Here is a 71,481-nt window from a genome sequence, read left to right on the forward strand (position 1 = left end):
TTCTCCAGTGGATGAAGGCAAACAGAGGTTAAATGACTTGCCCACGGTCACAGCAAGTGTGTCCGAGGCTAGATTTGAACTCATCTTCCCAACTCCAGACCCAGCGCTCCATCTACTGAGCCATCCAGCAGTCAGAACCATCACTAGGTTACGGTATCGAGGAGCTTCAAGCTTTAGGGGCCTCGTGTTTCGGGGGGACCTGGTCCCTGGAGCCTTGCCCTGCCAGGGGACACCATGGGTTGCTGGCACTAAGATCCAAAGCCCTTACTACACTCAATAACTTGGAGCTCTGATCTCTCAGCAGCAGACACACGCAATCCAGAGAGAAGACAGAGAAGAGCGTCCTTCAATTCTCTGGTCACCATCCTTGCAGAAAGACGTTGGAAAAGAGAGAAGGAAGGAAGGAAACGGGCTTTCTAAAGTGCCTACTATGTGCCGGCTGCTTTACAAATATCCCATTTCATCCTCACCATAATAATCTATAATAATAAATGCTTTTATTATCCTCATTTTATTGCTGAGGAAGCTGAGAGGAACAAGGGCCGCTGAGTATCCGAGGCTGGCCCAGAGAGCCATTCTTCCTGACTCCCTTCCTTGGCTCTCTTGCTCATCTGAAAGCATCTACCACATACCTCACTGTCATCTCCTTCCTCCTCCCCTCCCCCCACAGGGTCTGCTTGGAAGGGGTGGGGGGCTTCCGGGAGATGTCGGGGGAGTCCCAGACCTGGCCAAGGGCTAGCTTTCCTCAAGACCCAGTTGAGCTCTCCTGGGTCCAGACAGATAACTCTGGGGGAGCTCAGTCTGGGAAAAGAAGCCAAGGGCTAATGGGAAGCAGGTGGAAGCCCTTCCAGCCACCCCAGCCTATGGGGATGGCCTGACTCCTGGCTGGGAGATGACCCGAGGAGGGAGAGACCTGTCAATTTAGAGATAAGCCTGAGAAACAAGCTCTGGGGATGCCCATTCATATTCATTATGTGTGAAGCAGGCGATTGTAAAGTTAGCTTTCTGTTCATTTAACTGTCACTGGACAAAGAAATATGAGCTGTGGGCAGATGTCCCCTGGCCTGCAGCCAGTAGCTAGCTCCTGGCCTCCCTGCCCTCCCCACCACCTCCATCTTGGTCTCTCTCTACTTGCCACTCTCTTCCATCTTCTCTGCCATCTCCATCTCCTGCTTCCTTTTTGGGTCTGTTTCCCCTTGGCTCCAGCCCCTATCACCTCTCTCGGGTACTGGCCTTTATTCTGAACCCTTCCTTTCCGTCTTACAATCAATATTGTGTCTTGGTTCCAAGACAGAAGAGCGGTAAGAGCTAGGCAACGGGGGTGAAGCGGTTTACCCAGCTAGGAAGTGTCTGAGGCCAGATTTGAACTCAGGAAGATGAGTTGGGTGCTCTGGGAACTCTATGCACTAGGGCACCACCTAGCTGCACATTTTGTTGTGTTGAATCCAGTTGCATTGGACAGAAGAGGACTCGAGGTCTCTTCTGGCCTCCTCTCAACACTCTGGGGCCCCAAGAACGAAGCTTGGAGGATAGAGGGGACTGAGCCATGGGTTCAAGGGGTGCTTGGGTGTACTACCCTAGAGAGGGAGCACAGGGATGGTCCCCTCTGGCTCATCTAGCTCCCGATTCATCCGTTCAACCCTGTTGGCTTATGCAACAGTTTTTGTTTTTCTGTTCCACGACATGTTCGTGTACATTATAGTGCCAGGAAGAGATAGAAAAAAGCTCCCCAGGGATTCCATCCCTCATAGGCAGACTATAAAAGGTTCCTTGTCCCTGGCTCCCACTGTCTTTCCCTTCACCATCAAGCCTGGAAGGAATCGGGAGTCGGAGGTGATAAATAGCCTGTGAAACAAGCTAGTGGAGATTTGGCTGAGAGGCTCTAATTTCCATTCTGGTATTTTCTGTTCTGGTCACAATGCTTCAGAATGAAGTGATCCCATAAGACTTGGAAGGCCTCCCCAGGAACCCCCAGAACCCACCTTTTTAGGGCCATTTTCTTTTCTTTTAAACCTTTACCTTTCACCTTAGAATCCATACTATGTATTGGTTCTAAGGCAGAAGAGTGGTAGGGCAAGGCAATTGGGGGTTAAGTGACTTGCCCAGGGTCACACAGCTGGGAAGTGCCTGAGGTCAGATTTGAACCTAGGACCTCCCATCTCTGGGCCTGGCTCTCCATCCACTGAGCCACCCAGCTACCCCCATGGGCCATTTTCCAAGTGGTTTCAGACCCTTCCCTTCCCCTGAGCCACCAGCCCCTCACACATCCCCTGAGCTTTAAGAAGAGGACATCAGGACAGATGAGGCATTCCCATCATGAATTCTGGAACTCTGGTTTCTGGAGTCAGAAGAGGAAAGAGAAAACAATGCCAGTCCCCACGCCCCCCCCAGATCCAGAATGTGCATCCTAGCAATGGGGGCGAGCCCGGGGATGCCTGGGTCCTGTTACAGTCTCCTTAGCAGGAAGGTCTTGGCCGAGAAATCTGATCTGGCTCCAAATTGGCCCCGGTTTCTCTCCAGGACCTGACGGGATAAAAATGGGACTGTATGGCTTCGTGTTGTTGGGTTTCTCCAGGCCTGAAAGATGAGGAGTTGGGGAGGGGGTGGCAAGAAGGGGAAAGCTGAGATTTTTCTGAGCTATGTGGTTGTGTTCCCTGCAGGGCTTCGGGGCTCAGGAGCCTGCATCTCCCTTGCCTGAAGAGATAAGGCACAAGATTGAATGGCTAATACCCTGAAACCATAAGAAAGAGCCTGGTTTTTGTCGATGCCCCAATGCTCCAGAAGCTTGCAGGAGTCTCAGACAGGCTGAGACTCGGGGCTGTCTGGGAGCAGGAATCAACCAACTTCTTTCCCATCTAGGGCTGACATCAGGGCCTCCTGCCCTGGCAGGAAATCCTAAATAGACCCCCACACATGCCCACGCCTTCCCTCTCCATATCCCTTAGCCAGTGCTGGTTCTGGAGTCGGAGGATCAGGGTTGGTTGGAATCCTGGTTCTGCCATGTGTGCTCTTCCTGTGTGACATGGATCAAGTTGCTCCAACTCCCTGGGTCTCAGTTTCCTTATCTGTAAAATAAGGGAGTTGAAGCAGATGACATCCCCTTCCAACCTTCTGAGATGGGGAGTTCCCCTTTGAGAGAGGCAGCCCCATTCTACCTTCGGACAGCACGAGTCGTTAGGAAGATTTTCCTGATCACAAATGAAATCTGCACCTTCTATTCATTGCTTCTGGTTGTGACTGCTAGGCAAGGAGAACCAATTATTTCCTCTTTCACAGTCCTTCAAATACTTGAGGCCACACTATTTGCTATGAAGCACTTCATGTCCCCTTCACTAAGCCTCTCACCGTCAAGCTTTTCCTAAGCAGTGTCCAAGAAATGACCAAGGAAATAGACGAGCAAGGCCAGGAACCATGGGATCAGAGATTTTAGAGCTGAAAAGAACCTTATGTCCCATTGAGTCTAACATTCTCCCTATATAGGTAGGTAAACTAAAGCAGAGCTAGTTTGAGGCAGAATTTGAACCCAGGTCTTTCTGACTCTTAAGTTTGTTCATTTTCCCATCACCTCCCTCCCAGTCCTTCCATCAAACAAACCCTTCCCTTCTCTCAGGAGTGGAAGAGCCAATCTTGGCCCTCTTTGGAGCAAAACACCTGGACCAGGATCCCCAGAAGAGTAGCTAAGGAATATGTATGTATGTAGAAGACTGTCAGAATGGGATTATGGACTAGAGAGAAGATCTCAACTTTATCCCTAAATCCTGGGACCTCCTACCAGTCATAGAACCTGGAGTTAATCGTGTCACCTTTCTGAGAATGTTTCTTCATCCCTAAAACAAGACACCTAGCTTATAGAATTTCTTCTAGTTCTAATATTCCAAGACTTTGGCTTCATGGAGCCATGAAGACTCCATTAGGGGAGCATTCTGTATGGGAGAAACAAGTGGCAGGGGCCTCTGCTTCCAGGGTGATGGTGTCCAGCCAATCCTGCCCAGGCTTGACCATCTGACTGTCCCAGATTGGAAACAATCAAAGACTTATCCTGAAGGCACCAGAAATCAGTCCTCTCTTAAAAAAAAAAAGGAAAAAAGAAAGCCCTTTATTATTTATGGCAAATGACAAAATCTTTACAGATGTATTTTTACAAAATAAGGGTGGTTAGAATAATAAGGAATCAACATTTATTTGGTGTCCCCTGATGGGGAGAACATGGAAGAATTGGGTCACTGCTCTCCTTTACTGAGGAGCCAACCAATGGTTTCAGGGTTTGGGAAGAGGAAATCTGGGTGCCATTGGTGTTTCCATGGCAACAGCCTGGCACAATTCTGCAATGGCTCTGGACTCACACCATGGGAAGACTCACCAAAATGGCCATATTTGGTGGTTTCCTTTGGAATTTCAGTTCCTTGGCGAGCCAAGAGATGATTCCATAGACTAATGGGGAAAGGAGGCGCAGGCATGGTGGGTAGGGCTCAGAGGAAGAGCCTCCCCAAATACCATATCCATTCTTCTTCGAGGGAGCAAAACCCAAGAGCTTTGAGAGTCTGGGTAAGGAATGGACTGTGCCCAAGGAAAGCTCAACATCATGAAATTCTTCTTTTCATCCATAAAAAGTTAGGCTGTGGTTACCATTCTATCAACTAGAAGAGCCTTCTATTAAGCTTGGTCAATAACCATCTCAGTGGCCTCCCCTGCCCCAGCCCAGTCCATTTAACTGGTCCCCCCTTACTTCCCCTTCTCCTGCTGTTGATTATGAATGGACAGAGGAAAGGTTTTGAGGTTGGAAAAGGGTTACACCCATCCTCAACAGAGTGGTATAATGAAAAGATCTAAAGAGGACCTGGGTTCAAATCCCTGACTTGTTACCTGGGTGATCACAGGCAAGTGGCTTCTTTCCTCATCTGTAAGGTCCCTGCCAGCCTTAAGGTTTTGTGCTGGAGCAGCTCAACCTGTTTGAACAGAGTGCCCTCTCCTCATTTTAGCAATGATGATCCCTCCTTCCCTACTCCTTACTAGTGGGTTTGATGATCATTCAGGAGGAGGTATGGGAAAGCCCTCAGAGAGCTGTAAAGGGCATATGAATTAATGAATTATCATTGGCACAAGTTGGATGGGTCATGGTGCTAGCCTCAATGCATATTTTCTTACTCTATTCCCACCTCCCATTATGGATGGAGGAAATTCTTAACATTCTAGAACATTCACCAACCCAGTTTTATCTTATCTGCTTGGGGCTCCACCCTACCTGGAACCAGGACTCCTGGCAGGGTATAGGTTAAAAGATGGAAAGCCTCAAAAAAGAGGGAGGAGCTGTTTTCTGTATCTCCTCCAGATCCAAGGAGATGAGGGAAGTCTAGAATAAAGCCAGGCTGCTCCTGAAATTCAGAGATAGAAGGAAAACCCCATCCTCTGAAGGAAAGGGAAGGAGAAGCTGAGGAAGCTCTGGTTTGTTTGCTGCTAGATTTGGGGTGGGCACAGCTGTTCTCTCCATGAACCTCTCTGTAGGGCATGGAGTGGCAGACTGGGGTGGGTGGTGTGCTCTCTCTAGTGTCTGGAAATGAATAGAGGCAGAAATGGTTCCTCTCCTGTAAATGGGGAGGGGGAAGGTTAGATTAGTAGTAAGGACTGGCTGTATCCGATGAGGAAGATCCTTGGGGCAGTCCAAGGAGGGGGCAGTCCGGTCTTGGGGTGGCCTGATCACGTGGTCCAGTTGAGGAGGCTAGGTGGCTCTTTGGGCTTCATCCTCAGGGAGACCAGGCTGGGAGACTTGTAGTCACCATCAGGGGCTGTTTCAAAGCTGTGGCCTCCTAGAGCTGGGGAGAATCCATGGATGGAGTAGATGCCTGGGGGAGGTCCTGGGGAAGCTGGCACACCCATAAAGCCAGCCACATTGCTGTGGGAATGGGAGTATGGTGATGTGCATGGGGATGGAATCCCCTCTGGTGACATCAGACAGGGGCCTCCCGGGCTCCCCGACCCTGGGCTGGGCCACAGGTTGCTCTGCAGCTGAAATGAGAAACAGGGGGTACGTTAGCTTTTCAGGTCAATGCCCATGCACATACTAGGGCACTCATTAGCTCCTTGAAGGGCAAGGCAGTGTGTGCCAGGATTTGGAGACATCCTCGCCTCTTCTCACATCCTCATTCCATGCCACTCACTCCCCACTACCTGGGGGACCCCCACAGGGATGTTCAGGGAGAACCCTGATAATGGCCGGACATTCGTCTCTGATGGGGTCCTCCAGGAGTATCTGGTCCAAGTTCTTCATCTTACAGGTAAGAAACTAAGGTCACACACTAGTTCGTAGTAGATGCCATCTGTCTCTTCCGACTCTCAGATCAGTGCCCTTTTCCCCATCACCCTCACCATCACCAAGCTACTGGCCAACCCTAGAGATGACCAGGCAGCAGGCAGAGTATCTGAGGGTGTTTATCCCCTTCTCTACAATAATAGAAATGCATACTTCATGGTTTACAAAGCAAGGGTCAACCATTGCTCCTTCCTCCCCCAAAAGCTGTGAAGTGAGTAGAACAAATCTTTTGTAGACAAGAGAAAAGTGTCTGGAGTGAATCCAGAGCTAGCCTTGGAGTTAGGGAGTCTTGAGTTCCAACTCTGAGTCTGACACTTGTTACTTTGTGGGAGGGTTCAAAAACCTAACCTTTCAAGGACTCACCAAATCGCTTACCTTCTGCTAAGTATCAGTTCCAAGACAAAAAAATAAATAAATAAAGTGGGAAGGACTAGGCAGTTGGGGTTAAGTGACTTGCCCAGGGTTACACAGCTAGGACATATCTGAGGTGAGATTTGAATCCAGCATCTCATGACTCCAGGTCTGGTGTTCTATCCACTGAGCCACCTAGGATTTTATTTTAAAGCTCCTATATCCTTCTGGCTGATTCTTTTAGGTGATATTGCACAAGGGAGATATGAAAGAAGCAACAATGATTGGCTAAGAGTGCATTAGGGCAGTGGAATTGCTAAAGGAATTTTTTTCTGCTCTCCAAATTGGCTAGGGAGGTGTTCTAGGGCACCTTTTCTTTCAGGGGCCACGAGAGAAACCTACCTTCTCTCTCCCACCCCCCACCCCAATGGCATGGATGGAGCCTAGAAGAATATGATGGTTTTCTAGACTTTACATAAGAAGTAGTCTGAAACCTTGGATGCCCCTCAGCCTAGGAATAGAGAGGTGATTCTCAAAATACATTTATGCCTGTCCAATGCCCTTACCCCATATGCTATTTCTTAATTTACCCATTATGCTCTATTCCACACCAAATCAAGCCCAGACAACAGTGTTCTGGAGAATGTGAAAGCAAAATGGGGTGAAGTGGGGCTCCACTAGAGGGAAGAAGACACAATGCTGGAATTGAATTAGGAAGGGGCTCTGGGCAAGTTTCTCAATCTCTCTGAGCCTCAGTTTCCTCTTCTGCAAAAAGCGTAGTATATGTATCAAACAAGGAAAAAAGGTCCCCTCTACCACATACCTGAGAAGTGGTCTCTCAGCCTCTTCTTGCAAAACTCCACTAAGGCAAGTGGGAGGAACCCATCCTGCTATCTCCCAGGCTGCCTGATCTACTTTTGGACAGCTCTAATTGTCAGGGAGTTTTACCCCTGTAGCTGCCTCTCCAACTTCCATTGGTTGTTGCTGGTTTTACCCTCTGGGCCAGACAGAACAAGCATAATCAATCCCCTCTTCATAAACCAATCCTTCTAATACCTGAAGGCAGCTATCATGTTCTGTCCTCCACTCTACCCATCTCCAAACTTCTCTTCTTTAGGCTGTAAGCATTTCCAGATCTTTTGATCAAAAAAGCTATAAAGGGGATAGCTAGGTGGCTTGGTGTCACAAGGTCCTGGGTTCAAATATGGCTTCAGATACTTCCTAGCTGTGTGATCTTGGACAAGTCACTTAACTCCTATTGCCTAGCCCTTGCCAAGCCCATCTGCTTTGGAACTTATGCTCACTACCAATACTAAGAAAGAAGGTAAGGGTTGAAAAAAAAAGCTGCAAAGCCTGGAGGAGTTCTCTCCCATCCTTTCCCCCCTACCATCATCAGAAGATGGAGCTGCCCAACACAGGAGGGGAAAAAGAGCCCCAGAATTTCTTCTCCTTCAGGCCTAAGACTAAGGGTGAGCTGGATAGCCTCTGAGAGCCTAGCCCACAGGGAAAGGATGTTTGTTATATCACTCCTTATAAATTTATAAATATCAGTTATTTCAATGCTAGAGAATTCCATCATCTCTGGAATATATCTGTCCATTTTCTACCACATGTATATATGGAGCTGTTCATTTTGTGTCTCCATATTATGATGAAGGCTCAAAGTCTCCAGTGGCTAGTAATGCACAAAGGAAGGAGTCCATTTAAAAAGTTTGCCTAGGGTTCCTTGTTCCTGTTTCTCTTTACTATCATTTCTTCTTGTTTTATTTTTTAATTATTTAAACTATTTTTTTCCTGGTTGGCAGAAAAGCTCTGACTTGACCTTCCCCTCTTCCCTTTTTCTATCTCCTCCCTCTTCTTGGTACTCAATTACAGGGGACATTCTGGCACACATCCCCAGTGGAAGTACTGAAATCTTAGGGGAGGTCCCTAAGATCCCAACTCCCAGTGGAGGGAGGGAGGTTTGACTGGCAGGAGACAGGGCTATAGTATATCCTGGGGTGGTCAAGAGCTCTCTCTGCCCACCACCTTACCTGGGGGTAGCTGTCTGTCCTGGGCAGCACTGAAATGTCATAGGTGGCTGTGAAGGGATTCCTCACCTCCTGGATCTTCCCATATCGCTCCCGTTTCCTCCACTTGGCTCTTCGGTTCTGGAACCAGACCTTTGAGAGGAGGGAGAGGAAGGATGGGAAAGTGCCTTGGTGAGGCAGCCACTTAGGAAGGGGTTATGGGCTCCTTGGGATCCCAGAGCCAGCTCTGAAGGGTGGAGAGCTCATTAGGCAAAGGACCAGAATAAGAACCTTCAGAGAGGACAGAGTGGGAGATGCTGCTTTGGGCTACAGGGGCTAATAAATCTCCAAACCACTCACAACCATGTGAGTAAGGGGATGGGACCTGGGAGAGGTCCAATATGGTCCCCAAACCAAGAGGAAAGGTTTTACTGGCCTCCTTCAGAACTGACTCATTCTTCTAGATATTTCTCCAGGCTTGCCTGCCCTTGGTGTGAAGATTGCCAACCCCTCTGTGTTGGTGTGTGTGTGTGTGTGTGTGTGTGTGGTGTGTGTGTGTGCAGGGGCTGTACCTACAATTGTGTCTGTGATGTGTACCTAGGTACATCCATGTACATGTCTGTGTGCATTTGTGTAGCTGAATGTTTTGTGAATACCATTTCCTCTCTGATCAGGAAGGAAGGATCATCAATATAGAACACTCAAGGATGTTAGACGTCTTTTAGTCCAACTCCCTCATCTTACATGAGGAACAGAAGGCCAAGGGAAATTAAATGGTTTGCCCAAGAGTGTACATACCAAGTAGTACACAGTGGAACCAGAATTCAAAATTAGGTCCCCTGATTCCAAATTCAGTAGAATCTGGGACTGTGTGAAAAGGCATGTAGAATTCCTCTCCGCGTACTTGGAGGGTAGTTGTGTGGATACTCCACTTGGGTAGCATGAATGGCATGCATGTTAATTCAGAAATATTGAGTAACCACTGTGTGCCCACCCTCAACAAACCAACAAAAAAAACACCCTATAATAACAGAAGGAGTTTATAATCTAGTTAGAAGAGAAGAAAAGGTAAATATTTGTGTATGGGGGCCAAGCCAACATTCTACATCCTGAAATGAAATCCCAGCCCTATTTTACTCTGCCAGGGCTGAGGCTCCCACTCAAATCTGGGGAAGTAAAATGGGGACAATCGGGTGTGGTTGTTGCTGGAGAAGGAAAAAGGAACAATTAGTCTGTGCCCTGTCCCTGGGGAAACACAAGTGGAACAGACACCAGGGCAACAGAGAACCCAATACATCCCTGGGAGCAAGAGAATGGTGAGGCAACTATTGTCATGTCCCTGAACACTCTGGGTTCCCTTTCTCATGACTCCCCTCCCAGACCTGGCAGCATTATGAGAAATGATTCACAAACTGGTTCTTTGCCTTGTCCACCATCACCTATTCCCACTTCAGGGGCAATGACTTGTGTAAATGTGTGTAATTTTGATTACTCAGTTCCAGGGGGCTAGAATTATAATCCTGAATGAAGAAAAGGATACCTCTACTAGGAAGTAGGTATTTTCTGTCTACTGGGTTGCATAGTGGATAGAGCACTGGACTCAGGAGTCAAGAAGCTTTAAGTTAAAATAATTTCCCAGTTATAATTAGCAAGTGATCCTCTGCAAGAAACTTAACCTCCCTCAGCCTCAATTTCCTCCTCTGAAAAATGGGGATAATAATAGCATCTAACTTAAACTGCTATGTAAATTTTAGCTATCATTAATACTGAAAGATTCCTAAAGAACTGAGAAACTCCAGTGAACATTCCTTCAAGGCAATAGAAAGTACTGGACCCAGAATCAAATTCAACCTCTGAGGCTTGCCATCTCTATGAACTTGATCAAATGACTAAACTTCCCCGAATTTCAGTTTCCTTCTCTGTAAAATGAAGGGATTCGACTAGATATCCTCGGTGGTTCCTTCTAGCCCTAAATCTGTGATCCTATTTGAGAGGCTGAGGAAAAGGAATGGGAGTGGGGGAAAGGAATGTCTTCATCTGTCTCTGCATAGCTAGAACAGGAAAAAATAGTTGCTTTGTGACCATGTTCTTGGGCACCAGCTGAGAGCTCCCCAGGGCTCCAGGTTCTGAAGCTGTTTTTATCTTTGGTTCTCTCACACCAAGGGCCATAGAACACTGGGGGGTCCTGCCTGATGGCGTTGGATCTTGGCTGACCCACAATGCAAGGGCTGGGCTTTGGGAGGTACTGGGGCAGTGGGATGTGCCAGGGTACCTCAGGAAGGACACAGCAGCCCAGAGGCACATGCTCAGGGGTCTCCCTCCTTCCTCTCTGAGTCCTATCACTATCCACTACTCCTAGAGGCAGCAAGAACTCACAGATGGCCCAAACCTGCCCAAACTTATTCCTCTTGCTTCTGCCCTCCTTCCCTGGAAGCAATTCCTCTTCTCTCAGATCATCCCCTCATCCTCAAGTTCAAAGCAATCTTCCAGCCATGGGCTCTCTCCCTCTGTCTCTGTCTCTGTCTCTGTCTCTGTCTCTGTCTGTCTCTGTCTCTCTCTCAGGAGGATCTGGCAGTGGTTTTGTGTCAAATATGGGCTTTGCCCTTCTTTTTAATGTAGAATTGGGTTCCTGACCAGTCCCAGGTGATAGCTACCTCTATGGACAAGATGTGCCTTGGTAGCCTTTGGGATGTCAGCCCTTATTCATTCCCAGTCTAAGGCTCCACTCTCCCTCATTCTCCAACTCCTCCCCTTTTCCAGATCTTGAGCATGGGATTCTTACTTCCTCCCAGTGCATAGGTAGCTGCCATAGGCTCTAGAGCCCTATCCAAAAAGCTGGACCTCTGGCTGAGTCTCCGGGAGTGAGGGAGACGAGACACAGGTCAGCCAGACATGATATGCTCGAGTCCTTGCAAGAATCAAGAAGCCAATGAGAGTGATAATGGAAGATTCTCCTGTTCCTGGGGACCCTACTAGTCCGTGTAATTACTTCTAGGGTGGTGAACCCCTTTTTATCCTGCCCTTTTCCTCCCCCACCAAACAGCCAAGCTTCTCAGTTTAGGGACTTGAGTATGTATCCACAGCCCAGTTAGGGAAATCCCCTAGAAGGTTTTCCTTTGGATGGCCATGTCCCAGAGATGTCATCCATACCTTTGTGGTTTCCCTTTGGCCCAGTTCTGATCTCCACACCTCTGAATCTCCCCTCTCCTGCTAAGTAAAGTTAAGGGATTCCAAGCAGTCTGTGATAGGAAAATGGGTGAGTTGAGCCTCCAGGGGTCCCCCTCACCTGTACCCGGGCCTCAGTCAGGTCGGTCCTGAGGGCCAGCTGTTCTCTTGCATACACATCAGGGTAATGGGTCTTCTGGAAAACCTTCTCTAACTCTTCTAGCTGGAAGGTGCTGAATGTAGTTCGATTCCTCCGTTTCTTGTTTTTGCTTTTGGGCAATTCCATTGAGTCAGTGAGCTGGGGGCTTAGAGGTCCCCGAAGCCTGGCCAAACAAGGTGCTGGGGAGCCTGTCAGCTCTGAGGGGCTCTCCAAGGGGCCTCCTGGACAGTCTAGAGGCAGTGGGGGGAAGCTGGCGACTTTGGAGACCTTTTCTTCTGCTGTAATGGAAAACACAAAAGGGAGGGATGGAAAGGGGACTCTGGGGTTTTGTGGGTGGAATGGGGTGGGGGGTGGGGAGGAATATTGACGTCTCTTGACTCCACCTCCCTCCCTCTCCTCCCTTTCTTTTCCAGGCAACCATCTTCAGTAGGCGCCTGGCATTCTGGAGGGCTGCCTGTGGAGGGGGCCCTGGGGGAGCCATGTGCTATGTGGTCTGGGCAAGAGTAAAACAGGCCAGAGGGGGCAGGTTTTAGAGGGTCTGGAAGTCTGGAGGAGGGGCAATGAGATGTGCTTAAAGGAAATGTTCTATTCTGATGTTATGGGGGACAGGAGTTGGTGAACCAAAGAGGTGGTCAATAAGTCCAGCTCCCCTCTTCTGCTAGAAGTCAAATCTGATTCGCATCTATCTTCTTGACCATCCTCTGGCATCCATTTCTCTTTATGACCAAGTACACTAAAAAAACCCTAGGTACAAACTCTGAACCCCAAATCTCAGGATTAACCCAACATCTCAAGCAAAACCAGAAAATTCTGCCTTAAGGGATGGTTTCCTTTCTATTCCCATCCCTATTCCTAGATCTTGACTTTATTGGCTAAATTCAAAACTGGGGTTCTCTTCACTGCAATCCAGTTCAAAAGAAATGGGGGCCTTGGAGGAAGAGGAAAAGATCCAAAGAAGAAGATTCCAGGCTCTGCAGGGTCTCCGAATGCCTCCAGATCTCCTGATGGGCCTATCATAGAAAGGAAGTCATGAGCATACAGGAAATGTTGGAGGTCATGATAAGACCAACCAACAGTAAGGGGGTAAGTGGAACATGAAAGGGGCACAGTCGGGGACAAACTGAGGAATGATGGCAAAATCTTTCCCTTTCCAGTCCCATTCCCTTCTCCCTCCTGTCTCCTTAGCTGGTCCAGCCTCTCCCTCACAGCCCAACAATTAATGAACAAGGGGTAATCCATTTGCAGGCTGGGAACTGTTCCCAGCAGCCTTACTCTGACATGTTAACTCCCTCTTTCAGGGAGCACTTGTGGAGATCCACCAAGTCCTGAGAATGGTGAAAAATAGGTCACAGTCATCTCCTCCACCCACTTCCATGGACATCAGGCCCCCAGCAGTACCCCATAAAATTCCCCTCTTGGCTGTCCCAAGAGAGCTATAGGAATAATGTACCATTCTCTTATTCTCACATCCCCCTTCCCTACCACTGGCCCCATTCCCAGCTGGAGCCCATCCCCATCCCCCTCTGAGGTCCAGTGGAGAGAGGCAGTTTCCTGGGAATTTTGGTGACAAGATCACATGACCAGCTTCAGGCTAGGGAAGCTGGGGAAGGCTCTAGGTGGAACTATCAGATTTTCCATTTCCTAGTTTCTTGTACCCTCTTCCCCTGATAGAACCATCATGTAGGCAAACCAAGGCACTTTTTATTTTTGAACATTAACAAACAAAATCTTCTTTCCGGGCAATCAGGAATTTGCCTGGTGAACTGGAGAGGGATTTGTATGTGTGTGATTAGGGGGGGTTAGGGAATGGGGAAGGTAGGGGGTCTAGCACTGGCCTGGAGGGCCCAAATTTCAGACTAAAGATCTCACATCTAGGGACAAGTGTCGAAACCTATTGTGGGGAGGTCTGGATTAGCAGGACACTAAGGTTTCCCAGGCATAAGAACTTCATTAACAACCAGGGAATAGGCACAGAAGGGACAATGGCTTGGAAATACATCTCCAGTTCCTGGGGAAAACACATAGACACCATTGTTTGGAGACCGATTGGAAAAGAGAACTTAGTGGGATAGGTGACTCTGGTTCAAGGAAAGTGTCTATTTGGAGATCCATCAGGACCTCCAGTTCCAGAAGGATCCTGGTCTTTAGAAGGTGACTAGAGGGGATCCAGGGTTCAGCTTGGGGGAAGTCTGCAGCATGGTGAAATGTACTCTATGTGTGTTTGGGGTGGAGGGAAGGGGAAGGTTGAAAGAAAGAGTGTTTGCCCTTGAAATAGAGGCCCCAGGGATGGTACCTGGCCAGTCCCAGGCTCTCACTGCCTCAGGTGCTTATTCTTTCTATATGCCCTTCTCAAGGGACCAAACCTCCTCCCACCTTCCTCCTTCCTCACCTCCCGCACAAGATGTCTTCCTTTGGATTTTCTGGAATGAAATGGCTCAAACACAACACATCTCTGTTTAGCGGTCCTATATAGGATCAGACCACCCATCCCCCTCCTTTCTCTCCCCTTCCCCCCCCCCCACTCCCCAGCTAGTGTTAATTTAAATGAGAACATTGAAAAAAAGAGGTAAGGCCGGCTCTGGGACTTCCCCGCCATAGATGTAGGGAGAAAACAGGGCTCAGGGTAGCAATTCTCAAGGCTTTTCCTCTGGCTATGCAGGACACCAAAGGAAATTCTCTCTCCGGGAGCAGCCAGTGGAGGAAGACGGGGTGCAACCCTGACGTAAAGGACCCAAAGGAGAGAAATAGGGACCCCCCAAAATGAAAGAACATGTAAAAAAAGTAGTTCAAGTCTATGCATAAGAAGAGACAACTTTTTGCCATACAGTGGAAATGCAAAGTGTGTGAGCAGGAAAACATAGGGGGAGGAGGCCGGTGGAGATATGAAGAAAGCCTTGGAGGGATGCAAGCACAGTCACGACATCTGAATTCTGTCCTTTACCCATCCTACCTCTCGGCAATGTTCCTCCTGAAGCTTAAACCTCTACACCCTCTCTTTGTGCCTCGGTTTCCCCCAAACGCTAACTCTAGACCTGTCTCTCTTTCAGAAGAAACTTTAATACATTTGTCTTCCCGTTCAGCACTGATAGTGGGGTTTCGAGGGTGGACGTTGCAAAGCCGCAGATATAGCCTTGTTGTTAGGTCGCAAAAGTCCTAACAATTTTTGGCAAGTTGAATAAACTTCAAGAAATAGTGGGCCCCCTCTCCTTGGAGGTATTGAAGTAAAAGCTCGATAGCTCGATAGCCCCTAGCCCGGAGGACGCAGAGGGAATACTTGGGTGGCAGCACTTCCGAGGTCTCCCGCAGACCCCGGGATTCTGATTCTGGTGGCTCTCTTCTGGACTATATCCACGCTTCTGAACCTCTACTATAGGAGAGAGCATGCGGAGAGTAACCAGACGCGAACGGGAAAGGGGCGAAGCGGCCCGCCGTGGAGGGGAATTCGGGGGGTACAGAGGCGGTGGGGCGAGCATCTCAGATAGGGACTGAGGAGCGGAGCACAAGGCCAGCGAGGGTCCGTTAGAAAGGGGGAGCACATGTCCTGTGCCAGAGGGGAAGTGACAGAGCATTGGGGCTCAAGGACGGCGAACAGAGAATGCGGTGTGAACGTGTGTTGGGGAAGGTGGTAGTGTCCTGTGGCGCACGTTTACGAAGGAGAGGACGCAGATCTGGGACTGACCGAGCGGGTTGGTTGTCTTTAATCCCTCGGAAGGGCCGGGGCCTCTATCGCTCTCTTCTTTCCCTCCGCCACGCCTGTGCTGCCCCTGCGGAGGGGGTTCTCTTCCCGGTAGCTTTTTTCACTTCGTCCTCTGCGTTGCAACCTCTTTCCATTCAACCCCAAATGGGGACTATGATCTTAGCGCAGGGGCGCTTGGAGGAGGTGGCCTGGGCCTGGGGTCCTGCCTGGAAGGGAAGATGTTTAGTGGGGAACGAGGGAGGAGAGCCAAATCAAGGTCTTCCTAGAGCAGACTCCAGGGGTGCCACCAGCTTTGATTGAGGGGGAAAAAATTACATTTTCATTTTCATTAACCTCTAAGTAAAAATGAGCATTTCCTTCCATAATTTTAAAATGATATTCTGGGAAAGGGATCTACAACAAAAGTAGGCTCGCATTCCTTGCTCTCAGGGGTGACTCAGGTCCCCAGGGTTGGGCCAGCATTTTAAACCACTCACCGGGTCAAGCTGGGACGGAGAACAAGCTGAATGTTTACAGATCAATCTCCTTTGGTCCAGAATTCAGCTGCGAGTCTTGCCCACAGTGTTTTGGGGGGTCTGACCAAAGCGGCAAAATGGTTCCTACCCCAGCTTCATTCCCTCTTTGGTTCCCAAACTAGTTCCACAAAGAAATCAAAGTTCTCTCAAGCCTCCTCCTTCAGAGAGATCGGAGACCTGGAGGGAAGCAGAGCCAGAAGTAGAACTCAAGCTGGACCAAAGAGGAAAACCCACCCAGGAACCGGAGAAGCTGAAAGAACCAGCCGCCCGCGGAGGAAGAGGGGAGCGGAGGCATTTTTCTGGCAAAATTTACCGGATTTGTAAAGACACCCATCGGGCCAGATGGGGAGCAGCTGCACAATTACTGGTCTGAACGGGAAATATTTCGAGCCCATTATTAAAAGGCTCGGGAAATGAGGTGGCGTTCCCCATCTCTTTCTACCACCCTGGCAAATGGGCTGGGCCTCCAGAACTGCCGCCGTCGCTCTCTCGGGGTGGTCACTGGGCATCTGATCTAGGGACTAGCCCCTTGCCTCCCTCTCTTGAGGGGTCCCTGCTCCTGTCACCAGACTGAACCTCGGAAAAGGAGACCGCTTACGGGGCATCTCGTGACTGACCAAGGCCATCCATGCTTCTAACTAACTCTTTACACAATTTTATCCTTCCCTTTTCCATCTTTCTTTGGTGTGTTTCTTTCTTCCTCTCTTCCTTACACATTAAGTCCAATCAATTGTTTTCTTTCCTCTCTGACTCTTTTCTTTCGTTTTTTTCATCCTTCTTCTCTTTCCATCCCCATCTCAGCTTCTCAATTCATCTTTCTTTCGTTCTCTAATTATCTCCTCCTCCCTTTTCCCGTTTCTTTCGTTCTCTCGTTTCTTTTTTCCTTCCTCTCCCGTTTTGTTACTTTTCCTTCGGTTCCAACTGTTTTATCTTTATTTTATTTTCTCTATTGCTTTCCTTTCATTTTATCTTCCTTCTTCCGTGTCTTGCTTTAAAAAAAAAAAAGACTTTTTTTTTTTGGCCAACATTCTCGGCATTCTCTGCGCCCCGCTATCTTTCTTCTGCTTGTTCTAATTTTCGTTTTTGCTTACTCTCCCAATCTCCTCCCATCCTCGCTATTTACCCATTGGTTTTTCCACCCTTTCCTTTTCTTCTTTTCGTCCTGTTCTTGGAGTTCAGGTCCCTGAGATGATCGGGTGTTGTCCGTGGCTACAGAACCCTTCCCTCCTTTCCCTGGCCCTTCGTTAGCCTGGCATTACCCACTTACAGCGTAAGAGAGTTCCCCAGACCGGAGCACTTCGAGAATGCTGAACAGCGAGGCCAAATAGGCAGCCCTATTAAGGAAGGGGAAAGGTGTAAAGAAGGGCAGGGGGATTCCTGGGTCCTCCAGGCCCTCCTCTCTGCTGTGCCAGACCAGGTTTTGCCACCTCGTGGGGTTGTTGTACCTGTTCCATTTCTCCTGTTTACAGAGCAAGCGGCCCCCTCAGTCTGCCGGGGATCTGAGGAGCCAGGCCAACTGCTTCTCATTAAATCTCAACTGTGGTTTTTATCAGGAGAGCCACTTTCAAAGAACGCAGACATGAAGGACCGAAGAGTCAATCATTTCCTACAGCTGACCCCCACCTCCCCACCCCCCTGCTTCTTCTCTCCTGCGCCCAGCTCAAGTCGGGGAAAGGAAGCAAGGACCAAGGCGAGGCGATTGTCTTGAGTTGGATGGCCGGTCTGCCGGGACCTCCGTAGAACTGGGAGCTGGCTCAAGACTCTTCGGGCACCTCACGCTATAGGGGACACAGGCTCCAGAGGATGAGGAGGCTCTCCGAGGGTTATTCTGTCCCCTCCGCTCTTAGCGGTAAGACCCAGGCCTCCTTCACTTCCTCAGCAAAGCACAAAAAGACAGACGTTATCCAAAATAGTCTGCGGAGATCTGAAGTGCAGAGAAGAGCCCAACAGGAGTACAGTGAAGGTCAGGGCCTTCCGGGAGTTCAGGACTCAGCTCAAGGGTTGTTTGGGTCAGTTTTCCCTGGGCCAGAGGTCATAGAGCTGGAAGTTTTGCCTCCAGAGGACACCGCGGGTGTTTGATTGCTGTGTGTTGTGCTCTGCTCTCCTGAGATCTGACCCGTGAGGTTGGGATCAATCGCCTTATCGGCGGCAAGAAAGTGCCAGGTTCCCCGGAATAACGGAAAAGTCATTCGAAAACCCAGGCCCTGGGCATATCCTAAGGAGGAACCGGAATCCCTCTATCCGATTTGGGAAGCCCCAGCCCGGGACCTAGATTGAAAGGCTGAAAATAGAAAGAGCAAGACTAACTCTAACCTTGGGCGAACCCGAGTTTGAATAATGAAAACATGAAGGATGATCGAATGAACGGCTGGACAATCGGCCAAAGGAAGCCAACTCCTTGTCACTGCTGGTCTAGTGAGACAGGCCCTTCGGATGCTGACCTGGGGAAATCAAGGCTGAGTGGAGAAGGGAGCCGAGGACCGGCCTGCCCCCAGCTAAGGGAAGACTGTGGGGGAAAGCTGCAGCTGAGAACTAGAGGAGAGACCAGACCTATAAGCCTTGCTCTCTTCGGTCCGGGTCATCTCGCGCCAGGCTGGGCTGGGCTGGAATGGTCAGGGTCAGTCAAGTCCAGAGATCTTGGGCGCCTTTCACTCCTCTCCCCCTAAACCGAGTTTGTCTCACTCAGTTGGCCCGCCACAATCAGCCCTTCGGTCTCTTTTCACCGCGACAGCCTCACCAATTTCCCAGTCTTCATCCCCAAAGTTCTCCGCCAGACCCCTGGCAGCGGATTTCGGTTCCCTGGCCCGATTTTCTCCGACCCAGGTTCCGACGGCCGCTGAGGGCAAAGGCACGAGAACAAAGGCCTTCGGGTGCCTTTGAAATCGGAACCTGACCAGGGAGAAAGTGTGGGTGATCTCTGGGGTTGAGGAGAGAAAGAAAAGGAAGGGAGGCCCAGGCGAAGAGGGACCCCGTGGAGTCCCCAGAATCCTCGCTGCCGCAAGAGGCTACAGAACTTAGCCCAACGACTCCGCGTCAGTGTGTCGGTCCCCCGCCCGCCCGTAGCCTCCCATCAGCGTTACCTTCCGCAGGGGCCTCGTAAAAGCGCCTGCCGTTGAGGGTCGGCCCAGGCCCGGGCTCCTGCAGGTACTTGGCGGGGGGCTTGGCCGCCTCCGGGGAATAGGGCTCCAGGGTTCCGCAGGCCGTCGCGTAGCGAGCAATCCGAGAGCCAGGGAGCGGAGCGGGGTGCAGGTGAGGAGAGGGTCCCGGTGGTTTGTCGGCCGCCGCCGGGTAAGCGCCGGGCCCTGAGCCATAAGGAAGGCAGCGCTCGGGCTCCATGCAGGCCTCCGGGGTCCCGGGCCTGGGACCCGGGAGCTTGTGCACGTACTCGGGACCGGCTGCCAGACCGGCCGGCTCTGGGGCTCGAGCTGCCCTCGCGGGTTGTGCGCGCCAAGGGGGGAGGGACCTGGGAACTGGGCCCCGGAGCCCCCGAGAGCGGCGCGCGCCGCGGGGGGCGGGGGGCGAGGGGGAGGGGGGGCAGTGTTCCTCCTGACTTAATCCACTAACTATCCACGTCACGTGCGGCGGTGCCCCGCGCGGGGATTAACCCCTCGGAGACCGGATGCACCCCGCCCGGGCCACCCTGTACCCAGTTCTCCGAGGTGAGCGCAGCTTCAGGGCGGAGTGGGGGAAGGACTGGACGACTTTTGCCCGGGTCCTACGTGCACCGGGAAGCCGAGTATGGGATAGAGCGTGTGCGCTCGGCCGGGGAAGGGATCCTCTTTTCTTCTGCCCCATCCCCGCCCCTAGTCTCTAAGACCGGGACAGCGCCCTTGGCCCGAGAGCCTTTCGAAAGTCCTAGCCCGGGGCACCCCGAGAGAACTAGGCGTTCTGCTTGCTACAATTCTCATCTTCCCGAAGAGCCGGCCTCGGGTTCTCTGGGACACTCGGAGAAGAAAACATGGGATAGCAGAAGAGCCCAGGCCATCCCTTCTCCTCCACAGACCCCCAGACCCCTGAGCAAGTGAGCGCTACTGTGCAAGGGCAACCCCGCTTGAATCCTCAAGGCTCCAGTAGTATTTACAGCCTAGCGAAAAGGTCGAGAGCTGAGGGTATTCTGGGAATGCCACCTCTTTGGACTAAATATGGACAGCATTGATGGCTGGGGCTAAGTAAAGGGCACTAGATTGGGGGTTCAGAGAACCTAGCTTTGACCCAGATATCCCTATTTCCTGCCTTGTGACCTAGAAGCTAGACCTCCATCTTCTTTGAGCCTCAGTTTCTGCATGGATTAACTGAGAATGGGGTGTAGATGATGGCTAAGTTTCCTTGCAATGCTAAAGTGATCCTTGGAACAGGTGGAGTGGCTGAGCTCAGCTATTTCTCTGCTAGGGGAGCAAAGCCACTCACTGGGGAGCCTACAAAGTCTGGAACATGCTTATTCCTTAAGAAAAGGTCCTTGCAAGAATGTTGGGCTGGGTTGTCTACAACAACCAGACATCTTCCCTTGCTTTTAGAAGAGGGTTAAGGGTAAGTGTAAGCTTACTCTAACAAAACAAGCTCTTCCCTTGATTAGATGGCCTTGACTTCATACTAAGAATTAAGTGGGAGAATCTGGAAGTGGTTTTGGTTCTTCAGAGGAAGAAAATCATGAATAACCAGGGCAACTGTGCAGAAGTCTCCTATGGAGCAATGACTTTATTACTCCATTCCCCTGAGACCTAGCTTAAGGCTGACTGGTTCTAGATTCAAGGCCTCCAAAGATTAAAGGAAAAATGATGGAGAAAGATGGATATTGTTTATATTTCAGTTTAATACTAATTTCTTAAAGGAATTCAAGTGTTTGCCTAGTGCGAACACCTCCTTCTTCCGCTGTGGGCTTAAAGGGGGTTTCTTGGCTGTCTTCAGCCAGGGCTGGGCAGTAAATCAAGACCAAACGGGAACCAGAAGCCCCTAGCCTCAATCTGAGTCATTTAGCCATTATTAAACAGACTTTGTGATTTCTCTGAAGCCTTATTGGTTTAAACACCAGGTTAGAGGCATGATCATCATGAGAGCCCTTACATGGCAGAATAGCAGAGCCATACTTAGAATTGTGGCTTACCTGGCAGAGTCAGGCAGTTAGTGAGCATTATTATAAATATTATAATAATGTTATAAAATATTAAGCATCTAGTGAGCTTTGGGCACTGTGCTAAGTACTAGAAATACAAAGAAAAGGAAAAGACCCTGCTCTCAAGGAATTCATGGTCTAAAGGGAGAGACAATAGGAAAAAATAATGTACAAAAGACAGAGGATAAAATGGAGATAATGAACAGAAGGAAGTCATTCATATTAAGGGGAATCAGGAATAAACACAGATGAAGAGGCATGGGAGATAGTCAGTGAAAATGCCCCAGGTCCTGAGATAGAGTGTCTTATGCAATGAATAGCAAGGAAGTCAGTGTCACTGAAAGGAGATGAATAAGGTGTAAGAACGTTGGAAGTTAGCAAGGGGCCAGATTGTGAAAGGCTCTGAATGCCAAAATATTTCATATTTGGTCCTGGAGGCAATAGAGAGCCACTGGAGTTGATTGAATGTGGTTAGATCTGCAGGTTAGGAAGGACAATTTGACAGCTGAGTCAGGGATGGACTGGAATGGAGACTTGAGTCAGAGACTAACTTTAGGACAATGTGATAATCCAGGGGTGAGGTGCCTGCCCCAGGGGGGTGGCAATGCCAGAGGAGAAAAGGAGAGTATATACCAGAAATGGGGGCAGACTATTTGTTTTTTAGATTTTCTTTAATTGGTTAGAGTATTTATCCAGGATTACAAAAATCATGTTCTTTTCCTCCCTTCCCTCCAGCCCCCTCCCATAGCCGATGCACAATTACACTGGGTTTTACATGTATCATTGGTCAAGATTTTAATATTTGGGTTTTTATTTTATTTAATTGATTAGCTTTAATGGGGTAGAATAGATAGGAATGGACAACAAGTTAAATATGGGGGGATCAGAGAGAGAAAAGGATTTAAGATAACACCTAGACTGGGAGCCTAGGTAACCATCAGGATGGTGGACAGCTATTACTTGACAAATAAAAAAGTTCAGGTTCATCAGAATTGGAATGAAAGTTAAATTCTTTCCCTTACTAAAAGAAATTCTCTTTCTGGGGCCTAGGTGATTCTAGATCCTTGAATTCTTCTGGACAACAAGCTTAGATGGATGATTTTGCTATAACTAGGGCTTTGGGCACCTCTTTAACAGAAGTATTTTTGAGTTTACTAAGTCCCTATAAAAAGACAATATGCTCTGGTGGATCGAAAGACTGATTTTGGAGTTAAGAAGATGTGAGTTTCAGTCCTGCCTCTGATACATGCTAGCCATGAGCCCATGAGTGAGACACTTGCTTATTTAGAAAACCCAGGCCAGACTATAAGTGCAAGAGGTTCTGTACCAGTGATGGTGGACCTATGGCATGGCTGCCAAAGATGGCATGCAGAGCCCTCTCTGTGAGCATGCAGCTGCCCTCCCCTTCCCCTCTCCCCCTCTCCACCACACCTGATGACATTTTTTCACACTCCCCCCTCTGCCCAGCAGTCAATGGGAGCATGTACAGGGGGTAAGATGGGAAGCTCACAGGCAACAGAACTGGAGGGGAGCAGAACTCTCAAGCCACTCTCCTCCCCCTTTACACCTGCTGAGGATATTCCTCACTTCATTCTCTCCTCCACCCAGAATTCCAATGGGAGTGCTTCCTACCTCCCATGTGTGGGGTAAAGGGGGGCAGGGCACACCTGGCACTCAGTGTGGGGGAAAGGCATGGCACAAGGTCTGAGGGTGGAGTGGGGGCGGGGCCTGACACTCCCTCTCACTAAGGTTCACCATCACTGTTCAATATCAATGGAATCACAGGCCTGAATAACAACAGAACATCTCTAGGAATGTAGGATTTGAGGCATAAGAGAATGAATCATAGGAAGAATATAAAACAAAGCTCCCACAATTAATCAGATTAAAGTTGAAGAGAAGAGGTTAATTTGCAAACGAAAAATAGCAGAAAACATGCCCATAACTACAATACAGACAATGAGTGTTATAGGACACATAGAGATGGGAACTGAGCACCAGGATTGTTGGGTTTCATTAGCGAATTAACTCTCCAAAACTGACTGGGTACTGGTTTGTTTCCTATCTGGATCTAACATGTTTGTCAAGGAGTGAAGTTTTGGGTTCAGTATTAGCATTCTCTTTTACCCCAGCCCTTCACTCCCCCATGCTGGGCTGTTATTCCTGCTTGAACCTTTGAAATACTAACTTGGGTGGCTGGGCCCAGGATTTGCCATATAAGTGCAGGTTTGAATGATCTTGATCCCATTGTCAGCTCACAACTTCACTCTGCTTGTGTAGATGTGGTTTTCAATAACCAGATTAATAAACTATTTTAAACCAGCTGGTTATGAAACAGCATGAATGGAGAATTTACAAACCCTCTTAAAACTTTCTCCCCCATCTGGCAGACTGAGTAATAAAACATCTCAGGTGTTAGCCACTCCATTTAATTTGGTTTCTTGGCTTAGCAGACACTATGATCCAGCTGCTACTGACCAAGCCATCACAGCTGTGTCCGTGGAGAAGCCAAATGAAGAGGCTGTAAACCACCCAGTGACTGGGAGCTAGGACTCCTGGCTTTTCTTCTTAGCTCTACCACTGACTTTTAGAATGGGGAGGAGTGTAGAAGTGATGGGATTTAGAGCAGAGTGGCCTGAGAGGTCTAGACTTCTTCTATGCCACCTCTCCTCTTCAAGCACTCTGCCTTCAGTTTTCCCTTCTGGAAGAGATTCTAGCCTCCTCCCTGGAAAAATGAACCCTTTTCTACTAAGTGCTTTGAGGTCTGTGAAAAACAGTACTTAAAAAACTAGGTGATTATGATAACTGACATTTATGAAGCACTTTGAAGTTTGCAAAGCACTTTACATTTGATCTCAATAAAAAACCTTTGAGAAAAATGCTCTGTTACACAGATAGGGAAACTGAGTCTAGGGGAGGTTAAGAGACTTGTGGCAAAAGAATGTCTGAAAGGCAGCTAGGTGACTCAGTGGATAGAGAACCAAGACTGGAAATGGAAGGTACTGGGTTCAAATGTGGCAGACACTTCTTAGCTGTATGACTGGGCAAGTCACATAACCCCAAATACCTAGCTTTTAAAATTTTACCTTGAAACAGATATTTAGTATCAATTCTGAGAGAAAAGGTAAAGGGAGAGAGAAACAGGCAGACAGATAGAGACAGAGAAAGGGGGAGAGAAAGAGAGAGAGACAGACAGACAGAGAGAGGGGGAGTAGGGAAAGGGAGAGGGGAAAAGATGGAGACAGAGAGGAGAGAGTCTTTTTTCTTTCTCCTTTCTCAATTCAATTCTATTTAATAAAAGACAGGCTATGCTTATTATTATTGCTAGAAATAGTAATAATGATAGCTAACATTTATTAAGCACTTTACAAATATTTTGTCATTTTATTCTCACAAGAATCCCATGGAAGTAAGTGCTATTATCATCCCTATTTTACAGAAGGTAAACAGAACTTAAGTAACTGGGGCTGAATTTGAACTCAGGTCTTCCTTACTCTAGGTCCAGTGCTCTATCAAAGTCCACTGAACAAAGGGAGTTGACACTGAGAACATTTAGGTCTCAGAGTCAAACAATAGCAAAGGCACTCTACTAAGGAAGAAAATGGGAATTATCTAGACTGTTTGGCTAAATGTTCAAGACTTAGTTCCTCAGCAGTAGGAACTGTCTTTTACCTCTCTTTGTGTGCCCAATGCTTTGCGTAGTGCCTGGAGTGTAGCAGGTGCCTGATCAATGCTTTGCCTTTGCCTATATAGATGTGCCTTTTTTCCCTGCAGGTAAAACAACTAGGGACAGGGCGGAAAATCTCCCAGTACAAATGAAGATGAGAACAGAATCTGGCTCCCGAGGCCCATAATGATGAGACAATAACCCTGAGCTCGATTCCCCCTTATCCTTCACTTCCTCTAATTTGCACCGGATGAAGATACATCCTAGTTCTTTATTCCTTCAGATGTCAAAATATATTGAGGTTGGGAGTATATATGTGAGAGCTGATTGAGTAGAACAAGTAATCCAGTGTTCTCCATTTCTTCAAGTCCTTACTGTATTTCTAAAATCATTTCTGGGAAGGATATACCCAGCCCTATGGGACTAGCTCATGATAAAGGCTTTGGCGGACTTGTTACCAGTGCCTCGTTTAATTTCCACCCATATCTAAACACTGACTTGATCATGGAGATCTCTGACCTTAGAGCCTTGGTACTTGCTTGATACTAACAACCTTTGCCCATCTTCTGCCACCTGTACTGTCATAAGACATCAGGTATGTCCAACTGGCCTGGGGAAGGATGGAACCTTCAGCTCCCATCCTTGTTGTTCAGTCCTGTCTAACTCTTTCTGAGCCCATTTGGAATTTTCTTGGAAGAGATATGAGAGTGGTTTGCCATTTCCTTCCACAGTTCATTTGACAGATGAGGAAACTGAGGCAAACGGAGTTAAGTGACTTGCTCAGGGTCACATAACTAGTTTGAGGTCTTCCTGACTCCATGTCTCCTACTGTACACTAAGCTACCTCAACCTCATTTTACATATAGGGAAACTGTGGCATATTTCTGATCACACACAATCACTCAAGGTAGGATTTGAATCCGCATCTTGATTCCAAGTTTAGCCTACTATCCTTTACTTTTCTTTTTAAACCCTTACCTTCTGACTTACAATTCAAAGCATCAACTAAGTAATGGTCCCAACGTAGAAGAGTGGTAAGGGTGAGGCAACTGAGGCTAAGTGACTTGTCTGGGGTGACATAACCAAGAGATGAGATTTGAACCCAGAACCTCCGATTTCCAGGCCTGACTCTCCATCTCTACTAAGTCACCTAGCTGCTCCCATTCATTATTTTTTAAAGTGTTTCTTCCTCTTTTCCTATCCAAGGGGAGAGTGAGAGGCATCCCATAAAAGATAAACAATTATAGTTGTATCTATCTATCACCTCTGAAAAGAATAACCATTTTACCCCCCAAATTCATGGAAAAACTTTCTTTTTGTCAGCGTCTTTTAATAAAATCATCCATTTTTCTTCCTCATAATAATTCACACTTATAATTTTTTAAAAAAGCTTTTAAAACATCTCTATTTCAAGTATAATATGGTAATTCCAACCCTGGTTTGCCAGTCCCAGCCTCATTCTGCATTTTTTCCCCTGTCTCATTTGTATTTTTACATGATTCATCAGCATTCTTCTCTTTTTTTCCTTTTTCTTTTTTTAAACTCTTACCTTCCATCATGGATTGGTTCCAAGGTAGAAGAGTATAAGGGCTAGGCAATGGGGGTTAAGTGACTTGCCCAGGGTCACACAGCTGGTAAGTGTCTGAGGCCAGACTTGAACCTAGGACCTCCATCTCTAGACCTGGCTCTCAATCCACTGAGCCACCCATCTACCCCCTCTTTCTTTCCTTCTTGATATGATTAAATTCATTCTACTTCTTTTCAAAACCTTCCTTTTGAGAGAAACTAATAAACTTAAAACATTGTCTTTCCCTCCTTCCCACGTGTATTATCATATTAAACATATTTCCCTGTTCACACCTATTGCTCACATAGAGCAAGAAGAATTCATGAAAGAAATAAAGGGAGGAATGGTTTCTTTCAATGTGCATTAGAATTTTAACGAAGTAGTATGGCCCCGTGGCTCTAGAGAAGGAGACTTTGGACTCAGAAAGACTGGAATTGGAGTCTTTCCTCTATCACATGCTACCTGTGTGATCCTGGGCAAGTAACTCTCCCTGCCCCAGTTTACAGAACAATTGCTGGTTGGGACCAGTGGACAGGATTTCAAAATGGGAAATTATGGACTAAATGCAATTTTCATAATGTGGACTAGATCTCTGATTTCACTGAAAAAAGGAACTCCAAGGGGGTAGCTCGGTGGCTGAGTGGATAGTGAAGTCCTGGGTTCAAATCTGATCTCAGACACTTCCTAGATGTCTGACCCATTGCTCTAGCCCTGACTGCTCTTCTACCTTAAACCAATACACAATATCATTTCTCAGATAGAACGTAAGTTTTTTTTTAATTAAAAAACAAAAAGGAACTCTGAATGTGGTAATATTAGAGTGGCACCTCTTAGACTTAGAGAGTGACCTGGTGGTACTGAAATTAAAGTGACTTGACCAAGGTCACACATACATTCTAAAGCTTAACCTCCCTTAGAAGTAGGGAGTCTTAAGTTTGTTATCCCCATTCTACAGATGAAGGAACTGAAATTCAGGAAGGATGAGTCACCTACCCAAGGGTCCCAGAGAGTTAAATATAGAACCCATGTCTCCTAACTGGACAGCCTGACTTTCCAGCTCGAAGGGGCTCTCCTGCCAAAAGTCTTGGTAATCAGGGAATCAAATTGGTTGCCCCTATATGTAACTTGGGGCTCCTGCAAAGCCAAAGCAGTTTGGTTATTTTACTGACTCCATTCAATTCAGACACAGAAATCTTAAATAGATTCTCCTGGGAAATGGAGAAAACTCGAGCAGATTATTTGCCTTTAGGAACATTCCTCTGGGAGGGTCAGGCACAGAAAGGGAAAATAAATCTTCAGATCCGGCTCTTCTACCTCACTCCCAGAAAATAAACTTTGCTCCCTTGGTTAAAGAGGCCACAGTTAGAACTGCCCATGGTTCCAGCAGCCCAAGCAAGGAGGCTCTGTTCTTGGAGGAAGTAGTTTAATGAATAGAACGTCATCCTAGGATCCCGATTCCTCCGGACAGCAAGGTCTCACATAGAAATTCTAAAGCTCAACCACCCTTAGAAGTAGAGTCTGGAGTCCGAGTGGCCCAGCTGGGAAGTCTTTGAAGCCACATTTGAACCCAGGACCTCTCCTCTCTAGATCAGACTCTCAATCCATTGAGTCACCTAGCTGCCCCCCTAATGAGTGTTTGATGTATCTGCAATCTGTTCATGGACTCCTATCAAGTCCTTTGCAACCTCTGCATTTTCTGTGGGACTTAGGAAATCGGGATGAGATACTGAATGAAATATAGGGCTTGGTTTAAGGAAGACTTGAATTTGAATCCTGCCTCATCCATTTACCAGCTGTCCAGCCCATGAGAATCTGGTAATGCCATTTTATTCCTTATTTATATACTTAATTTATAATATATTATATTAATTAATACATTATTCTATTAATTAACAAATTATACAATTTTATTATATAATAAAATAGAAATTATTACATAGTTAATAAAATAAATAAATACAAATATATCCATCTAAACATTTCTGTTGTGTGCCTTAGTCTTTTCATCTATAAAATGGGAAAAGTAATTTTCTCACTTAATATTTAATTTAATATACCTACTTAATAGGATTGCTGTGAAGATTGTATGAGATAATCTATGTAAATGCAGCTAGGCAGAATGGTAGATAGCATGCCGGCTCTGGTGTCAGGAGGACTCATTTTCTGGAGTTCAAATCTGGCCTCAGACACATTCTAGCCTTGTAACCTTGGGCAAGCCACTTAATCCTGTTTGCCTCACTTTCCTTATCTGTCAAATGAATTGGAGAAGGAAAATGGCAAACCATTCCAATTTCTTTGCCAAAAAAACCCTAAATAGGGTCACAAAGAATCAACAGGACTGAATCCCGACAACAAAACTAACGTAAATGCTTGGCAAACCTTATGGTATTACGTAGCTTGCTAGCTATTATTGTTAGGGCACTTTATTGATGGGCAAATTAAGGGAAATAATGTCAAAGTTTGAGTAATGCTGTAAGCTTCCATTTGTACAGCACTTTCCAATTTATGAACAACAATAGCCAGCTTTAATAGAGAATTTTAAGTTTGCAAAGCACTTTATGTACTTTATTTCTTTTGCTCTTCGTGACAATCTCAAGAGATATTATCCAGTTTGCAAAGAAGGAAATTGATGCTAAAAGAGCTTAAATGGCTGACTAGATTATAAATGCCCAGTAAAAAAAATAGAACTAATAATTAGTTAAGAAGAACCAGGTCTTCGGACTTCAGGGTCTGTATTACTTCCACTACACTGTATTACGGTACTAACTAGAGGAGTAGTTTCTGTTGGCCCTTGCTTTGAGTATTGAACTTTCTTGTCCCTGCTCTCCATGCAAGCCTCCGAGTCAGAGGTACCATCGTTGATCGACTGAGTACCTTCGCCCCTACTCGAGTATAAGGAGGCAGGGATGGTGTCTGTAAGCACCCACTAGTGTGTCTGTTGTTATTAAATATAACTTGGACAGTGGATTCCTGTGTTCTCTGGCTGGTTCCTCTCTGGGAAGGTCATCTTGTTTTATCAGACTCTGGGTCCCTCATCCTTAAATGGCCTCTGATAAAACAAGGGCAGGGATTTTCTGTTCGCTGTGTCCATGATGTAGTTGTTTTGGTTGGAGGAAGAGGTCCTTCCCTAGCTTCCACCCTTTTCCTTTCAGCATCCCCACCTCCCTCAAGAGAAAAAGAATGTTTAGCACATTCTAGCGGGAGTCAACTTAGTCCCAATCCCAGCCCTGCCACTTCCACGTGTGACCTTGTGCAAGTGACTTCGAACCTCGTTTTCTTTACTTGTAAAATAAGGGAGTTGGATTAGATGGACTCAGGATTATTTCAACCTATAAATTTGAGATTGCAGCTATAACGATCCATGTACACGTACTTGTGCAACTTGAAGGGACGAAGTGGGGCTAATCCAACAACATTTGACAAACAATTAAGTACCTACTTGAAGGACATGAAAGGAGAAATAAAAACCTATTCATGAGAATGGATTTACACAGAGAAAGAAACAAAATATAAACAAGTCCTTATGATTATTAACATCTAAAGGTATCCCTTTACAGTAGGAGTGTTGATGTCATCTCATTCAGGTTCCTGATTGTTAAATATTCAGTGTTAACATTTGCACTTTGGAAATCAGCAAATATTGTAAATCAGGATTTGATTTTATTGTTTTGTGGATTGTCTAGACTGAAACAGATAGTACCCAAAGGGGAATAATATGAAATATGTCTGAAAATGGGGACAGCTAGGTAGTTCAGTAGATAGAGATCCAAATCTGGAGATAGGAGGTTCTGGGTTCAAATGTGACCTCAGATACTTCCTAGTTATGTGATCCTGGACCAGTCACTTAACCCTATTTGGCTAGTCCTTACCCTCTTCTACCTTGGAATGAAAACCTAGCATTGGTTCTAAGATGGAAGTTAAGGGTTTATTTGTTTATTTAATTTATTTTTTTTTTAAGAACCCAATACTTGGTATTGGTTCTAAGGCAGAAGAGTGGTAAGGGCTAGGCAATGGGGATTAAGTGACTTGCCCAGGGTCACACAGCTAGGAAGTGTCTGAGGCCAGATTTTGAACCCAGAACCCCCTGTCTCTGGGCCTGATTCTCAATCCACTGAGTCACCCAGCTGCCCCTAAAGTTAAGGATTTAAAAACTATATATATATATATATATATATATATATTTATATTTATATATGAAAGGCAAGCTAAGGAGTTTGCATTTCATCCTAAAAGGCAGTAGTAGGAAACTACTGAGGATTCTTCAGTGAGTGACTGATGTGGTGGACCTGTGCTTTAGGTAGATCCCCCCTACCCCCAGAGGTTGTGTAGAAGATGTTTTGGAATAAGTAGATAACAGGAGTCTGAAATCTAGTCAAAAAGCTATTGCAATGATCCACTGTGGAGGTAAGGAGGATCTCAATTAAGGTGGAGGTCATGTAAGATGAGATTGATGGTAGACATATCAGTAGAGAAATAATAGATGAGATTAGTGACTGATTGGATACACTAGGATGAAAGAAGAGTGAAAAGTTTCAAGGATGACTTTCTAATATCAGACAATTATACTGGGTGACCATGAAGAAGTTAGTACTCATAGCAGAAAGAACAGATGTTAGAGGAGAAGATCGGAGGGTAACTATTGGAGGGTAGCTAGGAGGAAAACAGTTCATTTTCTACCCTTTTCTCAGACTTCATCTTTTTTTGACCCCTTTTCTTGTCCCCTTTGGACACTTTTGGACACTATTGGACTATCCCTTCTTCTTGAATACTCTCTTCTTCCTTGAATGATGGAATTTTATCATTTAAGAAATAGTTGGGACCTTGGAGGAAGCAGATTCAATCACCTGAAGGACTTGGGAATCCTACAAGGGATGAAGAAGTAAGAGATGAAGGATTAGAAGCAATAAAAGTAGAAGGCTTTTACTATTAGTTTGCCTATGAAATGGAGGAGAGAACTCAGACAAAAGCTTAAGGGAATAGCACTAAATCCAAATGAAAGATTTCAAGGAAGAGAGAGACTTGGGAATTTGTAGGTAGTAGAGAAGGAGCCAGTAAGTAGAATAGGAAAGATTAATGAGGGAAAAGAGGAGAGTGGAGAGACTGAAAGGGCAGCTTTCCCTAAGCTAAGGATCTGGGAAGACTTTTATAGAAAACCCTTGGTTCCAGTCACTGAGGGGACCCCTTGAAATGATTTCAGCAGGAAATCCATTGGTTCCAGAACGTAGGCTTCAGATTTGTTATTTTACAGTGTTAACAACTATGTAATTATCACATTTCAGGGGCCCCTCAGAGAAAAACCAAACAACACAGCATGAACACCCTTAGCAATAGGGGGTAGACCTGAGCCCACCCTTTCATGAGATAAATCTGAGCATTGAGGTCTAATTCATAGGAACATCCATTTAGGTCCATTTCCCCCTTCAAACTGTAGATCAGTTTACTTGAGTAGAGAGTACATAATTACTTAATACTTTTATTACTTTCATTCCTTCATCTCTTACTCTTTCATCCCTTTTGGATCTGGCTTCCAAAACCCTCCTAGCACCCAAATCGCTTTCTCCAAGGTTTCTTTCCAATGATTTCTCAGTTGCTAAATTTCTACCATGCAAGGGAGAATAGAGTATCTAGGAGGGAGAGATAGTCAACAATGTTCAAAGGGGACAAGAAAGGGGATCAAGATAGCAATGTATGGCTGGAAACACAGGCCAAAGATATCCTGGGATAGGCACACCAAATTGCTTGTGTTTAATTCTGAAATCCAGAAGGGAACCATTAAAGTTTCTTGACCCAGTGAGTGCCATGGTCACAGTGCACTTTGATTTAGGAAGATTATTTTGACAACTGTGTAGAGGATGGCCTGGAGAGGAAAGATACTAGATGCTAGAAATCCAATTAAGAGGCTCTTGTTGTAGTGACAAAAGGTGATAAGGTCCTGAGCTATAGTGGAGGTCAGAGGTTATGGTCTGAGGATGCCCTGGAGCAGTGACTGGGGCTGGTTCTCCATCCTATCTGGGCATCCTGTAGTCTGTGTCGCTTTAGCAAACACATTCCTCAGGATAAAATGCACCTTGAGGGGCCCCAGATTATGTCTTTGGGGAGAAGAGCCAATGGAACAAAGAAGCCTTCTGTCAGGTTTTCCATTCTCACTCAGCTTGGAAAAGATGCTTGTAAACATGGTGACAACATGTGCCAAAGAAGCTACTTGAGTTCAGGAATCTGATGAATTAGCAAATTCTTAAAGTTCCTATTTGTGTGGTACTTTTCTCACAATAATCCAGTTTGGGCAGGAATTATTATCAATCCATCCACCATTCAGCCACCAACGTGATTTTCCTAAAATAAAGGTCTGATCACATCACTTCCTTTCTCAATAAACTCAAGTGGCTCCTTATTGCCTCTAGGATCCAATTCAAGATCCTCTGGTGATCAAAGCCCTATATTACCTAGCCCTTCCCCATTCACACTCTTAAAAAAAAAAAACCCTTACCTTTAGTTTTAGTATTAATACTGTGCATTGGTTCCAAGGCAGAAGAGACCTAAAGGCCAGACCATTTAGGTTAAGTGATTTGCTCAGGACCACATATCTAGGAAGTATTTGATGCCACATTTGAACCCAGAACCTCATGTCTCCAAGCCTGACTCAATCCACTGAGCCACTTAGCTGCCCCTGTTTTTATTCTTCTTACACTTTATTCCCCAACACATACTTCAGTCCAGTGACACCGGCTTTCATACTGTTCCTCAAACAAAATCCTCCATCTCTCCATTCCAGGCATTTTCTCTGATTGTCTCCATGCCTGGACTGCTCTTCATCCCTATCTCTGCTGCCTGGCTTTTGTGGCTTCCTTGAGTCTCATCTAAAATCCTACCTTCTGCAAGAAGCCTTTTCCTAGTTCACCTTAATGCTCGAACTTTTCCTCTTCCTCCCCTCCTTTATCCTATATATAGCTCCTTTGTACATATTTGCTTGGCTATTGTCTCCTTCATTAGACTGTGAGTTCCTTGAAGGCAGTATTACCTTTTCCTCTTTTTGTGTCTTCAGCACTTAGCACAGTGCCTGGCACATAGTAGGTGCTTAATAAATGCTTATTGACCATCTGTCTGAGAAGGGGAAACTGAGACTCAAGGAAGTTGATTGTCCTCTCCAAACTCATGCAATTCCACAGATTCTCAGGATCAGTAGGAACTTCAGAGGTCTTCTATGCCTACTTTGTACAAACCTGAACAAGAGATCTGAGACTTTCCCATAAGTTAGAGAAGAAAAGGAGGCAGGGAGCTTTAGAGGACACCCATGGTGAGGAGTTAGAACATGAATGAGAATCCAACAAAGGAAACTGTGAAGTAGTCATGTAGGGAGAAAGAGACCCACATAAGAATCAAAAAGGAGAAAGGAATATCCAGGGTGACGAGAAAGCCAACAGTATCAAAAGCTGTAGAAGGTCAAGAAAGATGAGGTCCACAAATTTAGCAACTTGGAGATCATTAGAAATTCTCAGCTTTTCTTCCACTGGGAAGCAAGTGATCTCAAATTCCCTCCAATCCCAAATAAAGTGCTGTTTCCTCGCTAACATGTTCCCCTACAAATACATATGCATAGTATTTCTTCCCTGGATTCCAAGGGCTATGGCGCCTTGAGTAGCTCATCACTTCATCAAGGAAGCTCCTCTTCCTTGATTAGGGCCAGGAATTTTCTAGGAAGTGTGGCAGAATCTTCCCCAGGCAGGTACCTCTGATTAGTTTCTTGGGTGGTGTTCCAAGCAGGGAGAAGTTGGGGTGACTAGACTTGGTTACATGTTCAATGAGTGTGCTCTGGCTCCACTCTCTCTGAGCCGGGCTAGTTACATCATCTTTCAGAGTCCCTGAACCATTTGTGGATTTCTCCTTTTTCTGACATCATAAACTGTGTTCGCCATATTTGTTGGGATGGGGGCTAGTAACTAGCAGGTCTGTTCTATTAGCCATGTAACATCAGTTAGACTTTCTTTACAAAGGGATATTTGCTTCACAGACAGAGCAACATTACATAACATTTCCCCCTACCGCCTTGGGGGCATAATCCCCCCTATTGGAGCCCAGTCCCTGCCAAGGATTGGTCCACCAGACTCCTGTCCAGATGCTGCATCTGGATCTCCGCTACAGGTGGACTGGGGTCTTGATGATCATCCCTAACGGTTTTTCACTCTGCTCCTCAGGGTACGTCTGGGAATCCTGGAATCTGGAATGACAGCATGATGAGGAGCTCTCTGGATCTTTGGAACCATCGAGGTTATGAGCTACACTCCCTTCACCAGTTGCCAAGCTCCCTGACAAGAGAGTACATTAAGGACCTCCTCTTCACCATGTGGTTAGTCAAGCAATACCAGCTACAGAACATCAAAGCAAGTTCCCATCTCTCCCAAGCACTTACCTCACACATCATCCTGATTCTTCCAGAAGCCGTTCCCCAGTGTTCTCCACATGGAGAAACCACCTTAGCCAGCTAATGGGGTCTGCCCAGGCTCCAGACCCCCATTACATATACAAGATGGGTGTGGAAGTTTCTAGCATGAAAAATGACAGAAAATGTCAGGGCTGGGATGGGGAGAGAGAGGAGGATGAAAGGAAGAAGTATATCTTGAGCAGAGGCATGCTATTGCCTTGTGGACCCCAAATTGCTGCTCTGCCTCCCCCAAACCGTCAAGCAGAGATTTTCCTGGGCAGTGTATGGCTTTCCTCACTTTTCCACCCCCACTAACCTGAGCACACATGTCAGGTAGCAGTTGGTGGTCGTTATTAGCAATCATGCCCCTCTGGAATCATGTGGAGGGCTGAGTGTAAGTATCTCACGTGGGATTCCACATTTTGATTAGAGGACGTCACATCATCTTGTATAAATGGCTGTAAGTTCCTCCATTCCATTCAGCAGAATGTTTGTTGGTACAGGGAAAGGACTGAAGCCTTAGTTCAGCAGATTTCTGGACCTGGAGCCAGATAGTCCTGGGTCTGAATGCCTCCCGTGCATCCCTTATCAAGTCACCCACCTATTAGAACCTCAGTTTCCTCACTGGTAAAGAAGGAAATGATACTATCACCTGTCCAATAGTGTCATTAAAAAAGGATCAAATAAGATAACATATTTAGGATGCTTTTTAGAGAGGAGGGAGGAAGATGGGGACTAGGGATAGAATTTCAAAAAAGGGCGGGGGGGAAGAAAACAGAAGGAAGCCTAAAAAGAATCACAGACAAGCAGGACAGCTTTGAAGGTTACATGTTGGGGAAGCGAGGTGGCTAGTCAGGTCTATAGATGGGAGGTCTTGGGTTCAAAATATCCTGGAATAGTTTATAGATCTATGAGAGTTAGGGCTGTAAAGTGAGTAGAAAACTGGCCTTCAAGCCAGGAAGACTTGGTTTCAAGGTTTAATTTTCTAATTTTTGTTTGTTTCTAACAAATCTGGCCTCAGATGCTTCCTAGCTTTTTGCCTAGCCCTTACCACTCTTCTGCCTTGGAACCAATACTTAGTATTGATTTTGTGACAGAATGTAACAGTTTCTTTTTTTCAGTTACATGTGAAACATTTTATATACTTAAAAATAAAAGTAAATCCTGTATAGTAGAGACTCGTATCTTCATGTATAATCTTTCTTTTGTTCTATATTGATTATGAAAATTGTCATCTTATTTGGTATTAGTTCAGAATTAAAATTAAGTGCTATAAATAAATAATAACAAATAACTTGTCATCTCAAGGAGGGAAGAAGGAAGAGAGGGAGGGAAAATTTTGGAAGTCAAACTTTAAAAAAATGAATGTTAAGGGGACAGCTAGATGGCTCAGTGTATTGAGAACCAGACCTAGAGATGGGAGGTCCTGGGTTCAAATCTTGCCCCAGACACTTCCCAGTTGTGTGACCCTGGGCAAGTCACTTAACCCCCATTGCCTAGCCCTTACCACTCTTCTGCCTTGGAACCAATACAGAGTATTAATTCTAAGATGGAAGGCGAGGGTTTAAAAACATAAATAAACAAAAATAAAATGAATGTTAAATTTTGTTTTTACATGTAATTGGGGAAAAACTAAATGCCTTGAGAACCATAAAACTATGAATGTGAGTTATTGGAATGGTAAGAGAAGCCAGGAGAATGCTGATCAAATTAATGAATTGCTCAGATAACTTGATGAGCTTCTGCAGCATGAGCTTTTGTCTGAAGGGCATCACCCCCTGAGGCAGATGTGTGCAGGGTTACCTTACTGAGAGGGCAGAGGGACCTCCCCTCTTGCTTTCTGGTGACTGGGCCACCTCTATGATAATTGCTGATGGAATGTCCATGAAAGTGGGGTGGGGAGGAGTGTTGTTGGAAGAACTGTCCCTTAGGGGTATTCTAAAGTTTTTGCATTCTCTCTTTCTCTGTTGGATTTCTAGACTGGAGCATTACTAGAACTTCATTCTTGGAGGGAAGGTGCCAAGTTTGCTTTCACACCCCCTCGAACCACTCCCAGGCAGAATAAAAAGCAACTCTCATGAGAACCTGAGAAGGAAGTTCGAGAACATTGTTCCTGAGCTCTAATGTCCTGGATGGAGAAGAGAATGTTTTGAAATCTCTAGGATTCATGATCTTGTAATCTATTCTTCTAGCCTGAGAAGGGGAGATCTCTTGGGCAATATCAGCTTTCCAAAGTGCTTCATGGGAAAACCCAAGTGCAAGATGTCTTGAGTGTGAGAAGTCCAGCCTTGGCCTTCTGGAAAGAGATCGATTTCAACTGGAATGCCAACATGCCTCTGCCACTGAAGTCCTTGGTTGGGGAGATCCAAGGAGATCTGGACCTTGCCATATTTCCTTGTTATTGCTGTTAAGGCTTTGCTAATAAATGTCTAAGGTGAAGGGGGATTCTTACTTAATCGCCTCCAAAATATATTTACTTTGGGGGAGGACAGAATCCAATGGAATATTTGGAAGTTGGATGGATCTACAAGAGGCAGGGTTGTATAGGGAATAAAAATTGGCCTTTAAGCCAGGTAGACTTGGTTTCAAGATTTGTTCCTAACCTAGGAACAAATGCTGTTGATCCTGGCCAAGTCACCTCTCAGTTAACTTCTCAGAACTCTATTAAGTTTCTATGACTCAGAGTTGAAGAGAAGTTTGCTGATCTCCCTTGATTGAAGGCATTCCTTCATTCAGGAATTCTCCAGAGTAGTGGTGTCAAACTCAAATACAAATGGGGCCAATAAAATGTATAAAAAGATTCTCTGGGCTGTACATGTATGCACATAAAACTTATATGTATCTCAGACTTAGAAAACCACATATTAACATTGTCCATTCTTTAATATATTTGTATCTATTTTGTTAAATAATTCCCAATTAATTTTTTAAACCTTTACTTTATGTCCTAGAATTAATTCAAAGTATTGAGTCCAAGGCAGAAGAGTGGTAAGGGCTAGGCAATGGGGGTTAAGTGACTTGTCCAGGGTCACACAGTTAGGTTAAAGTCATATTTGAACCCCGGACCTCCTGTCTCCAGGCTTGACTCTCTATCCATTGAGCAATCTAACTGCTCCCTCCCAAATATATTTTTAAATTTAAATTTAAAATTAAATATTTTTAAAACCCTTACCTTCCGTCTAAGAATAAATACTGTGTATTGGTTCTAAGGCAGAAGAGTGGTAAGGGCTAGGCAATGGGAGTTAAGTGACTTGCCCAGGGTCACACAGGTAGGAAGTGTCTGAGGCCAGATTTGAACCCAGTACCTTTCATCTCTGAACCTGGTTCTCAATCCACTGAGCCACCTAGCTGCCACCTCCCAGTTACATTTAATCCAGATCTGGAACCACTCACTAAAAGGTCAAGACTTAATTCCAGTCCCACCATATTGATGCATGTACCCTTGGGAGACATTTACATTTCATATATTTCTGTGGGAATGAAAATAAGCTGTCTCATATCCAGTACTCAGATTTTACATTGAGTTCCTGTATGGGAGTTGAGGATCTTGATACTCCCATTTAAACACAAATTATACCCAAGTTTTACGTTTTAAAAAAAAGTTTTTGCAAAGGGAAATTTACTGAGAAGGTATAGCAAGAATAGAAGGCAGAAAGCACTTCCCTTCAACATTTTGTGGTACATTCCGCCATTTACCTTCTGGGTCTCTGGGGAGAATGGGTTAAACCTCACCTTAAGGCAGTTGTTGTGATGTTTTTACTCCACCAAGTTCATTTCAAATGTGAAATAACCCCTGGATGAGCTGCTGTCACAACTTGATTGCCTTATCGCCATCACTATGTGGGATCAAGAAAATTACTCCGGGCTTTGGAACTTCTCACTGGGCTTTCCTTCCTATACCATGATGGGGTCTTCAGCTCTGAAACTTTTGCAGGGTTCAGTCTAGTAACATTTCAAAGCTCCCAAAGTAAAAGCCTTCTCTAATACTCTTTTACCTCAGGTTAAGGGAGAATAGACACAACAGAGACTAAATAATAATGATAATGATAATAAAGCCATTTGTGGACAGGGTGGGGAAATAAAGATTCAAAGTGTCTGTCTGTCTGTCTGTCCATCTATCTCTCAGCCTAGAGGTTTACAACATTCTTCACTCAAATAAAGCCAGGATACAGAGTTTCAGTTTTGCTTTGGTGATTTCTCTGAACTATAACTCCTTTCTCTCTCTCTCTCTCTCTCTCTCTCTCTCTCTCTCTCTCTCTCTCTCTCTCTCTCTCTCTCTCTCTCTCTCTCTCTCTCTCTCTCTCTCTCTCTCTCTCTCTCTCTCTTTCTCTCTCTCTATTTCTCTCTCTCTCTCTCTCTCTCTCTCTCTCTCTCTCTCTCTCTCTCTCTCTCTCTCTCTCTCTCTCTCTCTCTCTCTCTCTCTCTCTCTCTATTTCTCTTTCTCAGTTTGTGTCCCAGGACTCCTCCTCTAAGGGAGGAAAAATGATTATGATTACTCAGTCCACAGGGAAGAGTATGAGGAGTCCTAGATTTATACAACTCCTGTAAGCACTGATGAAGTAATTAAGCAGTCTTTGGCCAGGTCTCTTGGACCATCTGCCAGGAACCCTAACATAGATTTAGGGTCATTGTGACCTTGGCAGACCCAGCAACTCTAACAGCTCATCCAAGTCCATCAGATAGCTCTGAGGCTTAGTGATAACATTTAACCCTCAATAGTCTGGGCACTCTCAAATTCAATGACTTAGGGATGAGTACTAAAGGAGAAGTCCAGGGATAGTTGGATAAGGGGTATGACTCAAAGCTCCAGAAGGTTTTTTGATTTGGTTGAGTTTTTTTTTTTTTTAAGGCAGAGGATGGAGGGGTAGTTGAGGTTCTAGAGCTATGATTCCAAGTGTAGAGTGAATTGGGGGAAGTGGGTTAGCTCAGTGAACTGAGAGACAGACCTAGAAGCAGGAGGTTCAAATTTGGATTCAGACATTTCCTAGCTGTGTGACCCTGGACCAGTCACTTAACCCCCATTGCCTAGCCCTTACTGCTCTTTTGCCTTAGAATTAATACACATTATTGAGCCTAAGATGGAAGGTAAGAGTTTTTTTAAAAGAGTATAGTGAATTGCCATTGGGAAATTCCTGCATGGGGGCAATTGATCTGCAATTAATAATCTTGGACCTTAACCTGGGGAGACATTAAATGATTTACGCATGGTCACACAACTCACAGTATCACAAGTAGAATATGAATTTGGGTCTGCCTAACTTCAAAGTCAGCCCTTTGCCTACTATACCAAACTGCCTCTCATTCTGCGTTTAGTGTTTTTTTAATATTATGCAAAATGTTGTGTCCTATGAGGATGTGGCTTCCATATTTATTTCACGGGCAGCCAATTTTCTCTGAAAAATTGTTTTGAAGTTAGTATAGACAGAATGTTGTCCTTAACAGAAGGCAGTCTGATTATAAACAATCATTCAGAGAAAATGGATTTGGGGAGAAGGCAGTCCACGGAAGGACCATCTCAAGAAGCAGCCTTCACCTAAGGTTGTATTAGGGCTGGACCATTTATCCTTGTGTCACACAGTAGCCTAGGTCAACAAAGGACCGGGATATGAGGCTCAAAGACCCTTGTGATTGTAATGAGGAAGTGTGCCCTATCAGGGAAGAAGCATCCCTTTCCCCAACCATTTCATTGCCCTGGAATAAAATCCTGTTGGCCCCATTCCTGATATTATATTTTAAGAGATTTATTAATGATCATTAAAAATAAAGGAATAAAAGGGATACAAAATAAAAACCATGTGCCCATAGCTTATCAACCTGTTCAAAACCCCAGGCTTACCACCACCATCCTTGCCAGGAAGCTAAAAAGAGAGCCAGAGCAGGAATGCCCACTGAATTTACCCCCGGTCTACAGGAAGTACATAACTATAGGAAGTCAGTGGGCTGCTGGGAAATGTAGGTTTTTTAGGGTAACAATTTTTCAATTATACAATATGGCCCTGATGGGGAACATGCTATTTGAGTAGGATCACAGACTCTGAAAGGCTTCAGAAATCATCTAATTCAACCCTGTAACTTTTCCTAGACATTTTTCAGCAACATGTTGATTGATTATATCTATTCCTGGCTCCTCTTCCTTGTCCTCAATCTGAGATCACTATCCTAATGGGCTCCTCTGTTACTTAGGATTTTATTGTAATAGCATGTATGATCCTGGTAGGGCCCCTCTCTGTGAGATTAGCTGCTGCAGAAAGGATGACTTTTCTGTTTGAATACCTAATTACCCAAGAATCCTGAAAAATTGCTATACAATAAGGAGTGAACCTTCCTGGCATTGCCTGGTATCTAACAACCTTTTCCTGCCATGTCTTCCTTCCTTCCTTCCTTCCTTCCTTCCTTCCTTCCTTCCTTCCTTCCTTCCTTCCTTCCTTCCTTCCTTCCTTCCTTCCTTCCTTCCTTCCTTCCTTCCTTCCTTCCTTCCCTTCTCCCTCCCTTCTCTCTCTCTCTCTCTCTCTCTCTCTCTCTCTCTCTCTCTCTCTCTCTCTCTCTCTTCCTTCCTATATTGTGCATTAGTTCCAAGGCAGAAGAATGGTTAGGATTTCACAATGGGGTTTAAATGACTTGCCCAAGATCACACACCTAGGAAGTGTCTGAGGCCAGATTTTAACTCAGGACCTCCTGTCTCTAAGCTTGGATCTCAATTCACTGAGCCACCTAGCTGCACCTCTGCCATGTCTTTCAATTCTTCCAGGCTGTCATGTTTTTTGGTATATGCTCCATCAGTTTGGCCAGTTTCCCTCCATATCCAGCACAAAAGGTGCTACAGAAGTTGGTGTCTCTTTCAGAACACCTTCTAGATGGTCTCTAGAGAGGCAGAGAAGACTTTTGGGCATTCTTCCAAATGTCCGTTCAAAGGAGAAAGTCCTGTGGAAGGAACTTTTTTGGAACTTCCCTTGTCTTTGGAAACAAGCACCAGAGAGGGGAAGTTTATCAGTCCCAGTCGGAGGGGTCACTGCTCACATAAATCTTCTTCTCCTTGAAGGTCCCATTAAACTTTTCTGCCAGCCCATTGGTTTGGGGGTGGTAAGCTGACATTCCCTGGTGCCTGATCTAGTAATGTTTCTACCGACATTCCATTATCACAGACAGGAAAATTAAACCCTGGGCCTGATGGTATTTCATGCGGAAACCCCAGATTTAGAAAAACCTTCATCAAAGCTTGAGCTCCGACTTGGGCATCTGTTTGAGGTTGACAGGATGGCCTCTGGGTATCTCATGACAAAATCAAAGCCAGCCAAGCAATATACTCCTTGCCCTTTTTAGTGGGCATAAGCCATGGACCAATTAAATTGTACCCCACATAGAATGACAGAACCTGAAGGAACCTGAGCCCATAAAGTTCAATCCCAACATTTTACAAATAAGGAAACTGAGGAGAGAATGACTTTTACTCCAGCAGTGGGGTCATGGAAATAGTAGAATTTTGGCATCAGAAGGGACCTTAGTAGTCATTGTATTCTAACTCGTGCCTGAAACAGAACTCCCATTAAAATACCCCCCAGAGAAGTGGTTCTTCCTCCTCTGTTTAGAAATCTCCAATGAGAGTGAACCCAATACCCCACTGAGCCATTTTAATTTTAGGCAGTTCTAATCATAAGAGAGCATTTCCTATATCCAGCCCAAATTTGCCTCTTTGTAACTCCTACCCACCTACCTATAGTGCTCCAGGTTCTGCCCTTTGTTTCCAAGAATAGTCTCATTTCTCTTCTCTATGACAGTACTTTAAATACTGGATGATAAATGTCACCCCTTCCCCACCCCCACAGTCTTCTCTTTACCAAATCCTCCTTCCTTCTCTACACCCAAATCTCTCATCTTCAAGCAATTGCCTGATTAAATGAGTCTTATCATTTGTTCCTTCAAAACAGCCCTTATATATGCCCACTTCTCTCCTCTGACACTGCCACCACCTTGACACAAGCTCTCATCACCTCAAGCTTGGGCCAGTGCAGTAGCCCTTCTCAGTATCTCCCAGCTTTCTTGGTTTCCTACAAGTCTCAGCAAAAACTTTACCTCCTCCAGGAAGTCTTTTCTGATTCACTTTAATGCTTGCACCTTCACCTTGTTGATTATTTCCAATTTCTCCTTATTCTGTCTTGTTTGTAAGGAGTTATTTCTGTGTTGTCTCCATCATTAGATAGTGAGCTCTTTGAGATCAGGGACTATCTTTTACCTTTCTTTGTAACTCCAGTGCTCAGCATAATTGTAGCACACAGAACTGATACAACCATTCCAAAGAGCAATATGGAACCAGGCTCAAAGAGCCACAAAGCTATGCACATGCCCTTTGGCTCAGCAATACCACTCCTACTGCTCGGTATCCCAAAGGGAGCAGAGATAAGGGGAAAGGATGTATCTGCACTAAAATATTTTCAGCAGCTCTTTTTGTAGCAGCAAAAAATTGGAAACTAAGGGGTTGTCCATCACTGGGGGATTGGATGAACAGTTAGTTGGGGTGTGTGGTTGTAGTGGAATACTATTGTACCATAAGGAAAGATGAATAGAATGAGTTCAGAAAAATCTGGGAAGACTTATATGAACTGATGCAAAGTGAAGTGAGCAGAACTAGGAGAAGACTGTACACAGTAACAGCAATGTTATACGATGCTCAACTGCAAAGAACTAAACCATTATCAACAAAGCAATTCTCCAAGACAATCACAAGGGACTCATGATGAAAATGCCATCCACAATCAAAGAAGGAATTGTTGGAGTCTGAGGGCAGATAGAAGCAGCCATTTTCTACTCTATTTCCTTCATGAGATTTCCATTATAGGTGACTAGTCTATATGTGACTTCTCTAATGATGTGAACAATATGGAAATATGTATTACATAAAGTATAGGTATAATCTATATTAGACTATTCACTGTCTGTAAACTGTGGAATGTCGGTGGGAATATTACTGGAGTAGGCACCAGGGAATGTCAGCTTACCACTCTCAAACCAGTGGGCTGGCAGAAAAGTTTAATGGGACCTTCAGGGAGATGAGTCATCCAGCTGCCCTTCAACAAATAATTTTTTAAGCTTTTTCCTATGTACAAAACAGTCAGGCAATAAGCATTTAAGTGCCTACTATGTGCCAGTCATTGTACTAAGAAACCTCGACAGTCCCTGCCTTCAAGGGCTGCCAATCAAAGCCATGTTCTAGGTGCTGTAAAAGGACAAATAATGCCCTCCATTTTTAAGCTCCTCTAGGTGTTGTAAAGTACCTAATTGGTTCACCTACGTTATCTTATTTGCTTGGACTTTTGCCTGTCCTGGGCACTGTTATGTCTCTAGTTATTCAGGACAAGGTCTCTTTAAGAGAAAGAGGAAAGGTCCTACACCTTTCAGATGGGGCAGCATCCTCCCAGATGCCTCACCTGTGTAGCCAGTGGCAGTCCAAGCTTTGGCAGAGGTACCACTCGTATGGGCCAAATCGGAGTTACTGTAGCTTCTGCCTCTCTCCTCTCCTCCCACCTCCCCCCGGATGGGGACCAGGGGAGCTCTAGGGACACATCCACCAAGAGGGCTTAGCCACCGTTGCATGCAGACCCAGGGGTATTTGGGGGAAAGGCAGGTCTGCAAGTAACATTGACATGGGATCTGCGGGGCCCAGGATTGATACACTTCATAAAACAATGGGGCTGAGTGATGCTGCTGCTGTGCTGTTCTAAGTTGAAATATCCTAAGAACCCATGCCAAGAAGATAAATAACCCCGGGGCTCTGGGAGGCAGCCATGTGGAGACAGAGACACATCAAAGTGAAGGCAGTGATCTGGGGGGCTGTGTACGTGGGGGGGGGACAGGGCTGGAGATTCGATCCCTGGATGTTGGATGCTTGTCACACAACAGGAGTTCTCCGTCTGAGCTTGGAGGGAGGCAATGTGGTGAAGCCAATCTGTCAGAGATGAGGCATTTTTTAAGCACTGGATCCAAAGACAAATCTTGAAACAAATCTTTTTCTGCAGCAACTTACGTTACAGTGGCCTTGGACTGAGGAAGATCTGGGTTCAAGTCTTGCTTCTGACACATACTAATTGTGTGACTTGTGGGTAAGTTACAACTTCAAAGCATTTCCAACAACTCTCTCAGAATAGCACATTTCTGGAAAGTTGCAAAAGCTGTAACTCTGGAGGGAGTTTCGACAATGGAATTCCATTCATGGACAAAAATCATTTTCCCACTTGTAAAACAATAAATCTTTCCTAGCCTTCTTCCAAGAAAAAAATTATAGATTTTTAAATAGAAGGTATCTTGGGCAGCTGGATAGCTCAGTGGATTGAGAGCCAGGCCTAGAGACAGGAGGTCCTAGGTTCAAATCTGGCCTCAGACACTTTCTAGCTGTGTGACCCTGGGCAAGTCACTTGACCCCCATTGCCTAGCCCTTACCACTCTTCTGCCTTAGAACCAATACACAGTATTGATTCTAAGATGGAAGGTTTGGGTTTTTTAAAAAAAAAAGAAGTAAAATAACTTGCTCAGTGTCAGCCTCAGGATTCAAAGCCATAACCTCTAACTCCAAACCCAGCCCTCTTTCCACTGCATAATTGTGCCTCTCTCAATAAACTGTACAGTTTCCTCAAAAACAAAGTTAAATGACTAGGTAGAGTCTGTGGCTCCCTATTACCTTCAGGATCATATATAAAATCCTCTGTTTGGCTTTTAAAGGCCTTCCTAGCCTGACCCCCTTCCTAGCTTTCCAGTCTTCTACCTTGCTCCGTCCTCCCCCTACTCTGCACTTTATGGACATTGCCTCCAATAAGACCCTCCATGTCCATTATCCATCCCTTTTCACCAGCTTGTCCTCCCTACCTGGAGTTTTCTCCTCCTCCTGGCTTCCTTCAAGACTTAGCTAAAATCCCACCTTCTCTGAGAAGCCTTTCCCCATTCTGCTGAACTCTAGCATCTTCCCTCTGAGAGTCTCTCCAATTTATCCCACACTAGCTCTTTTGTTCATAGTTGCTTGCCTGCTAAGTCTCCCTTATGAATCCAGGAACTTCTTGAGGGCAGAGACTTTGTAAACTCAGGTGCTGAGGACCATGGCTGGCACCCAGGAGACACTTAAGAAGTGTTGACTATTGATCGACCTACGGTTGTGCAGAGGATAGCTGAAGTCACTGTAGCTTTGATTTGAGTCCCACTTTAGAAACTGTGCCAACCTACAAGCCTCACTTTCCTCATCTGTAAAAAGGATCTCTTCCATAGGACTATTGTTAGGATAAAATGAGACAAAGTATTTGAAGTGCCATGCAAACATGGACCTTGAAAAAGATCTACAGATATGCTCTCAGATATGTCCTAGCTGTGTGACAGTGGGTAAGTCACTTAACATCTCTGTTTGCCTCAGTTTCCCCATCTGTAAAATGGGGAGCATGATAGCATGTAGTTTCTAGGGTTGTTGTGAGGATCGGTTTCAGAAAACACATCTAAAGTGCTTAGCATAGTACCCGGCACATAGTAGGTGCTATATAAATGCTACTAATGTATTATTATTGTATACAATAATATAATTATGTATAATATATACAATATATTATATAACAATTAATATTATATTCTATTTTCTTAAAAGACAATTACAGACAATAAGCATGCTACATAATATTATTTTTTATTAGTAGTATTAGTATTATCTCTAAGCCTAGAGCCTTAGCCACTGTGTAATCCTAGGCAAGTCATTAACCTCTAAACAGGTCAGCTGCCTCCCTAGGACTTATCTGGAGAATCATAGACCTGCAATGGAAAGTGTGTTGGATTTGAAATTCAAGGGTTCAAGGGTTCAAATTCAATTCAAAATTCAAGGGTTCAAATGTTGACCCTCCTTTCTATTTGTGTGGCTTTGGTGAGTCACTCAGTGACAGAGGGTTGAACTAAATGATCTCTCGTGTCCAAGGTCCCTTCTTGCTTTAAATCCATATTTATAGAGAGCCAAGCCTGGAGTCAGGAGGACCTGGGTTCAAATGTGACCTCAGATGATGCTGAATCCAAGAGCATCCCTCTCTCTGCCATGCCACCTTCTCCTCTTAGGGCTTGTCTCTGAAATCATAGATGCTGGAAATCTACAATCTGTGTCAGTACATTGGGGCAACCCATTGCTCTCTAGCAGTTCTTTGTCGGATGAAAAAGACAGATCCTTCCAGTCAAAGAGTCAAATCAAGATGGCAGGAAGAGAATGGGAATGGTCGACAGTTGTGATTTCAGGTAGTCCAGTCGGTTTCTTAGAATCATTTGGGATCCAAATTGGATTTATTTGGGTCAATAAAGGAATTTATCACCCAATACTAAGGTTTTACTAGTGCCCTCAGCAGATCAGTGCCTCAGGGAAGAGGAAGAAAGGAAAAAGGAAATGGATGATCGTCTACAGATAGAAATATTATTATTGTTTAGTCATATATATGTTGTTTAATCTTTGTGACTCTATGTGAGGTTTTCTTACAAATATATAAATACACATATAATATATGTATGTAATAATATATGTGTAACATTTATTATATACATATAATTTATATTATATATAAATAAAGATGTATAAATACATACATATAAAACAATATAGTTGCCTAGTCTTTGTGACCCCATTTGAGGTTTTCTTGCAAAGGTACTAGAGTGGTTTGCCATTTCCTTCCCCAGTTCATTTGACATATTGGGAAACTGAGGCAAACAGGGTTAAGTGACTCACCTAGGGTCACCCAGTTAGGAAGTATCCTAGGCTGAGTTTGAACTCAGGAAGATGGAGCTGATCTATCTACTTTGATTTGACTACCACAACAGAGCAAATTAAAGGGAGAACTAGGACCAGAATCCAGCCTCCACACTCCTATCCATGGTTCTTTCTACTGCATCACACCATCCCATATATTTATTTTTCAACAAGTCAAGCTCATAGAGGGATATTTAAAGAAGGAAAGGGGAGGGGGTTACAGCTAGGTGTCTCAGGGTATAGAGAGTCAGGTCCTGGGTTCAAATCTGCCATCAAACACTTCCTAGCTGTGTGACAGTGGGCAAGTCACTTAACCCCCATTGCCTAGCCCCTACCATTCTTCTGCCTTGGAACTGATCCACAATATTGATCCTAAGAAGGATGGTAAAGGTTGTTTAAAAAAAGAGGAAGCATTGATGATGATGATGATGATGATGATGATGATGATGGAGCCATAATTGAAGTTTTATTGCACTAATGCTGATCCATGTTTGCTTCTTGATAGTATAAGCTCTTCAGGTGATCACCGTGTGTTTGTGCATCGCCCAAATGAACTATCTTTGGTTAGGAGATTTGGACATTTGCTGAAATTGATTGTAGCTGATTGGGGGCCCCAGGTCTGATTCCTCTCAACTCCAACCCAGTCTCAGAAGGGCATGGATTTAAACCCCAGCCAGCAGCTTTCACTGTCCTTCACCCTTGACCTTTCCCTTTCCACATAAATCAGCCCTAGAAGCCTCTCCGTTGGCTGGGCTTGGCCCAGTAAACTCTCCTTGACATTGCCAAGCCAAATGAGGTCCGACATGGAGAGATTAGTCTCCCTGCCTGGCCTTCCTTCCCTTCCTGAGAGGATCTGCCTCTCCTCCCAGCACACAACATGATACTGCCTGTTTCCAATATTGCATCAGTGTTTTCCCCAACGGTTTTACACTTTAATGGGGAAGATTTGTTCTTTGTACGCAAAACATGTGGGCCCTTGTCAGAGGCCTTGAGAAAGAGAATTTCCCTCTCCCAGGGCAGTGGCACTGTCTCAGGGCTCCCCCTTGGCTTTTCCTGGTTACCTCTGTAAGGAAATAGTGTACCTTGGGGAAGAGGCAGGGGAGGATGAACACTCAGAGCTGAGCCCTAGGTGAAGTCTGTTTCCCTCTCCCAAAGAAGGGTGGGCATCTTCCTTCCAGAAATCCAGATTAGAGTAGAACTGAACCTCAGAGATCATCAGTGGATCTACTGATGCTCCATCTCCTGCCTTGCTCCCACTGTCCTCCGGTGCTCTCCCTTCTCATCTCCATCACTTGAATTCTCTGACTTTCTTCCTGTTTGTTGTTGCATCTGTATACATGGAATTATCCTCCTTTGATCTTTTTAACTTAATCAATCAGGCCCTTGGCCTTCTCCCTCTGTTTTAATTCATTAATCAGGGACCTGGAGGTCTTTTTACCATTGAGATAGCAGAGGTAGACCAGCCCACAGTGAAAGGAAGTTCATGCCCTCAAAGACCACAAGTACCGAATTAAGAAACTTTGATTGATTCCTGAGAGGTGACAGAGAGAGCTGATAGGTGGAGAAAACTTCGGGACCCCCTCCCCCATCTTTTTTGGCCACTCAGTCTTTTGGAAGCTCCATCCAGTGAGGCTCAGCTTGATTAAGGATTCAATTCGGCCTTGGATTGGGCATGGTGGCTTGAGGAGTTTGGCTTTGGTGACTCTCTTGGGGTGAGGAGACCCTGGCTCTTTGGCTCTTTTCCTGTCTTTGGTGGGATGCTCTCTTTAGTCTGGAGGCAGACTCTCTCTCTCTCTCCCTCTCCCTCTCTCTCCTCCCTCCCTCTCTGTTTCTCTGTCTTTGTCTCTATCTCTCTGTCTCTGTCTCTCTCCCTCCCTCCCCTCTCTCTCCTCTCCTTCCTTCCTCCCCCTCCCTTTCTCTCTGTCTGTATCTGTCTCTTTCATCTCTAGGCCTGGCTCTCAATCCACTGAGCCACATAGCTGCTCCTCAGGACTAATTTGTAGAAATGCATTTATTAAGCACCTACTACTTACAAGTCCTTGGGCATTATCTTTCCCTCTAAATCCTTCACCTCCAACCTTCCCCTTTACTGTAAAGAGCATCTTCCTCCTCCTCCGGGTCCCTCTGACTCAAACCTAGGAGCCATCCTGAACTCATTCTCTCCAGCCTCCCCATAGCCAGTCTGTTGCCAAGGCCTGTGGATTTCTCTTACAACCTCTCTCAAATTGGCCGCCTTCTCTCCTCTGACCTTGCCACTGCCCTGGTGCAGGCTGTCATCACCACACACCTGGATAATTGCAATTGCTGCTGGGAAGCCTGCCGCCCTCAAGGCTCTCCCCATTCCAATCTATCATCCATTTAGCCACTAAAGTAATTTTCCTAAAGCCCAGGGCTGACCACAATACTCCTTCCCTCCCATTCAATAAACTCCAGTCAATCCGTATTACATTCAGGTCAGATAGAAAATGTTCTCTTTGGCCTCTGAAGCCCTTCCTAGCCTAAGCCCTTTCTACCTTTCCAGTCTTCTTGGATCCATGATTCGGGCCTCCAGACCTCGCCATGAACAAGGCATTCCATCTTAGCTCTTGGCTTTTTCTCTTCTCATTGTACCCCATAACTGGAGAGCTCTCCCTTCTCCACTCCAACAACTGGCTTCCTTGACTTCCTTTATGGCCCCACTGAAATGCCATCTTTTACTGGAAGCCTTCCCCAATCCCTCTTAAAAACAAAACAAAACAAAACAAAACAAAACAAAACAAAACAAAACACCAAACCAAACCAAACCAACTTTCCTTCTGTCCTAGAATCAACACTAAGAAGATTGGTAAGGACTAGGCAGTTGGGATTAAGTGAAGTGCCCAGGGTCATACATCGAAGAGATATCTGAGGATAGATTCAAACCCAGATGCTCCCAACTCCATCTCTATCCATTCACTGTGCTCCCTAGCCATTCCCCCTCAACCCCTCTTAATTCTGGTGCTTTCTCTCTGTTAATTATTTCTTATTTATCCCGTATGTAGCTTGCTTTGTATATATTTGTTTGCATGTTGTCTCCTCAACTGTAAGCTGCTCGGGCAGGGACTGTCTTGCCTTTTTTTTTTAATTCTTAGAATTTAGTCTAGTGTCTAGTGCACAGTAGGAGCTTAATCAATATTTATGGAATAAATGAATGAACTTAGCACTGGACTTTAAAGATGCTTGTCAATTAATTGATACACTGCTCCGTTACAATTTTACAATACAACACACACTTCAGATAAATAGTAATTATATAAACAATGAGAAGCATGGGGAGGAAACAAATATTTATTATGCACCTACTATGTGCTGAGTCCTTTACAGATATTATCTCATTAGATCCTCCCAAGAATCCTGAGAGATAGATGCTTTCTTATCCCCATTTTACAGCTTAGGAAACTGAGGCAAACAGAGGTTAAGTGACTTGCCCAGGCTCACAGAGCTAATGTCTGAAACCAGATTTGAACTCAGTTCATGACTCCAGGCCCCACACTCTATTGATTTCTCTACCTAACTGAGTAGTGGCTAGAGCAATGTCCTTGGACCTAGGAAAACTCCCAGTGTTCAAGTCCCAATTCTGCCATATACTGGCTGTATGACTATAGTTAAGTTGCTCAATCTCACCTAGGTAACTCTCTAGGACTAAAAGTTTCAGAGAATGTAACAACTTATATCTGCAGAGGGAGTCTCCACACCTGAGAGTTACCAAGATTAGTGAAATCATAGGTCTAATCCTTGTCCAGTAGAGATAATATCTGCTCACAGCAAGGAAAGGAATTTTTTTCCAAGTGAATTCAGGAGAAAGGCAAATTCAAGATGATGGAGTGAGAGAACCTAGTACAATGGAGCCTGAGTTATGAGCTCCCAAAAACAAACAAACAAAAATTAAGCATGAACCCAGAACTTCAGATGAGGGATTTTGGCTTATGAATTTGTCCCTGTGTCATATACTCTTACATTTGGCCTTTGGAGACCTGATTATCTCAAAGTAGAGTCATAGACCAGAGTCTTTAGAGGTCAGTCATCTAATGCAGACTCTTCCCTTTAGAGATGGGAAAGCTGAGGCCAAATCTGGAGAAATGACTTTCCAGAGGCCAAATAACTAGCTACAGGCAGTGTGAGATTTGAACTCAGATCTCCTGACTTGAAATCTGGTACCCTTTCTGCTTTGAAGGAAGAGGAGGCCATTTTTAGGCAGGCCTCAGGCACCTGTGAAATGAGAGACTTGGACTAGCTGATCTGATGGCTCCTTCCAACTCTAAATCTATAATCTTATGTTCTCTAGATTTGTGGTTCCCAGACTATTGGCTGGGAGTCAAGGAATTATTATAAGGGTTTTATGAATCCATGTGCAAATCCATAAATAAGAAACTAATCGACTTCTGCAGATGGAGAAAAATAATGTTGTGGATTTATTTATTACCTTTTCAAATATATGTAGATACTGTTGTAATCAATTAAATATAAATCCACTTTAAAGCATTGTGGAATTCATAAAAGCATTTCCTCATTGTGGATTTTCTTAGCCAGTGTATACTTATAGTCAAACCATGTGGGGAGACCCATTAATGTTAGTTTATTTTATTTTTGTTAAAGGGAACCCTGAGTCTCTAAAATGATAGGAATCGCTGCACTTCCATGTTTTGGGCGAGTGACTATCCTAAAAGAGCCAAAAAGCAGCATGGAACAAGTACTCTGTAGCCACGATTAATTGTCTGAGTAATTCAAACAGAAATCTGATTTGGGATCAATTTCCAAGTAAATGGAGAAGAGAGCCAGTCCTTCCTGAAGTTATCCATAAATTTAGGTTTGATGCCTGTAGTCTAAGCTTAAGAAGAGCTGGCTAGATGTGTGTTTTGAATCTTTGGCCCTGGGGAGGTGAAATTTATTCTCCCTCTAAGGCAGGAGTTCTTAACCTGGGATCTGGGAACTTTAAAAAAATATATTTTAAGAACTCTCAATAGAATTCGTTTCCTTTGTACTTTATTTTATGCATTAAAAAAAACAAACCCTACTCTGAGTATAGATCCATAGGTTTCACCAAACTGCCAATGAGGGTCCATAACACACACAAAAAGTTTTAAGACCCCCAGTACCGCTGTAAAGGGAGGCAGGAGCTGGTCGTCAGCGGAGAAGAAATAGAGAAGCCAGAATGGAGTTTTGCTCCCCGATTTACCCAATTCCTCTCATCTGAGGGGCCCTTCACAGAACTGAGTGCAGTTACCTTCCATGAAATAAATCTGCGAAGGAACCTTCCCTAAGAGGGGTTGATTCTTCAGAGAGCCTGAAGCTGCTTCTCTTCCCCCCAAACATCTGGAACCAGGATTCCCAACCTTTTGGGAGTGGTGACACCCTAGTGGGCTTTCTTTGACTCTACATTATCCCAATCTACAATTTTGCTGGAGCTAAAGAAAAATTAAACTAAACTAAAATAATGCTGTTTTGAGCATTTCCCACATCCCTGAGATAACTGGAGACACCGGGGAGTGTTGCGAAATCAAGTTTACAGAGACGACAGAAAAGAGGAGAATGCCGTGCAGGGGAGAGGAGAAGGAGAGATGGATGGTCCTCTGGAGGAGGGAGAAAAAAGGACTTCTGGAAGGGAAATAAACGCCGAGTCCCGAATTGTCTCAATAAGTAGAACTAGACGGACTTTAGTCTGATCGCTAATGAAGAAAGGATCTGCAGAAGAGAGAGAGCACCAGGGAGCAGGAGAAACAGAATCGCTCCCTTAGATCTTTCTTCACCAAAGCAGTCACCCTTGAAAGAGATCGTTAAGGCGACTCTTTCTTTCTGAAATAGGTCCTGTTCCCTCCCGTCGGAAACTATAACGAATTTAAGGAAACCCTCATCCCCGAGCCTGCTGGTTTGTGTTTAGTCCCTGCAAACCGTCCTTCTGGGGCCGAAGATTTATTTTATTAACTAGCCCACACCTGAAAGTAATTGAGTCTTTCCCCGGGCCGGGCTGCGAGGGGAGGGCTCCACGACCCGGTCTGTGCGACACCCAGACTTTAGCCAGGGTGCATCGAGTTCCTTCCTCTGACCTTTCTTTTCGTCCATCTCCACCTCACCCACCAAGTCAAGATGCTTTCCCGAGACTCCCCACCTCGACCCCAGGGCTTGTTGTTCCGATCCAAGCGATCTCCCAGAACAGCCTCCCTAAGCTTTCCTCTAGTTTTTGCCCGAAGAAGCCAAGCGATCCGCCCTTCAGAAAACGGGCCCACTTTGGGGTGGGGACGGACTAGAGGGGCGTCGGACTCGGTAGGAATCTCGGCGATCTCAGCATTGGCCTTCCAGCGGCTTTGGCCGTCACCAGCTAGCTCCCGGGACCAGACAGCGTCCGACGGATTCTCGGCATATCTGGAAGAACAAAACCCTCCTTACTACACCCCCCCCCAACCCCCACCCCATCCGCCCAAATAAAAAGCATTTTGGGAAATATCAAAGGCGCGCAGGGGGCCAGGGCCAAGTGCCCTTTGGAAGTGGCGCCGGGCTTCCCGGACTTGCCTGAGAGAGGCTCTTCCACCAGCCTTTTGCTGAAAGGCCAAGGCGGGGGGAGGTGAGAGGGATGAATCCGAGAACCCCGGGATACCCCAAACCCCCAAGAGAGGGCGAGTCCTAGCCCCGGCCCGTTAACGCAGTGGAAATTTGGGAAGTTCTTGTGAACTTGAAGCCTTGTAAAAATTTAACACACACGCACACATGCGCCCATACCCAAACCCTTGGCGTTTTGGGGGACTAGCGTTCTGTCTTGGAGTGCGGGCAGAAAGGTGGGAGAGAAAGAAACTTGGGGGCAGAGAGCATCCCCTGGTCACTAGAGGGCTGGGCTGACGGCTACATATATTGCAGTTCACTCCGGACTCCTTTTAGAAGTGTGTTCTTGGGGGTACCGGGAGGAGAGGGATGGATGGCTAAGCCCAGAGCAAACTTTCGACCACACCGGGCAGGACCTGGACTCTCTGGGACAGACAGGCATATTTATTTTTCCAGGAAAACACCTAAAAGTGGATCCAATCGAGGAAGGGATTTGTGGTGGTATTTCCCCAGGGATTTGTTTACAGTGAATTTCATTAATAAACAGTCCTCGCTGAAAGCTCACCGTCAATAGCCGGGTCCCACTGGGATTCCAGCTAAGGTCTGTCTGTGAGTGTGTGTGTGTGTGTGTGTGTGTGTGTGTGTGTGTGTGTGTGTGTGTGTGTTGGGGGTGGGGGGACACCTTCCTTTTTAACTTTTATTACTTGGGGAAATGCCGTCTGGTTTCACTTTCTCAGGCCCTTATTGGAGTCGGCTTTTTGATAAATATTTGTGTGTGTTTTTCTCATCCTATGCCGGTAGCCATTTCTAGAAGGGAGCCAAGCTGTTGTCAATGTGCTCTTACTGGAAATCTACAAATAGATATTTTGCTCTTTTTCTCTGGGGAGGGAGCATAAAGGCTTGGATGAATATTTAACCTTATCCTAGTATGTGCTGCCAATTGCCGTGATTCTATTTATTATCCATTTTAATACACATTAAACATAAATTATGTAGATGTAGACATAACATTATTATACAGTGAAATGAATAAGTATTTCTCCCAATCTGTGGGGGATTGAAAAAAAAAAGACTGGAAATTAGTAAGAGTGTAAGCCCTTATTATAAAATTTTATTAGAAAATCTCATAAAATTCTACAGGATTTTATTTCACTCATTCTGGTGTAAAGGTCTAGGAATATAAATATATGTAGATAAAATGTATATGTGTTCCGGTGTTATTACTGCTCAGAACTGGCTTCGGTTTTAAAAACTGTCTCCTTTCTATGTTTTAGGATGGACACAGAACGTACTTGGCTGTGAGAATACAGGCTGGCAGTCTTGCAGAGATGTGTGTGTGTGTGTGTGTGTGTGTGTGTGTGTGTGTGTGTGCTCATGTACTCAGGAACCAAAGGAAATGTACACAACCGAGAATAAGCAAATAAACTACAGAGAAAGGAGAGTACAAACTGAAATGCAGGAAATTGGATTTTAGGAGTGAGGGTGGGGGTTGGCTCTCTGCTGGCCCAGATGCCCAGGGAGGGTCTTGGGCCACTGGGGCACACAGGTGGTCGTAGGCTTGTTGATTCAAGGCAAGGCTTCCAGTTGAATCTTTGGACATGGTGGGATGGAAGAGGGAGAAATTGACTGAAAGGCTGAGAGGGAGCATGAAGAAGAGGCAGGGAGAGAAAAGAAGAAAGAGGGAAATAAAAGGAGAGTGAAAGAGTAAAGAATGAGGAAGAAAGAAGATAGATACTGAGAGACAGAATTAAAAGAGTGACAGAGAGAAACTAGAGAGACAGAAAGACACACAAAGATAGGGGAGGGAGAGAGAGGGAGAGAGAGGGGGGGGGGGAGAGAGAGAGAGAGATTAGAGAAAGACTGAAGCAACAAAACAGAAAAGGTAAGAAGTAAGACAAAGAAAGATGGAGAGACAGAAACACTGTAAGAGAGAGGCTCCAGAGGGCTGTGCTTCTCACATTCCTCCAATGTGAGGGAACTCATGGGAAGTCTTTGTGGGGCTGCTTTGTTTGCTCCCAGACTGGGGATCTGGCCCCACTGCTGGCTTGATTCTCAAACAGTGGGTTTGTAAGCAGCAGCACTCTAGGCTGGGAGAGAGGTGGGGGGTTGGGGAGGGGGATCTGCCAGCCAGCCCTAAACCTTTGGATTATATTTAATTTTGGCCACTTTGATGATGTTCTAATTGTCTTCCAGTTTTCCAATTTCCCTCATCCAATTCATGAAAGGGACTTGGTGCTTTCTGGGACTCAGCACTCTGCCTGGGGGAGACTTTAAAGCCTCCCTTTGATAAATGTGTCCATAGTTCCATAGCAATTTTCTTTACCAAATTCTTACTGTTGGTTGATACAGTCCTCAGATGTGCCCTGGAAAAAGAAATCCCAAGTTCCCCCAAGTTCCAGCCTTTGGGGGTGGTCTCTAAGGGAAATCAACCAGAATATAGGGGAACCTTCCCTACTCCCAGGCCCTGGGGGACAGGGTGGCATTTCCAGCACTCTCTCTGCTCCTCAGCCTTTCCTTGCAGCTCCAGACTGATTCCCCAGCTTTCACTGCTACCCAATAGATCTCTCCCTATCCTTCTCATCTCCACTCTCCAGATGTGATAGTCCTTTGAGTGGTGTTCTGGTGGTCCTGCTCAAGGTAGCCCATAGGGAATCATTCATTATATGCCACCATTTTTATGTTATTAGAGATGTTGTTCAGTCCTGTCTGACTCTTTGTAGCCCCAATTGGGATTTTCTTGACAAAGATACTGGCGTGGTTTGCCATTTCCTTCTCCTGATCATTTTCTATAGAAGGAAACTGAGGCAAACTGGGTTAAGTGACTTGCCCAGGGTCACACACCTAGTAAATGAGGTCACTTTTGAATTCAGGTTTTACTTACTCCAGCCTCAGAGCTCTACCCACAAATCTCAGAAGAGGATTTGAGGGCAGAGAATATCTCACTTTTGCATTTGTACCCCCAGTACCAGGTATAGTTTTTAAAAAGTAAACTTGTGATTTCGTCAATGTAGAGATGTTATGGTGAGGAACTTTTTGTATCAATAAAAACTTTACTTTTTCTTCTGAGTACAAAGAAAGCACTTAATGAATCATTTTTAAATTGATTGCTCCCTCCCACCCCCTTGCACCCCTCGAACATTCTCTCTCCTCCTCAAATTCTCCTAGAACCCTTTGGATCTCCACTCTGTCCTTTCCACTCTGACCTGTGTGTATATCCTAACTTCTCCTGTTCCCTATTAGATTGTAAACTCCTTGAGAGCTGAAACAACGTCCTTTCTTTCATCTTTGAAAGTGATCCCGGGATCTTGGAGTGTCTTATATCCAATAGGCGGTTAACAAATGTTTGAGCTGAATTTAAATGAATAAGGATTGTTTGGGGTGAGGTTTCTTTCTCCTTTTTGATTCTACCTCCATATTTCCTGGCAAATTGATCTTCTTCCCCTTTGGTGCTTTCCCCTTTGCGTAGTATCCCTTGTTTCAGGTTCAGTATCCCTTTCCTGGTTCCTTCCTTCCTTTAAAATGCCCTTATTTGGTGCCTGGTTCCCTCCAGATCCTCTTCTCTGCTAGGTGGCAGTTAATCTGGTAAGTGAATCGGTGTTAATGTGTTAGTGGCTGTAAATCGATTAATGGGTTATTCAGCTAAGGGTTAGTTGTCTTTTAATAGGGACCCTCTGGAGATATTAGATCCTTAATAATCTACGGGGGGTGGGAAATAGTAGGCAAAGCAGCAGATTCATAAGGGAAAGATTTGGGAGCAAAGGGGCCTTTTGGTATCCTTCAAATCACAACATAAGCAGTGGTGTACTCAATCTGCATGGATGTCTGGTTTTGATTAGTAACAAAACAAAATCAAACATTGTCGCCAAAGCTTAGCCAGCCTCAGTTTCCTCATTTATAACCTAAGGGCAGTAGAAGAAAGGTAAATTAAAAAAACAAAAAAAAGAAGAGAGGCAGATTGGACTAATGTTAAGGCTCTTTTTAGATCAACATTCAAGAAAACCTGTCGTCCTGCAGCCAATAGCATCCTCTTCCTCCTACAAAGAAGTATCCTCATTCTTTTTTGTTGGACTACTTATCTAGAGAAGTAACTAAGATAGGGCAATAAGGCTTCATTCCAGAATGTTAACATTTAGAAGGTGCTTGCTGACAGTCAAGTAGAAACTGAGCTGAGCACCTATTTAGCAAGAATACTTTGTTTAAAACATTGCTGAGTGACCTTTTAACATTCCCCCTCCCCATCCCGGGGTCCTGCTTCCTAGGGGAGCCCCTTCTTGACTCATCCTGACCCTGCTTACCTTGCCACTCCATGCCTCCCTCTCCAGAATCAGCCTCTGGGTAACCAAGATGGCAGCTTAGGACACACCAGTAGTGTGGATCTCTAAAGTAGAGAGGAAAGAGGTGCACACTTACTTGCTACCAGCTTGATTTATCTTGAGGTTCTTTCTCCCCCCCCCCCACCACTTTCTGTCTTAGAACTCCAAGACTGAAGGGCAAGGACTAAGCAAATAGGGTCACACAAGTGGGAAGTTTCAGAGGCCAGATTTGAACCCAGGTCCTTCCTTCTTCAGGCCTGGTGCTCTGTGCCACCTAGCTACCTCAAGGTTGAGTTTCGTGCCACTCACTTGGTTCCTATGTCTTGCTACTTGCCCTGGGGAGCAAGATTGGCTTAGTTAAGCTCTGTTTTCATCCATCCCTTATGCTTCCCTTTCCTCTGGGGCTCTACTTTACTGGCTGCTGAGTTGGTGGTGGGGCAATGGCTTGTTCTCAGGAGGCCCAGTAGAAGTGGACCTCTCTTTCTCTTATTCCCTAAAACCTAGTAGGGGCCGCCCATTCCTGAACTTCCCCAGACGGGAGCCCAGGAGAAATAGCAGTGTCCTTGATTGGTCTGTGGCCAAGACATTTTTAGTTCCAGTGAGTTTAGGAGAAGGTGGGAAGACTTTTGGTCTGGACACAAAGGCCAGAGAAAGGATTCCATCTCAGTTCTTGTCCCAGAGGTGGGGTGTGATGGGTTGGGGGGCAGGGTAGAGAGACATGGGGTGCAGAGCCACAAAATGCCACCAGAGGGCAAGATGGAAATAGCAACCTCAACCAGCCACCAGACCTCTGGGAGGGCAGCTTTGCTGAATCCAATTTTCAGCTGTCCCCCATTGCTTAGGGACCCCAGTTTAAGGATGCCAAAATGTGGGGCATGATCTCTTGTTGTTCAAGTGTTTTTAGTCTTGTGTGACTCTTGGTGACCCCATTTGGTTTTTTTTAAACCCTTACCTTCTGACTTAGAATTAATACTACATATTGGTTACAAGTCAGAACAGTTAAGGGCTAGGCAATGGGGGTTAAGTCACTTGCCCAAGGTCACCTAGGTAGGAAGTATCTGAGGTCAGACTTGAACCCAGGACCTTCTGTCTCTAGGCCTGACTCTCAATCCACTGAGCTACCCAGATGTCCCCTATTTGTGGTTTTCATGACAAAGATGGTTGAGTGTTTTGCCATTTCCTTTTCCAACTCATTTGACAGATGAGGAAATTGAGGCAAACAGGGTGAAGTGATTTGCCAAGGATTACATAGCTAGGAAATATCTGAGGTTAGATTTGAACTCAGGTCTTCCTGACTTCTACTATCAGCCCTTAACTAGCACCCTGGTCCCAAAACCTCTTAACTCTGGCCAGGCCCCTTGTAGGAACAAAGTACTGGTCACAAGGAGATAGAACAGAAGAGTGTGAATCCTTAATTTGAATCCATCTCCACTCTAGGGAAAGTCATTACTTAACTGAGCAGCATTTCCCTTTCCTAGGCATTTTGCCCTTATTGGCTTCTTCCACATTGGGTTGAAAAGGGGAATAAGTCTTTTAGGAGCTGGACTGTGACTTGGGTCTTGGTACCAGAACACAGTGAAGATTCAGAAAGGATAGAGTCCCGAGAGGAGTGAGGGGAGCCCTGTGAACTCCAGTGTATTCTAGGCAAGAGAAAAAAGAAGACCAGTCTTCCTCTCTGCCCATTGCCCAGCGCCAGTTTAGGCTGTGATCCACCAAAAGTGCTCCAACTCTGTGCTTTGCTGGTTGGGTGCCTTTGGGAAATCGAATTCCCCTCTTTCCACCTCAGTTTCCTTCTCTGTAAAATGAGTCAAGTCGAGCTAGTTCTAAGGTTGGGTTGCTGGGATCTTAGGACTCTATCATCAAAGCTGCCACATGACTTCTTCTGTAAGGCTTGAGACCAAAGGAGAAAACCCTCTGAGGTCTCCCCACCTCCCCACCTCTTGCTGCTCTCCTACTCCCAGAACCTCCCAGACACACATGCAGCCCATTCACTATTGTGTTCCCTGCAGGTGGGACCTCCTGATTGGAAAAGGAGGAGGCAACAGAGCCCCAGGGCCTGCAGCAAAGCAGATGGTGCTTCCCTGCTGCTTTGGGAAAAACAACCGGGCTTCTGTTTCCTACCCTAACCCTGAATATCCGGGGACTGAAGCTAGGGTCCTGTCCAGAGGCCTGCCCCCACCTCCTCTGGCCCATGGGCCTGGGAACAGGGTCAGGCACCCTAGAAGGAGAGATGCTGGCCCAGTGCCTGAGACATATAAGAGTCGGTATTGATTCAGTATCTGAGTTGGGCCAGGACAAGACCCCAGGAAAGGCAGAAACATGGAGCTGGGGTCAGGGGGTGGGGAGATGGGGGAGGAGCTGTGCTGGGTTTAAAGTATTCTATTTGGAGGGTAAGAACCAGGGTAGATGGCAGAAAGCAGTTCATTCGGATCCTCCAAATCTCTGCCTCTCCATCCTGATCTTTCTCAAGCATCTGAATCAATATGTCAGCATACGGTGCCATATATTAAAGGATAAGATCCTATTTCTGCCCTCACAGACAAGAAGGGAGAAAAATTTTAGCCCCCCACTACACTTCCCAAAGCCTCGAGGCAGACAGTAAAGGGAAGAGGGGAAGATCTGGGCAAGAATATCATCTCTTGTACTCAATGCTTGAGAGACGTAGAGCAAATCCCATCCCTCTCTCGACTTCAGTTTCTTCCACTGTAAAATGAGGGGGGTTGGTCTGGTTAATCTCTAAGGTCCCTTCCATCTATTACCCTTGGCAGGCTTGTTCTTTGATCCTAAGGAATGTTTCCATACTTCTACTTAATGCTAGTGTTTTTCTTCTATTGATTATCTTTAATTTATCTATCTGTCTATCTGCCTGCCTGTCTATCCATTCATCCATCTATCTGTATATCTCTCTCCTCTATCTATCTATCTATCTATCTATCTATCTATCTATCTATCTATCTATCTATCTATCTATCTATCTGTCTGTCTCTGTCTATCCATCTATCTATCTATCTATCTATCTATCTATCTATCTATCTACCTATCTATCTACCTATCTATCTATATATCGGTCTATCCATCCATCCATCCATCCATCCATCTATCTATCTATCTATCGGTCTATCTATCTATCTATCTATCTATGTCTGTATGCTTGTCAGTCTTTCTATCTAATCATCCATCCATCTATCTATCTATTTATCTTTTATTTGTCCACAGTTCTATGCATGTTGTTTCCCCCAATAGATTATAAGTTCCTTGAGGATTTGTTGTTTGTCACATCCAACTATTCTGACTACATTTTGGAGTTTTCTTGGCAAAGACACTGCAGTGGTTTGCCTTTTCCTTCACTAGCTCATTTGACAGATGAGGAAACTGAGGCAAGCAGGATTAAGTAACTTGTCTAGGGTCACATAGTAATTGTCTGAGGTCAGATTTAAATTCAGGTCTTTCTGACTTCAGACTTGGTGTTTTTCTATCTACCTAGCTGGTCCTCTTTGAGGGTAGGGCATGCCTTTTGCTTTTCTTTGCAGCCCCAGCTGTTAGCACAATGCCTGGCAACATGCTTGTTGACTGATGGATTGGTTACCACTTGTAAATAAATGACTCTCACCATTTCTTCTGCTGTTAGAACCTTAGGTTCTGTATTTGTGGCACCTGAGGAGCAGCCTAGCAGTGAGTACCAAAGGAGCTCAGAAGGAGATATACTCAATAATCACTGCATCAATATTCAGTGATCAATTAAAAAATTTTAAAAATTAAAAAAAGAAGGAGATATGACTGTTGGCAGAGGTGATCAGGGCAGGCTTCTTGGAGGAGGTGAAGCTTAGATTAGAATGGAAGGCAAGATGGAAATAGGTGGAGAGAAAGGAGAAGAGACTCTGGGACTTTTCTTGTTATGATGTGAACAAAAGCCCCAATACCAGCTTGGAACAGCAATACCTGTAGGGCCAGGAAATTATTAATGGGCCATTGTCTCAAAAGTAAGAAAAGTCTGGTCTTCTTAAAGAATATCTTTATTAAAAATAATATCCTTATTAAAAAGCAAAACAAAAACCACTACCCAACCCTCATCTGTGTCATGCTAATACAAAGGCAAAAACAACTCCCTGGATTGCTAAGACCCTCTCTACTCTCTCTCTCCCTCCCAAACCCCCCCCCCCCCAGTCCCTTCCTTTTCTTTCCCCAGCAGAGCCTTTCTCCGGGGCCACTGCCCTGCCCTGCCTGTGACCCTTCCTATCCTGACCTCTGGGGTTGCCCACTTCCCTTCCACTGGACCATTCCTGATAAGGAGACCAGAAACAGGTTTGACCTTTCAACTCCACATAGCTCTCCAATGAACCTAGAGTGCCCCGCACATCCTGGGTCACATCCTGAGATGCTCATTGCCTTCTCTAGGTAACCTGCCTCTCTCTGGCCAGCTCCTGGAAGAATAAGGGAGACTTCACTGGATCAGCCAAACAGAAGAGCTCCAGGAATGCAGGGTCACCAGGTTCTTAGGCCACAAAGGCAGTGTCACCCAATTTTAGAAACTCAGCGAATCCAATGAGTCTAAGGGCGCAGAAATGCTCCAAGAAACCCATTCTCTCCACTCCCAGAGCCCAAAGACTGGATGTCGATGGTGTCGAAGAAACTTCTCTGCTTTGATTGATCCTCTTACCAAATTGATTAGAGGTTTCTATCTTCTTGTAGACAATGACTTGAGTTAAAAACAATCATCTTCTCTGCCCCATCTTTGACTGAATAGATTCTATGAGCGAATTCATTTTATAAGGGAAGTTTCTCAAAAATAGTGCTTCTTTACCTTTTTTATGTTATGCCCCATTCAGAATGTCCGATAAAATCATCGCATCTCTTCTCAGGAGTAATTCTTTTTTTTAAACCCTTACTTTCTGACTTAGTAATAGTTCTAAGGCAGAAGGGCAAGGGGCTAGGCAAACAGGATTTAGTGACTTGCCCAGGGTCACTCAGCTGGGAGGTGTCAGAGGTCAGATTTGAACCCAGGTCCTCCTGACTCCAGGACTGGTACTCCATCCACTGTGTCCCTTAGCTGCTTGGAGTAACCCTTTTAAATACATAAAATAAAATTTATAATTTACAGTGGAAACCATTACAGTAGTCTTCTGCCTCAGAACCAATATACAGTGTTGATTCTAAGACAGAAGGTAAGGGTTAAAAAAAAAAGAATAGAAATTAAGTATTGGTTCCAAGACAGAAGAGCAATAAGGGCTAGGAAATTAGTGTTAAGTGACTTGCTCAGGGCCACACATTTAGGAAGTATCTGAGGTCACAGTTGAACTCAGGACCTCCCTTCTCCAGGCTTGGGTCCCTATCCACCGAGCGCCCTTAGATCTTTTCCTTTTTACTCCATCACTGTAGTAGCTTTGGCCATGGGGGACAGGGGAGAAGAAGGAAGCAAACATTTTTTAATTACCTACTATGTGCCAGGCACTCTACTAAAACCTTTGTGAATATTACCTGTCTGTGCCCCATACTGGCACTGGAATATATCCTTCCTCTTTTTACTCTCTTTCTGTCTTGTATATTGGTTTGTTTTCCCCCATGATAGCCAACTCTCCAATATCTGCAGCATAGGGTGTCTGCTTAATCAAATATTTTGTTTTATAAAGGCTAGACTATATGAGGAATAAATGAGACACAGCTCACCAGTTTTTAAAGAACTCAGCTTATGCTAGAATGCAATTATCCCTAAAATTGCCCTGAATGTAGTGTGATCTTTCATTGATGATTCAGAAGGTCCCTCAGGTTGACCTAGGGACTAGATCAACTGGTACTAGATCAGGGTACTAGAGTTCTGTAGGAATGCTGGATAATTGAGAGTCCCTATTCACATTATACCAAATGTTGTTAGACACATAGAATATAGGCAATAAATATCTATGGAACTAGATGGGATTGACCTTGAAATGAGGGGAGTAAATTTGTTATACATAAGGATCATAGGTTCTAGAGATGGAAGGGACTTTGGAGATTATTATTAGGCTGACTCCCTTATTTTACAGGTGAGGAAAACAAAGTCAATAGTGATGAAATAGTTCGGCTAAGATCACCTAGCCATGAAATATTTTTCTGTATCCCCATCAGTGTTCAATACTGGCCTGAACATCATGATCATGCCTTCAGGAAACCTCATGACCAGGAAACTCATCATGCTTTAAGATGGCATCAGCAAATTAAAAAAAAAAAAGGCAGCCAGGTGGCTCAGTGGATAGAGCTCCAGACCTAGAGATGGGAGGTCCTGGGTTCAGATGTGATCCAGCTGTGTGATGCTGGGCAAATCACTTAATCCCAGTTGCCTAGCCCCTTCTGCCTTGGAACTGATACTCAGTACTGATTTTAAGACAGAAGGTAAGGGTTAAAAAAAGAGAGACAGCATCAACTTTGGTACCACACTTCTTCAATACCTTTAGCAGTCTGTGCCCCTCTAATTGGAGGACTGGTGGGTAAAGCCTTCATTTAAAGAGGGCTCTCACACTAATGCATTGCTGGCAGAGTTGTGAATGAACCCAACCATTCTGGAAGGCAATCTGAAATTATGCCCAAAGAAGCTTTAAAAGACTGCCTGCCCATTGATCCAGCCATACCACTACTGGGTTTGTATCCTAAAGAGATAATAAGGAAAAACACTTGTACAAAAATATTCATAGCCGCACTCTTTGTGGTGACAAAAACTTGGAAAATGAGGGGATGCCCTTCAATTGGAGAATGGCTGAACAAATTTGTGCTATATGTTGGTGATGTAATACTATTGTGTTCAAAGGAATAATGAACTGGAGGAATTCCATGTGAACTGGAAGAACCTCAATGAACTGATGCAGAGTGAAATGATCAGAACCAAGAGAACATTGTACACAGAAAGTGAAACATTGTGTAACAATCCAATGTAAAGGACTTTACTAACAGTAGCAATGCAATAATCCAGGATGATACTCTTGAAGGATTTATGAGAAAGAGTGCTCCACATTGAGAGAAAGAACTATGGGAGTAGAAATGCAAAAGAAAAACATATGACTTATCACGTGTATATATGGATATATGTTTTGGGGTTTTGGCTTTAGAAGATTTCTCTGTAGCAAAAATGAATATTATGGAAATAGGTATCAAGTGATAACATTTGTACAACCCAGTGGAATTTCTTGTCGGCTCTGGGAGGGGGAGGGAAAGAAAATGAGTTATGTAATGTAAAAAGTAAAATGTTTGCCTGTTCCTGAAAATTCCTTCTTTCAGTAAACATGAAAAAATATTTTTAAAATAAATAGATAAAAAAATTTTAAAATCCACTTTCCACCAGCTGTCCTCTTTAGACTTGGCTCCACCATACTCCCAAAGAAGGTGCTTCTCCAAACTGTGCCCTCCCCTTCAGGTTTCTTGTTTGTCCATTCTTCCATTATCACCTGAAGGCACTGCCTTTCTTCTTCTTTGTTTCCCTAATGCTTATTGTACACCCAGTATATAGTAGGCACTTCATAAATGTTATCATCTGACTGGCAAATTGGGAAGCCAGAAGGGAGCAGGTGGGCTTGTTTTGCCTAGTGAGTGTGAAGGTGTTTCCACCCACATAATGGCCTCATTTAGCCATGATATTTAAGGAGAGGAACTGGTAGCAACATTTGCTGGGGTATTTGAAGCTAGTCAGAACCTTCTTCTTGCTGAAGCTGGCCCCAGAGAGGATCTCAGTATCCCCTGGGGAAGCTTGGCTCAGAAGGATGGGGGATTCTGGGAGGGAGTAGTAGGTATGACCTTCCCGGTGATAGGGGGAGAGACTGCAGTGGATTTGTGCCTCGGATTTAGCAGGAACATATGGTTCCTCTATAGGTCCCCTATTTCATGTGTGTCAGTTTTGTCTACACAATTTAAGGCCATCCCTACAGATGTAGGCACAGAGCCATTATCTCTACAGGGCTCTGTCTTCTTGGCACCCCTGACCACTGCCACTACTGCCATTTTTTCCAAGTGGACTAATGATAATACAGTAATTGAACTGATGATGAGTCTAATTGTAAAATATAAAAATAAAATAAAACAGAAAATAGAAAAAATTCTGTTTTATAACATATATAACTAATTATAACAAATACCCAGGGGAATTTTAAAGGAGAAATCATGCAAGAACAACAGGAACCTCCAGGATGTATGGAGGTAGGAGGAAGGGCAGTTTTACCCATTGCCTTAGTGTTGGGGGTAATGAATTGACTGTCAGTTTGGGATAATTACTGTGTCTTTTTTCAGTAGCTTTGGGTAAAGGTGGGCTGTGGGAAGGCACTCCCCATCCCATCAATGGCACCAGTACCGGGCTGGGCCCTAGTTTCCTTATTAACCAAACTAGTCCTCTCACTATTCACATAAATGAAAATAAAAGACATAGACTAAACGAGCATCCTAGTGCAATTCAAATAATATGGAAATAGGTCTTGATCAATGACACATGTAAAACCCAGTGGAATTGCATGTCGACTTCAGGAGGGGGGTGAGAGGAGGGGAGGGAAAGAACATGAATCATGTAACCATGGAAAAATATTCTAAATTAATTAATTAAATATAAATTAAAAAATAAATTGATGAAAATAAAAGTCCCTGCCCTCAAGAAGTTTCCAATTTAGCTAAGAGGAATAACATACACAATTAGAGGTTTATAAAAAAAAGTCATATGATGAGGGCATCTAGGTGGCTCAGCGGATTGAAAGCCAGGCCTCGAGACAGGAGGTCCTAGATTCAAATTTGACCTCAGACACTTCCTAGCTGGGTGACATTGAGCAAGTGACTTAACCCCAAACCTAGCCCTTCTACTCTTCTGCCGAGGAACCAATACTTAGTGTTTATTCTAAGACAGAAGGTAAGAGTTAAAAAAAAATAAAAAAGAGTGTCTTGGTATTGAACTCAGAACAAATAGATAGTAGATGCTTAATTCATGCTTTTTGGTTGATTCAAGAAGATTCAATCCTGACCCTCAGAGGGGATCTAGAAAGAGGATTTCATCTTGTGATGCCTAAAAGCTGTGCTTGGTGCCATTGGGAGGAATGGAGTGGTACCGGAACTGTGGCACCAAGAATCTGAGGACAGGAACCCGTGGACTGTTAGCTTGGGAACTAGGAATTTCTCAGCTCCCTCTGGATTGGCAGTGATTTGACCCAGCCCCTGGCTGGGGGCATTGGCACACTAAGTCATTCTTCTGTCTATGACATCTTCCATCAGCCCCAACTGGCCTTTGTCTGCTCCCCAGCCACAGCTATCTCCACCCCCTTTCCTGGCTTCATCTCCTCATTCCACCCTGTGGCCCAAACCTGGACTGTCTCCATAACCTCCTTTTTAGCCCACTTGCCCCACTTCCCAGGACACTTCTTTTTCCTACTCCTTCCTTCTCAAGCTTCCTTCCTGCCTTTATGGATGGGGACCCTGGCTAGGATCAGTTTCCCAAAGGGCAGGGCCAGGGTCCGCCGGCCACAGAAATCTATAGTGTTTCCAGTTCTCCAAGTCCAAGACCAAGTTGTTTTCATCTACAAGATGAGGGTTGTCAGCCTAAAGGAAGTGTGTTTTCAAATTATTTGGAGTCCAGCCTCTGCTCTGCCTTTTGAGAGTCTAAAGAGCCCTCTGGTGTGGTCTAGTGCCTGCCTTCCCCCCTCCCCATTCTCACACACACACACACACACACACACACACACAGACACACACACACACACACACACACACACACACACACACGAGTTTCCTGTGGATCTGGCATGGGAGCCCAGCTTGGGAAAGACACCAATCCCTTTATGAGAACCTCTATTATCCCAGCCCCTCCAAGTCTACCTCTGGCCCAGGACCCCCAATGTATGCCTCTCTATTATTTCACTTCTCCCTCCCCACCACCCACACCCTGTTGGCCCCCCCTGCTTCTCCCCAAGTCTTAGGAATGTACAGGAGCACCTGGAGGCCGTGCCATGTTTATTGTTCTAATAAATACACTGCAGAAGGTCCTGGTGGGGGGCCAGGAGATCAGGGACCCGAGGGGAGGGGAGGTGGGGGGGGATGCAGGATGGGAAAGAAGAGACAAAAGGCATCATGATTCAGTGGGAAGAACTCTGGTCTTGCTGGCTGGAGATCTGACTTGCCATCTTGGCTTCAGTACTTCTAGGCTGTGTGACTTTAGGCAAGTCACTGAACTTCTCTTAGTCTCAAGATCTTCCCCTGCAAAAAGAGAGGGTGAGATTGAGTGACTTTTAAGATCCCTTCTGAACCTAAAAGTCTTTGATTCTGTTAATGGACAGAATTGTAGAAAGGGGAAATGAACCCCAAATGAGAAGCCAAGCAGGAGGAATTTGGAGAGTAAGGATGAGGGTAAACTGGAGGGAGAAACAGAGATCAGGAGAAATGCACTCCTACTCCTTCATTTTCACTGAATCCTTCCAGAGCAGTCACTTTTGGGGGGATTCAGAGCTGGGAGGATTTTTAGTGGCCATCTAGTCTCCCACCATTTTATAGATGAGGAAGAAGAGACCTAGAAAGAAGTGACCTACCCTAGGTCATTCAAATTATCGACACTGGAGGTGGTTGAATTTGTGTCTTCTGACCACAGAACCAGTGTTCTTTCCACCACCCAGGTCCTATCACCAGAGCTAACAGAACATTCACCCAAAAGCCTCTGGGGAAGTCTTCACTTCTGGTATCTTGGCAGATAGGAAGACTGCCTCCGTGCTTCCAGATGCCAAATGATTTGGCAACCTAGGAATGGGTCCAGGTTGTCTGGGGGAAAGTCCCAAAGGGGTACCCATTACCAGTCTAGGATCTTGGATTCAGCTTCCCCTATTTGACAATTTTTAAAGCAGCTCTGGTCCAAGGGAGCAGCTCTAACCCATTGTCTTCCAAAGAGTTCAATGTTCCACAGCCTCCTGAGCCCCACCAGTTTTCCTAGGAGAGATCAGGGAGGTATGGAGGGGCCCCAGCTGGGAGGGAACAACTGGGCACAGCTCCAAATATAACCCAGAACAGTTGCTGTAGCCACATTTCTGCCAGCTCTGGTCCAATTCCCCAGGGTCCTGGACCATCTCAGATCCCACTCAGAACTTGTCAACTTCACAATTTCCAAAGTCCCTCCCTGCCTTCCCTCTTTTCCCCCTTTGGACCCCCCTTCCCTAGTGTCGACAGCAATTTCCTGCCAGGCCTGATGATAGGAGCCGGGGCCAGATCACGGGAAACCTTATGCCATGGTATCAGGCAGCTGGTGTCCCTTGGAGTCCCAGACCCTGGGCTGAGACTGAGCAGAGCTCCCTGGGTGGGAGGGGGTACCTTGATCTCCCTCTTCTTGTACCCTCCAGCCAAATCTGCTGCCTTCCCAAGAGTTCCCTACCTCAGGCTGATTGCAACCTTCTTCTTCCTTTTGGGGGCTCATGGGATGCCACATGGCATGGTGGCCCTATGAAGGGGGCCCTCCCTGGCCTCATTCTGCCATCCCTTGCTTACATGGATGAAGCCCCTTTCAGGAATACAATTGACAAAAGGATAGACCCGCACCCCAGCCTGGGGGATCCTCATTTTCACCCTGGAGATAGCAGCATCCCCATCTCAGTTGGCAGAAAGCAAAGGAAGTCAAAGAATTTAAGCCTGGAAGGGACCTTTGAAGGGATCTAACCTAAGCCCTTCATTTGACAGATGAAGGAACTCAAGCTCTTGAGAGGTTAAATCAATTGCCCAAGGTCACGCAGGCAGGAACCACCAGAGCCAGGATTCATATTGGACCCCAGCAAATCCAGCATGCTTGCCATTTATCATGGCACCTTAAAGGAGGGATGACTAGGTACCACAGGTGTTTAGAAGCTGGAACTTCTTGAAGCAGATGTCCCTTGATTGCCATTGAACTATATCCTCTAAAAGCCCCTGGCATTTGCTGAGATGCCCTTTTGGGCATTGGGAGAGGCACCTCTTCTGTCTCCCTCTTCCAGTCTCCCCACAGCTTCCAAGACATCCATTGCTTGAAGTCCCAATGACACTTGGGTGTATCATTCAAACGATGTCTACTATCTACTTGTTTCTGTTTTCTGTCTGTGTGTGTGTGGGTGCCTCCTCCCTGCCTGGGAGCTCCCCCCAAATCATGGAGCTAGATGTCTTCCTTCTGTCTCACCAGAAAGTCAGAACAGCACTCTGTACCTGATAGGCTTGTGGTATGGAAGCCCCTTGTGGGCAAGGACTCTTCCCATTTTTGCCTTTGTATCCCCCGAACGGTACCTGGAAGATTAGAATAGATTAAAAAATGTTTGTCAAATGAATGAAGGAGTGAGTGGGATGCTGTGGGCTGACAGGTGGGGGGGCAGTCAAAAGAATTGAGCAGTGAGGGGCAGCTAGATGGCTCAGTGGATAGAGAGTCATACCCAGAGAAAGGAGGCTCTGGATTCAAATATGACCCCAGACACTTCCTAGCTGTGACCCTGGGCAAGTTACTTAACCTCAGTTGCCTACCCCTTAGAGCTCTGCCATCTTGGAACCAATTCTTAGTGGTGGCAGGTAGGGAGTAGAAGGTAAGGGTTTAAAAAATGGGACATTGCCCAGAAAGGAAAAGACTGGTCCTCTGTGGAGGGGCTATGCCTGCTTGGGGCTGAGGATGGAGATTGTAGATCGAGAGCCCCTTACATCCTTGCCCCTTTCTCTCTTTACAGCCTTCTTATGTTTGCTTCCCCAGCGTGCTGTCTGTGATGCTGCCACACTGGCCTTGTTCCTCCCCCAAGACCCTCCATCTCTTACCTTTGGGCGCTTGCATGTCCGTACCCTTTGCTCAGAGTGCCTTCCTTCTTCACCACCACCTCTTCATTTCCGTGACTTCCTTCAAACCTCAGCTTAGATTTTACCCAACAACCCAAAGGAGGTCTTTCTCGGATCCCCCCTCTGCTGAAGCTTTCCCTTTTAAGGTTCT

The 71,481-nt window shown here is 45.3% G+C and overlaps 1 protein-coding gene and 1 long non-coding RNA gene across 2 annotated transcripts; one reads left to right on the forward strand and one right to left on the reverse strand.

Moving 5' to 3' along the window:
* Window positions 1-4,077: 4,077 nt before the first annotated feature.
* ALX3 (ALX homeobox 3) lies at window positions 4,078-19,704 on the reverse strand. Its single transcript, XM_001372564.4, has 4 exons — window positions 19,285-19,704; window positions 11,954-12,270; window positions 8,692-8,820; window positions 4,078-6,003 (listed from the first exon to the last, which is right to left on the reverse strand). The coding sequence occupies exons 1-4, from the start codon at window positions 19,538-19,540 to the stop codon at window positions 5,695-5,697; spliced, it is 1,011 nt and encodes a 336-aa protein (XP_001372601.1). The 5' UTR covers window positions 19,541-19,704; the 3' UTR covers window positions 4,078-5,694.
* On the forward strand, window positions 19,364-37,400 carry LOC130457504 (uncharacterized). Its single transcript, XR_008916761.1, has 3 exons — window positions 19,364-19,453; window positions 34,741-34,892; window positions 36,947-37,400. It is a non-coding gene; the product is annotated as an uncharacterized LOC130457504 (long non-coding RNA).
* Window positions 37,401-71,481: the final 34,081 nt, after the last annotated feature.

This window comes from Monodelphis domestica, chromosome 2 (genome assembly GCF_027887165.1).
Source record: "Monodelphis domestica isolate mMonDom1 chromosome 2, mMonDom1.pri, whole genome shotgun sequence".
In the NCBI taxonomy this organism is placed as follows: domain Eukaryota; kingdom Metazoa; phylum Chordata; class Mammalia; order Didelphimorphia; family Didelphidae; genus Monodelphis; species Monodelphis domestica.

What these genes read in the sequence shown, in the direction of transcription:
- ALX3 (XM_001372564.4), bottom strand. Translation starts at nt 19,540, where the DNA reads ATGGAGCCCGAGCGCTGCCTTCCTTATGGCTCAGGGCCCGGCGCTTAC. An exon ending in TTACGAGGCCCCTGCGGAAG is followed by an intron (nt 12,271 to 19,284) that starts GTAACGCTGATG and finishes TTTCCATTACAG; the next exon opens with CAGAAGAAAAGGTCTCCAAA. An exon ending in GGACAGACAGCTACCCCCAG is followed by an intron (nt 6,004 to 8,691) that starts GTAAGGTGGTGG and finishes TTCTCATTTCAG; the next exon opens with CTGCAGAGCAACCTGTGGCC.